Here is a 72089-nt window from a genome sequence, read left to right on the forward strand (position 1 = left end):
CTGCTTTCCTCTCCATCCACTAGAAAAAGGTCAAGGAAAATAGCATGAACCTCCAGGACTAAGAGCAACAATACACCAATGCAAGACTAAACACACCTGTATGGGGTAGCTTCTCAGTATGACAATGTCAACACATCCTACTGGTCCTCCATTGCAATACAAACAGGACACTGGAAGCAGGAACGGCCGCGGATCCTTGTGAAATCCCAGTTTCGCATCCCAGCGTGCGGGTCTGCTGCTATTGGCACAAATCTAAAGAACCAAAAACAATAAATAAAATGAAAAAAACAAAACAAGTGAAAGAACAACTTGTGATCTTCTTCTTAAAGTACCTTTAACATGAGAGACTCTGGGGCCTCCAGAGGGGCGCAGGCTTCTTGTGGTCCCACCAGCTGAGCCCCGTGGACGATCAACTTGCCCCCGACAGCCAGTCTCCCTCTGTGGAGCATGGCGGTCAACGGTTCATCCAGCTGGGCTTTAATGGCGTACCAACCGTCCGTCAGCCAAACGACTGCAGACCGAGCTTCAGGTTTGGCATCGGCACCTTGTGGAGTCCTGGTGTCGTTGTGACCCCCGGAGACGACCTCGCACACACAGAGAACCAGAGTTTTGGCTGCTGTGTCGTCCTTCTCCATGATCTTCCTCAGAGCTGGCCTGCGGCTGTGGTCCACTTCTACATCATATCTACAACACATCAAATAAAAGTCATGCTTTAAACGCTTTAGAGAAAGAGCAGTTCATAAATCAGTTACAACTGACAGATCATTATTTAGCAGCTGTTCTGATAAGTGACCAATTTAAAGCTTCAGCTGAGTGAGGACATGGTGGGGTTTTTTTTGTTTTATGTGATTGAAAATGAAATATTCATTTTAACATTTTAATCTGTTACTTGAGAAAAAAAAGTATTTAATTAATGAACTAAGAAAATGATTGTAGGTGGCCGACCTAATCAACTTCATACATACAAATCCAACATACATAATCAATTTCATTCTCATGAGGAGCACTGCTCTCCCACTGCACTCGACATGGTGCAACGTGTACAAAATTTACATTTCTGCCGTTCAATTTCAATTCCACTTAAACAAACCGACTGAACTGTGTAAGAACAGTTGAGACTATTTACAATCATTTTACAGGAAGATGTGTGTATGATAAAATGAGTTAAGTAAGTTTTACTCCAGGCACGCACGATTTATCGTATCAAAAACTGGATCGTAAATTCGAGAGGCTGAAGTTTATGGTTTAGGTGTTTAGTGTTGGATACAAAAAGCCGTTGCATTTAAGCTTAAAAAAAAAAAAGAAAGAAAAGAGTGTTGCCTTTTGGCTGCCCAAAGGTGATTTGCCGCCTCTCTGTCAGGCACCATCATATTTTTTGTTGCAATTCTTTCTATATCAAGTAAATAAGTGCAATCAACTTTGTGATCTCAATTCTAAGCAGAAAATGATGACTCATATTTTCCGGGATCGGGCACTTCACTCTTCCATACCTGTACTTCAGCTGTAGGAGAACCTGCTCAGGGGTGAGACAGAGGCCGCCCATTGTTTCTGGAAATGACTTTTCCATGGATGACTGCTTCCACACAATCCATCTGAAGTGATTATACACCCACGCCTCACTGATCAGTTTAGGATCCACACCCGGGGTGTCACATAAGGCTCTGTGTGGGACAAGATGATATTCAGTGCATTTAGCTTGCAGTCTGCTGATACACCTCATTTCTCCAATATTATGAATAGCATCACTAAGTCTGTTTAATTTCACCGATACCTATAGAACTCTTCTTTTCCTGCAGTCCGATCATTGCGGGGAATCAGCCATCCTCCATCCGCCAGCTGAATACCACCATCCTCTGTTAAAGCTTCCCGTTTGATGAACTGCAGCAAATTAAAGCAAAAAGACTCTGCAGTCTCGCTGGTGATCTCAGAAACGTGCTTATGGACTCCAAATCCATACAGCTGAAAAAACAAGAACAGCAAGATGTTAAAAGATGTCAAAATGTCATCTTTTAACCAAAGACGGGAAAATTGAGGTGAAGTGCTAAAACACCCAGTGATAGTTACGGCCTCGCCTGTTTTTGGGTGTATCTTGCTGGGGGCTTTCCATCCACTGCCACTTTTAATGGGATCCTCGCCACTCCACAGGTTCTGGTTAGAAACAGACTCCCTGGCAGAGGTCGAATGGTCTGGCGCTTCTTTTTCCTGATCCTCATGTCTTGTACGTCCCGTGCCAGCTCAGTGTTCCCAAGAGTCTGATATTCTGCCAATGCACAACAAAAACATCATCGTGTTACCCGTGGTACGCTAAATATTTCAAACTTACTTACTTGAAAAAGGCTACTGCACCTTGGCTTCTGGAGGACGTCTCATCCGCACATGATGCCTCTGAACTGCCTGACCCACAGACAACCAGAGTGCTCTGATTATTCAGCACATTGTTACTTGTCGTGTCGACGGGGGCAGTTACATCAGTAGCACCTGGTGTATTTTTAGTGGGCGGTACGTAAGTGTTGCTTACAAAGAGACGCAGGTATTTATCCTCCTGCTCCTGTGGTTTAGAGGAGGTCTCTTGGATAATCGTTCTTTGTTTCTTGAACGGAGGAACAAACGCAGAAGTCGTCCTTACGTTGTCCTTGAGAGTGTCTGCTTTTACATTTTTGATGAATGGAGGAACAAATGCCGGCGTCTTGGAAGGAGTTGATCTGCTCTCTGAGGGGGTTGAGGGTTGTTTGAGTGTTGTCTTTTGAAATCTCGTTTCCACATAGTTTTTACCACTCCTGTGGAAAAGAAAAAACTCATATCACAGAGAGATGATGACTTGTCAGCCGCTTGAAAACATGGTCGGCAATTAACAGTCCACTTACCCGTGTGGCCTTGTGATGTTTGGATGAAGAGCGACACTGTACTTGAAAACACTCCTGTCTTTCATTACACCTTAATAAAGATAGAAAAAAAAAAAAAAAAAATAATAATTTCAAGTACAGGACATGTATCACAGATGACCCGTCAGAGATGATGATTTACCATTTGGACAGCTTTTTACTGCCTGGAGTGTTGAACATCTCGGCCCATCAACCGCCCTGTCGAAGTCTTCAAGTAATCGTCTCTTCAGAGGAGGCTGACCTGGAATATTTCAAAACGTTAGGGCGACTGTTTGTTTACTGGCCAAATAATAGCTGGAACAGAGCCACATTCTAAAGTTTTTAATAATCAGCCATTTTCATAAATTTCTAAATAATGATTTATGTGCAGTAAGGGAAATATGTATTTAACTTATCTAATAAAGCTGGAAAATAATTAAGTCAGTTGCAAAAGCGTTATCAAAAAAAAAATTTGCTTTTCAAAATAATTCTGATTTAATAAGTTCTGAAAAGAGTGAAACAAGCTGTGCAGTCATACTAAAAACATATTGTCCTGTCGCACCTGAGCAGCGACGCCGACACTCACCAGTTATATCTGCAGCTTCCACTGATCTCTTCCCTCTTCTTTTCTCTTCCTCTGCAGATCTGTTGCTGGACTTTGGCTTGTCTTGCAGTGCCATGTTTTCCAAAGTCATTTGGCCAGCGAGACCTTCATCTTCAAGCAAGGCTTTAGTGCAGTCCAGAGCTTCCTGGGCAAGAAACTGCTGCTGAGTCTCTGTGCAGCCAGTGAGGTTGACTGATTGAAAGTTTAGACCTGTGGACTCTGCTGGGATTTGAACTTTATATCCCTCGCTGCTGCCCGTTTGATTCATTTCATAGTCCGACGCACATGAAGCGTCCTGTTCACAGCTGTCGTGTTGGTTTCCCACCCCCGATGGGCTGCTTTTATCTTCTTGGAACTTAACTGCATCTGTAAGTGCCTCGTCTTTGATAAAGCTACAACCACCATGACCTGAACTTTTAATAGTTTCCTTTCCACGGTCAGTCTCTTGCAGAGAGGGGAAATATTTAACCGCCAAAGAGGCACTTCCCTTAGCGGACATGTTCTTGTCACTGGTGGTGGTACGATTAGAATCTGAAGTTCTCTTCATATCTATCACTTTCGATGGATCTACCTTATTGGTGTCATGCGGGCTTGTTGAACCATGACACTCCCCATCAGCCAACTCTTTGAAAAGCTTGTTTGCTTTCAGAAGACTCTTCTCTGACACGTGGACTTTTGCTCCCCCTGCAGTTCTGAAACCACCATGTTTTTTTTCTGCATCATTTTGAGCATCTCCTTCATGTTTCTTATCACTCCTGCTTGTGTTTGATCCAGCTGGGATGTCTGGACTGGAACTGGTGTCACTGAAGAGAGCTTTAGCCTTCCTTAAGGCCTCAGATGAAAGTGCCACAGGTTTCCCACTGGCTGCGAGAAATCCACCATTCCTGAACGACGGACCAGGAACTGGAGTCTCAGAATGTGGTGGCGGTGTTACATCTATTTCATCCTCAACTCCTTCACATTCACTTAGCAGAGTTTTCGCCTTCTTGAGAGCTGCAGATGAAATAGCAACTTGTTTTCCACTGGCTGTTTGGAATCCGCCGCTCTGTGGCGGCAAAGTGTCGTCTCTTTGTTTCACCGGTTTGTTTGTATCTTCAGTGGATCCCTTTTCAGGCTCCTCAGAAACGTTTACCGTCACCCCTTGATCTGGTTTAAATTTTGAAAGGTTTCTCTTCTCGCTGCCACTTCCACTCACGTTCCTTGTTTCTGTAACAGCTGGGATGTCTGTACTCAAGCTGATGTCACTGAAGAGAGCTTTAGCCTTCTGTAAGGCCTCGGGTGAAGGTGCCACAGTTTTACCACTGGCTGAAAGAAATCCAGCATTCCTGGGTGGCGGAGCATGAGCTGGAATCTTGAAAGTGGAAAATGGTTTTACACTGATTTGTTGCTCCTCTTCATCGCCCTCACTCAGCAGGGATTTTGCTTTCTTGAGAGCGGCAGATGAAATGGCCACTCGTTTTCCACTGGCTGTCTGAAATCCACCGTTCAAAGTGTCTTCTCTTTGTTTCACTGCTGTGCTTGTATCTTTTCCATTTCCAGGCTCCTCAGAAATGTTTACCGACACCCTTTGATCTGGTTTGAAATTCAAAAGGTTTCTTTTCTCTGTGCCACTTCCTTTGACAGGTGCCACACTTTTATGTTTGAGGGCAATTCCACTGTTCCAGTCCTTATCACAGTCCTTGATGAAAGCATCTGCTTCTTGCATTGCTTCTGTTGAAGCAGAATCATCAAATTCTCTCAAAAGATGTTTTGCTTTCAAAAGAGTTTTCTGTGACACGTGGACTCTTTGTCCCCCTGCAGTTGAGAAACCACAGTGTATTTTCTCTGTATTTTCACTACTGTCTTGTTTCTTATCACTCCTCCTTGCATCGTAAACAGCTGGGATGTCTGTACTCAAGCTGGTGTCACTGAAGAGAGCTTTAGCCTTCTGTAAGGCCTCAGATGAAAGCGCCACAGTTTTGCCACTGGCTGCAAGAAATCCAGCATTCCTGGGTGGTGGAGCACGAGCTGGAATCTTGAAAGTAGAAGAGGGATTTACACCGCTTTCATACGCATCTTCATCAGCCTCACTTAGCAGGGATTTTGCTTTCTTGAGAGCTGCAGATGAAATGGAGATTTGTTTCCCGCCGGCGGTGTGGAATCCATCGTTCTTAGGCGGAGAATCCCGAATTTGAGCGTTAAACTGTCCGTCTCTGACAGCATTTTCTTTTTGATTCAGTTGTTTTTTTGAGTCTTCAAGTATACAAATCTCTTTCAGGAGACATCCCGCCCTTTTCATTGCCTCAGCTGACACAGGTACTTTCTTCCCGCTGGCTGCAGAGAATCCATCACCACTGCTCAATTTGTCTTTTGCAGAGGAATCAATAACCTTTGATGTTGTGCACAGCGGAGAAGAAAATGGCTTCGAAGTCAAAAGTTGGTTTCCACGGAAAGCCGCTGAATCTTTTAAAGTCAGTGTACTGTTACAACCAGCACTGTTCATTTCCATATGTTCAGGATGTGGCCCCTTTATGTAATGTGCAACCAGTGCACCATTTGCATTTTTAAACTTAGCGGACCCACTGACATGTTCCTCAGAAGTGTTGACTTTTGTCCTCTGAGGGTTTTTAAATTCTAAAAGGTTTTTCTTACCGTTAACACTTTCAGCCATAGGATCTATGCTCGGCCCCGACATGCCGTCATTACGGTCCATTTCGTCACAGCCTTTGAAAAAAGCACCTGCCTGTTGCATATATTTTGCTGAAATAGAAATCCCTTCTCCACTCGCCATGTGGAAGCCACTCTGACACATGGTTGTGTCCATTTTGCTGTTTTCAAAACATTTCGTACGATCTGGATCTCTAATGGTTGAAACCTTTTTGTCTGAACAGACTGACTCCTGAATTCTCTCCTCAATATCACAGTTGTCTTTGATGGTGGACTTCAAATCGTCCGTGCCAGCGTTCGAATCCATGCAGCACTTTTGTTCTGTTTGAGCATCGTTTTCGGTGCGTTTCTCGTCTGGTGATTTCTGACCTGTCAGGTTCTCCCTTAAATCTGCAAACAAAGCTCTAGCTTGGCTCAGACATCTTTTGGAAACTCTCAAAACGTTTCCTCCGGCAGTTTTAAACGCTACACCAAGCATCAAAGGATTTCTGTTCTCCAGCTGGGTTGTTTCAGTGCACTCAGCTCTGTGAGGATATTTTGGTTCAGTTGACATACGACAGTTATCGCCTTTAGAAATGTGCTCTGAAAAGGAAGCTCGATCTCCGGCAGAGGAATTTTCTTTTTTCGGAGCACTTGATAATGACATACAGGTGGATTTACTTCTGACATCAGATGTTCCACTATTTATTTTATCATCTGAGACGGAAGTCATTTTGTCAGGCTGCTGCTTTTCAGTGTGTGAACTAAAGCTGTCATCAAAATCTATTCCAGTGAGATAATCAGGGTCCAGCTCTTTGTCAGCTTTTTGTGGAGAGGTGGCATCATCTTTCTGATTTAGCTTTGCGGTTTTGAATTGAGTGAATTCAAACTGGCTATCAGCTTCCTCCAAGAGAGAGCACAGTTCCGTCACATCAGCTTTTTGTGAGTCTGTTAACTGGTAACTGTTATCCCCAAATCTTTCACTTAAGGAAGGTAGCTGATTTGAATTAGAAGCTGTACTTTTCGATGATCCGTTCATGGCACGGTCCCATGTGGTGGGCTGATCACTTAAACTCCTTCCTCCCTCAGTCTCTTCAAAGAGATGCTTGGCTCTCTCCAGGTTAGCTAAGGAAATTCGTACACCTTTATTTGAAGCGGTTCTGAATCCCGACGCACGGACAGAAGGAATAGAAACTTCGGTTTTGTCTGGCAGGCTGCCATGAGTCTGAGCATTTATTGGAGTGCAGTTAATGTTAGTGACAGTTTCTTTTGTACTGCTTGGTAGTGGTGTTGACATGCTCTCTATGTGCAACTCATTCTTTCTCCCGGCGTCCGGTGTCCGTCTTTCCTTGAGCTCGGTTTCAGCTTTAACATCCAAATGTACTTTTCTATTCCCTTGATTTGTAGATGGAAAGGTCCTGTAGAAATCGGTTTTAAAGCCAGAACAGTGCTGACTTTGACCAGTCTTCTCTGACCAGGGAAGAACATTTGAAGATGCAGTCACACGAGTAATATCTGCCACAGCAGACTGGAATCCACTGTCACTTACGGTGCTTTCATTGATGGAGTAATTCTGATCAGTGGTAGAAACACATCTTCTGTTACTACCGGCATCAAGGCCACGGTGAGGGTTTGCTTTCTGCTTAGTTTGTTTCATGGCCGACAGACAGGCTGATGGAGAAAAGTAACGCTCAGTGCCCTCTGCCTGTTTTCCCAGTTTAACAGAATCTGGTATTTGGCTGAAGTCTTGTGCAAAATCTCTGCAAAGCTGTGACATGTCAAGATCCTGGAGTTTGGCTTGTGCAGAGAGAGGCAGAGGCAGATTCTCTCCAGCCAGATTTCCCTGTTCTTGCATTGCATTCTTCCCATTACTGGAGCAGTCTGCGTCATCTGGGGCTTTCTCCAACTGCTTAACACCCACTTCTGGTCCTGAAAGAAAGCATAGTTATAAAAAAAATAAGTCTTTTTTTTTTGTCATTGTAGAAGAGAACATATTATAACTTATGATTGTATTTTTGCACTTTAAATGCCAGAAAAATGTATTACCAGAATATGCAATCCCTGGCGATGAGTCCACCTTCTGAGACTGTGTTTCTTTTCCTTGAACTTGAGTTTTAAAAGTCCCAACAGTGTAGATGAATTTTCTCTTTTTCTTATTAATTACAGAGTCTGTGATTTTCATAGGTGGCCTTACAAACTGGCTACAACCAGAGTCACTCTGCAGCTGTTCTTTTGAAATATTGTCATCCACAGCAAAAGTTGGAATTTGAGATAAACTCAATGGAGACCACTGGCTGTTGGCAGCGTCTCCAGTTGTTACCAGTGGGGATGAGGGAAATCTGACAGGTTCCTGACCAGCTGCTGCCTCTTCACTGGGCGCAGTGTTGTTTGTTGTTGAGGTGTTTGTGGAGCTGCAGCCGCGTTCTTCTGTCTGAACGATGTGCTTCCGTTTGATTCTGCGAGGTTTCACTTTTCTAAGTGCTGAACTGCTGTTGGCGAAGAAAATGGAGAGAACATTTTCAGCTCCATCGAGGATACTTGCTACGGTGCTGCGAATTTCTCCATCTTCAATAGCATCTGGCAGCTTCTGTCGCCAAACACCATCACTCTGGATTAGCGAAGCCTGGGGGGAGTTGGGGGACTCGGCCTCAGGGGAAACAGTACCTGTTGATTACAGAGTAGCAATCGGCATTATTCTTCTCATTATTCTGAGTATCATAATTACACCTCTAAAAGACAGCACAACCCAAAATAAGCAAATCTGTTGTCATGCATTGTTTTTTCATTCATATTCAAAGCTACTGCATAAACTCAGATACGAGCAAATTGTAAAGGAAAAACTCAGTACCTTGGTTACCAGAAGGCATGTCATTGGTTTTGGGTGGTGGTACTCCAACTGTGGAAGCGTTTGAAAGAGAAGGAAAAAGCTCCCGCACAAACTGGGAAAGGTAAAAAAGAAAAGAAAATCACTCTCAGAAGTATTGTGAAAGGTCACACCAATCTGTTCTGACTGTCACTTTATCCTTCATCTATACCACATCAAAAGATAAATGCAGTGTGCACATGTTCTTCCTTTTTCTTCAAACGTTTCAGAACATTAGTTTCTTTCAATGTTTTCCTGTTCACATTTCAGATCATATAATGTGAAAAATATGAGCGGCAATCAAAAAGTTCAGAGACGGGTTCTGTTGGCCATGAACGCAGCGCAGCGCTGTGATGCTCATGGAGCAGCAGCAAGCAATTGCTTATGGAGGAAGTAACAAAAGCTCTTCTGCCACTGACATGAAATCAACACAGTGATGCACATAGAGCTGAACCAGAGTGTCAATCATTAGCATTCTACAAATCAGACAGTTACATGGAGGTCTGTTGTGTGTTAGGGCTGGATGGAGTACTCACAACAACATTTTGGTCTGCAGAAACACTCACTGGACAGGGACTCTCATCACTTTTAGCTGTAACATTAAAAAGACACACAAATTATTAGACAAATCCTATTTTCAGACTTGTAACGTAACCAACTCTGTCATTGCTTACATAAAATCAGTGTGGATGGCACCGCTGGTGGAGTATTCAAGGAACTGGTCCAAGAAATGTCAGGATTAATTTGCACGCCAAGACTTTCAGAAATCTGCTTCGCATAGGTGGCCTGTATTTTAAAAAACATAATATAAAACTTTAGTGTTATCCATTACTCCACATCAGAATACAGACATCACTGACAGAAAATACAACATCACTGTTAGATTTAATATACTTACTGGGGATTTGCATGGAGAATGAAACAGATCTGTACAAATGGCAGAAGCAAACAAGGCAATCAGTGATGATTGATTTATTAATTCATACGGATGAAACACAGATTACATTACATTTCATTTAGCTGACGCTTTTGTCCAAAGCGACTTACAATAAGTGCATTTCAACCATGAGGCTACAAAACCCAGAACAACAGGAATCAAGAAAATACAATTTCTTCAAGAAAGCCAAACTACAAAGTGCCATCAGTAAGTGCCATTTTAAGCGCTACTAAAGTTCTACATTACAGATACATTTTTTAGCTCACCGAAACTGTCCTGAGTCTGAGGCTGGATACCTCCATGCTTCATACCATGGACCCTAAAAAGACCAAAACAGACATCAAAAAGATATCCTAGCAAAACTATGATGGAAACAGACGCTTAAGAAAATGAATTAATAATTTAATGGAAAAGATTTTTGTTATGAACTCATAAATCTTTTCTCAAAGCGCAGTTGTTTAAAGTCATAAGTTTTATCTAAAGTCAGTATTTGTTGCTTTTTTTTTTGCTGTAATTGAAAAGATTCTACAACGCTCCAGTGACGGAAGACATATGAAACCTTCCCACATCATGACAAATCACTAATGATAAAAAACATTCTCACTGAGGACACTGACAGAGGAACTATGCAGTAATGCATGTGGAACATTAAAACAAATTGAGTTTGTTGTTTGTTGCACTCACCTCTGGTTTGACGTCTGAAACAAATGTGGACTTTGTGTCGCTGTCCATCGCAATGCTCCTTCATCTAAAAAGTACCACAAAGAAATATTATATTTAGAGTAAATTTAAATCAGACATCCATTTTCTTGTGCAAGATATTTTTTACTGCATGAATAAATACACCAGCAGTCAAACCTTAAACTGTATACCTTGTTCAGCAGTGAACGATTGCTCATCCTCAGTTCCAGGCGACACAATTCGACGGCGTCTGAAAACTTTGGGGGTTGAAAACAGCTGAGTGTCGAATGCAGGTTTGTCTAAAGGTGTTTTAAAATGTCCCTCCTGATTTGCACACAAGTCATCTTGATCAGAGAAACTTCCCTCGCTGGCGGACGTTTGAGCTGTCAGTAACTCAAACCAGTTGGGGTCCAGTGGTCCCAGCTCTGAAATGATAAATTATAGACGGGTCATAGATTATTATTAAAAAAAAAAAAAAAAAGCAACCTCCGACACACTTAACATGATGTTTTGTCTCGTGTTTATTACACAAAAGGCGCCTGTTTGTGATTATGTGATGAGATTTAATGTTGCGGACACAATAACATGAACACCACTCACTGGCCACTTTATCAAGTACACCTGACCAGATATTTGCATTAAGGAGGAGTTGATTTTGTTGCACCTGCAGCTTATTAAAAGGCACATATTTATAAACTTACAAATTCACATCACTGTCATATTACCTTTCCAGATTTCATCTTTGAATGTGTCGTACATGTTGGTTGAGGGTAAATCCATCCCAGGCGCTTGTGTAACGCCTACAGTTTGTTATATGGCACATCTGGGGACAAAACGTTTTTTTTTTTTTTTAGTGTAACTTAAAATAAAAACAGAAACTGTCCAAACTAGTTGGTTTCAAGCTAAATGATGGGGTACATCTCAGCCTGCTGCTGTTTCCGACCACATTAAATCAAACGGAACAACATTACCCAACAGCTAATTTCATAGCAAAACTGCTTTGGCCAAATTATCGACTAGACAACATTACTAACGTTTCACAGCCGAAGAAAATGTTGTGGTTGGTTGACAAAATCAGAAAAATACTGCCGACTTATACTGAGCGTCAACCATGTTTAAAAACACATCAGACGACGAAGTAAGACAGCTTTTGAGGTTCCTCTGACTTACCATGTACGTGGACTTTCATGACGCGATAAAAAAAAAAAACTCTTGACAAATTATCAAATAAAACATCACATAAGCTGTAATTGACCACTTGTCAGCGTGTTAGCTGGTTTGTCGAGTCTACACGAGAAACAAACCTCGCGCGCCACGCACCGGAAGTTATTGCTGCTTCGTCTTCTTCTTCTTTTGGGTTTCCGGCGCCTCGCAGCGACTTCAAAATAAAAGGCCTTTTTTTATTTTTTATTTTTTTTTTTTTTTTATTAATTAAAACGTTTAGGTTAGGTAGTTACTTTATTAATCCCCGAGGGGAAATTTTTTCCACTACAGCAACATACAGAAGCAATAAGATAATAATAGAATAATAGAAAAGCAATTAAATAGCAGTAAACCTATATATAATATATATATATATATGTTGATTGTGTTTATTGGTTTGTTGTATATAATATATATAGATATTTAATGTACTGTATATATACTGTATGTACTGTGCATTTTATATTTTATATTTATATTTTTTATTTTATTGCTTTTCTATTATATTATTCTATTCTATTATTATTTTATTCTATTGTTTCTATTATTGCTCCTGTATGTATGCTGCTGTGGCGAAAAAATTTCCCCTCGGGGATTAATAAAGTATATACCTACCTACCTACCTACCTAAAACATATAAAATATAAAATGCACAGTACATACAGTATATACAGTACAGTATATATCTATATATATTATATACAATAAGACACGTTTTCAGATCCTTTAAGCAATATTAAAACAAATATATAAATATAGAAAGACTCTGTAAAAGTGGGTGGTGATTATATGCAGAGCTTTTAGGTACATTTATTCACACTACCAATCTCAACTGTAAAGACACTGTGCAGCAAATTCACAGAGGCATACTAATAGAATTGTTTATTAGGGCCCTAGCACCGAAGGATATAAAAGAATGTAACTTTTTTTGTACGTCTAGATGTGATACACATGTCCACCGAATTTCGTGCATGTAGTTAAATGGAGCTGCAACCTATAACTCCACCGTTCACAAATATTCATTCAAATGCGACCAAAATTGCCGCAGGCATTCTTTGGATAGTAGATATACGCGTTTTCAAGGGCGTCTGCAGTGATATTAAATATCTTCCTGTAATGTGTAGTGTATGCAAAACTTTTTCAATTTCTCCAAACGTTTCAACTTTACTAAAAGTTGAATCACCATCAACAGGCCAAGGTGGAATCTGAACCATTAATAGCAACTTTGGTGAAGGAGAATCTTTTACCTGTTGAGTTAACCAGACTGTCGGTTGAGTCACTGGAAGCTCTGAGTGAACTCCGTTAAACACTTTCTCTTGCCGCGTCCCTTTCTCCGGCGCCGAAGGCAGTCTAGCAGTCCACGACGCCAACGTCGAGCTAGAAACAACCTCATGAAGACACGGATTCGAGCCCCACTCGGGTATCTAACATGATTCATAGTTTGTGGAGGGTGAGTCCCCTTAAAAAGCCGCACAGAGAGCAAAACCCTCAAAGGGCAAAAGCCACATGGTTTTATTTTGTAGTGCACTCACTAATACCAAACCAAAGGTCAACAAAACAAAAGAGCCTTTTTTTTTCATGGTGAGAAGTAACTTGAGTAACAAAAGGTCCAAAAAGTGATAAAGTGATATCATATGATATCCAAATATGGGTCAAAATATCCAAAGTCATGTTATCAAAATATGATAACGTCTGAAATATTCAAAAAGTCCAAAAAGTGACCCAAAATTCATTTTTGTATATTGTATATAGTATAGAGTATAGAGTCTAGTGAAGCAAAGTGAAGCAAAAAGTATATCACAACATCACAATTTTTTTTTTTTTAAATCACCAAGTGAAATCATAGTTAACAAATGTAAGTTTTATTGTTTTGTTACATAAGTGTACAGAACACCAACGTACAGTACATTGCAAAGGCATAAGTATTTACAAGGCAAGAGGCTACAACAACTTTTGTGGAAGCTTTACAAAATATGTAGCTACTCATCCTGCATGCAACTCAAACTGGAACTTCATAAAAATACAATCTTATGAGTCTGAGCAAAGCCCCCATTTCCTTATGTACAATTATTCAGTTAAAATATTTTCTGTGTTTGTTCATAAACATTACTATTACACTTCATAGTACATATCATTAGCAAGCTTGGCAGGTTTAGCGGATAAAACAAAATATTTGTTTTCTCTAAATCTAATCTGATAAAAGCATGTTTTTCTCTCGCTTACAATATAAATAAATTACCTATTTGCTAAAAGCTGCACAGTTAAAGGTACAGTAAGATGTTTTAACAGATAACCCACACAGGCTGTAGGTTTGACAGACATTACAGTAGATTTGCAGCATGTCAAGAGTAGTTTAACATGAACCACTTATATAAATCAGTATTTATAATTCCATCTGTGATGGTCGTCAGATTCAAATTCACACACTCAAGCACACTCACAACACACCTACACTTACACACAAACACCCGCACAAAAGACCCACTACTCTTACCGAGTAATGAGGCCTCCCTTTTTCTGTACTTACAGTGTTCATGTTTTCCAATGCTATGTTATTCAAATACATTCTTTCAGGAGACCGTGAAGGTCTTCCACCTCAGTGAAGGATTGCACATTTTCCCATGACATTTAAAACAACATAACTGAAAGAGAATCACTTAGCTTTGGTATGCAATTTGTTAAATGTGAAAGTTGTTGACCTCAGTAGCAAGTGGTCGCTTTGTGACAGTTTCTATTATTAGTGCAATAAAAGTCTAGCTTTGTTTAAAACGGCAAAGTCACTCATCTGTCTAAAAACAACAGTATTGCTGCACGTCTGAAGATCCAACTTTATAACATTGTGATGTACTCTGAGCAACGAGAGGAAGAAGGGGTTTGTTTTTACCAGGAGAGACCAGAGTTCTTGTTAACCACAGAGATGATAGCAGCTACCCCAGACAGGAAGAGAGGTGACGTGTGAAACGCAGTGCTGTGCAGTCACCCACTGCCATCAGAGAGTTGAGCCTGAGACCCTGGAGTCTGGAAGAAAAGCCGTGATCGCTCGGTAGCCCTGCGCTCGTCGGATCATGTCCCGAGTCTCTCTGTTAAGTTCCATCAACTTGACAGAAATCTCTGTGAGGTCCTGCTTTGAGCCCACCAGAGCAAAAGTTCCTGTCTGACCCAGTGTTTGGTGTCTGAAGTAGATGTTCAGTAACGTTTGAACCTCATCCTCAGACTGGCTGCCAAAGATGTCATTGGGCCACATTGTTCTGCAAAGAATGCAACAGATATTTGTTGACTGAGCGTGACACTTCACAACATACCCTTAGAGAAACAAGCATTTTTGCTTTTCTCACCTGCATTCACGAATGTAGCGAATGGCTGTTGGAAACTCGTTGCTCTTCAGACCCTCCAGGATGGCCTGCACTGCAGCCTCAGAGCAGGATCTCTCACCGGCAGCGATCTCATCATTCGTGACTGAAGCTGCTGCTAGCCTCAAATTGCTCTTCAACTCATTAAGCTCTCGAGACATATTCGTTAACTGAGGGATGAGAGGGATTAACAGTGTGAAACAGGGGTCTGGATTTCACAGTGGCTGTCACTGCTTCAAAAACAAAGAACATGAAAATGCGTAAAATACATGCCTCGGGAATAGAGCTTATTACATGGACCTGTTCAATCAGCTTACAGTAGGACTGAAAAAGCAGCAATAACTGAAAGTGAAGTTTGTAGAGTCTTTGACAGAGTTCCAGTTGCTGAAAATAAGAGAAGATGGGTTATTAGCAAAATATATATATATTTTTTTATAATGAATACTTTATTGAATATTTTCCAGAATTATGTCTTAATTTGATTTGAAACTCACGTAAAACTACTACAAAAGAATGTTTAATCATTTGTTTGCAGAAATTGAACATGACAATAAATATAAGGTTGACAAAGTCGTTGGAAAGTAGGAAAATAGAAACAAGTCCTATCAAACTTACAGCCAGCGATTCCATTTGCTACCAAGCAAGAATGTTACAGGGCAGAGAAGAAGTAAGAAGTAAGGACAACACAGAGAGAGAATCAAGGGGCATGCAATTGGTCATTAATTCCAATAAAAGAAGAGTGAAAACTATTAGAACAGGTCATTGTATTGACATGCATGGAGGAGGAGAAGTGAGGGTAGATGTATGTGTAAATCAGAACTGAAAAGGGGGGCTGGCAGTTGACATGAATTAATCAAAAAGCCAAATGAAACAAGCCAAGCAAAATAACCAAATGTTCTGGTTGTTAATAAGCACAAATGCACTCACTTTGGTGGGGATCTCTTTGATATCTAATTCAGTTGTAACAGCAAAACTTTCTATTTTTTCTGATACCTTTCTTCGGTTATGAAGTGAGTGTAATTGTTTACACCTAGAATAAATGCAACATAAGAAAACTTGCTCCCATGCCCAGCAGAGCTGAAAATGATCACAAGGCACATTGGATATGAGATATTCAACGTGACGTGCGGCAACTTAAGGTTGCCAGAAACTTGACAATTATATAGTGTGAAGGAATTAGAGGTAACACTCACAGAGCTACAGTATCACACAGTAATCGTAACGCAGAGAGTACAGTGTGAAAGATCAGATGAAATGAAATCAACAACTTTTTTCACGTTTGTTTGTAAACTGGCTGAATGCATTAGTTAAGCCAAAGAAAATACTAATCCAGTGTTTTACATTAGGCTTCAGGTGATATGACAACATGTTAGTAACTGCTCAAAAAAAAAAAAATCCGGTTTTACCTTTTCCTCATGCTCTATTGGTTGACATGTTATTACGGTGCCTCCAGAACTCTTCTGAAAAGTGGCCTTACAGTTGCTCAACCACTGTGTGTGACACAAACAAACATAAACAGAAAGTAAACAAGTCAATGACAACATCCAGGTGACATTAAGACTGGCACGCACAATATTTAGTCTCCTTACAGTGAGAGCTGCATCCCTTCTGTTGTTGTAAGTGTCAAGATATTCTTGAAGCTCCAACACGCTGAATTTAATTTTTTCCAGGAATCCATAAGACATAATCTGCGATGACAGAGTTTTGTTGTTAAACGTCAAAATTATTGGTAAAGTATCGGAAACTGTAAGCCGTCAGGTGACTTACCGTGTCTGCATCAATAAACAGCGTCGGGCACTCCGAGCATGACGTCAGCATCTGAGAAGACCTCAGAAACTTTGATCCTAATCCTCTCAAGCCATCACCAAGGTAACTCACAGCGTCACAGGTCAAGGAGCAAAATTTGGTCTGGATGCTCTGTAAAGCAAAAAAACATGCTGGCTGTAATACTGTCAAAGTCACTCTGACATCACTTGAGCTACTTACATTCTTCAGTATTGCCATTTATTTCTGACATTTTCCCCTGTCAGCTTTGGTCAGTGAAGTGAACAACATCTGGTTAATGAAGCTCAAAGACTTTGAAGCCGACAGCATCGACAGAATGTCCTCTTTATGTAATTACAGCTGAAAGGAAGGTTCTTTCCTCTAAAGGTTAATAACTAATCCTGTTAACCTTTCAGTTGAATTAATCCAGTTTGACGAGGCACGCTGTTGATGCAATTTAGGAGTAGGCTGGCTGTAAGGTGGTTGCACAATACCTGAAAAAGGGATGAAAACACATGGAAAGTGTAGACTGCGCAGGACCCGTCGGAGTCAGACACGAGCTGGTTGATGTGACTTCGCCAGGCTTCCTCTGCATCATCGCACACTGCTGGTTGGAAAGCGGCTAGGATGGCAGAGAAGAAGGGCGACGGCGGCGGCGAAGAACGCGACTCCAGCATGTCATCTCTCTCTTCTTCAGCAAGACTGAATGGACATAAAGCCACATTATAAACAATATAGTTTTACGTTAACTGAATTTATTATAGAAGCTGTGAGTAAGTACCTGGGTAAGCAGTTGTCAAGGTCCAGTTCTCCTTTATAATCACTGTAAATCATGTCCATTGTCAAACTGTCACTGAAGTGATATTCAGGGGCCAGTTCACTGATGGACAGTGAGAGGTCTTCCTCAGGTACATCTTCGTCTTCTTGTGACAGCTCATGCTAAAAAAAAAGCAACACATGATTTCTCAACCATTGGTAAAAAAAAAAAAAAAACCCAACCCAAATCAAAAACAAATTCTCAAGCAGCGTGCATGAAATTCCCTGTTATTCTTAATTATTTAACAGATATGTTTGTGGGTAAAATGGATACACTAACCTTGCCACGGGACCCTATGGAAACTCCTTGTGGTGTTTTCTTTTATTTGGTAAAATTTTGTGTGCATCAATTGTGCCAATTGAATAGATGATAAAATAGTTTAACCAACAATGTGGCCCTGCACACTCATGGTTTGGGGCAGGCAATGTGTAAACCTTTTCTTGACCTCCCACATGCCAAGAGTTTTTAGTTGTTGCTTAGACCCACCCACACAGAAGCATTAGGTATACACATTGCCTTTAACAGACAGACAAAGAAAGAAAGAAACTTATATTGCTCTTGCTGGCTACTCCCCCCACCCCCTCAACCTCCCCTCAAACCCCAGAGAATCTCTGCCACCATTTGAGTAAGGCACGAACTCGCCCAGAACCCAAAGCGTTTCAGATCGTCTGCTTGCAGGTTTTTAGTTCATTCTCCTTTTTGCATGCAACTACTGACATATCAAGAAAAGATTGGCGCATGCTCTATTTTTAAGAAAGGAAATGTTGAAAAGTCACATGAAATATTACTTAACAGACTGAACCCAAAGCACATTTAACAGCCAAGACATTTCCCAAGAAAAAGATGCAACAGAAAAGCTCCTATTTGGTAAAATTAGTAAAGAACTCCAGGATGGAGTTGTGATAAGAATTATCAGTTCCCAGAATCTGAGACACTCTGAAGCCCTTATTCACCCGCTGCTTCGAGTCCTCGGGCAGCTGCACTTCAAAACTTGGATTTTTGCTGTTCAGAGGAGTTGATTCTGCTGAAGTTGTATCAAAAAAGGCAGAGTGGGAATCCATGCTACTGATCTCTGCTGATGGAGAGAGGTTCACAATCTGAAAACAGAAGAAGACAAAACCTTTCAATCCTATTTAAAAAAATATACATGGGCACATGGGCTTTCCATGGGCCACCACAGTTTCCACTAAGTTTGAATAATAACAGAGAGATGATGCAAACAAGACAAAAGATGACACAAAGGTTTGAAGCTCATTACAGTCACTCGACACACGGAGGATTTTTGTTATTTTCAGAGCATTGCAAATTTTGTCCTGAGATTGACACTAGAGGAAAAGCAATGACAGAGATTAAAATCAAAGGCCTGAGTGCATGAACACGCTCTGAAAATACCATGGATATTTGCAATTGCAGAATATTTTTTTTTAAGCAAAGGTGACAATAGCTGGCCTGGCACAAGAGAAAAGCTCTTAAAGGGTCCAAGACGTAAAGACTTTTTCCTTCAAATGTCCTTTCTCTATTGCTTCTTAAAATTATGGTTGAAACTATTGACATTGTTACGGATATTTTACTTAGGCCACTCGACTTCATCAGCTGGATCTTTCTTTTCACAATGACTTTAAATTATTGTCAGACAAAACTTACGAGCTGTGAGTGGGACAGTATCTGGCTAGCGGTGAGGGAATCCTCCTCAGACGACTCATCAGAGTCTTCATGGGTGACCTTGCTGAGGCTGGGCATGCTGCTGGACAGCTGACTCTCCTCCAGGGGCTGCAGGTCACTTTGGTCAAGACTATCCATGGAGCGCCGCCGCACACCCCAGTTGAAGTTGTCCATAGTCTCTCCCTGCAACAGTGAACAACCTTGAGCTCCCAAGTACCAAGACGTAGGATACCGCACAATCAAAACACAAACACGTGCACACACACATTTACACAACCATGCAGTGCAGAGTCAGGGAGGTGGCTGTTTCTGGGAGAGTTTTTTTTTTTTCCGCTCAAAGCTAAGAAGGGAAGGAATACTGGAGTTTGACACTGTGTCGTGAGCCCTTCACAACCCGATATAGACTTTACTAAAACTACAGTAAAAGCAGCCACAATGCTGGTAAAAGTTTCCGAGAACCTCCGGATCCTGCGTAACCTGAAATATTTACAGGTTTTAATTGCCTCAGTCTGACTGTCTTGTTTGTGGTTTAAAACGCAGAATGACTCATCAAAGTTACATTTCACAGCATTAACTTAGAAAATACTAGGAGGCAAAAGTGTACAGTATAATTCCTGTGTGTGCAACTTACTGTTAGGATTTCAGTGTGACGGCAATAAGAACGTTAAAAACTGAACATAAATTCTTTTACCGTGTCACTAGATGGAGCTAACCACCCATCTGAGATGTGCAATCAGCATAATGATGTTCTCTTTAAAGTCCCATCATGTTGGTCGGATTTGTTTTGTATTATTTCATTGTAATAAGAAAATGCCAATTTTAACTTGATTTTCAGTGGTGGAGTGTAACATCTTCTCATGTCCTGTAATTACATTTTTGTCATTACATCTGTAGTGAGGAGTTCATACAGTCTGGTATTTTTTACTTTAACTTAGGGAGAGGACATGAATACTTCTTCCACTGTTGTCGATACATGAAGATAAATCATCTCGAGAAACCAGCCTCTTGTTTTCTGGCGATAACGGGTTAATTGATCTCGTATGAGCTTTATTTTCTTGAAATATCCACAAATTAACTCATGATCTTGATATAATGGTATTAAATAAATAATTGCAAGCACAGCTGTTCTTGGTTTCTGTAATAATGCTAACTGTGTTGGAAAATAACATCAGTGAAAATCAGTTTAAGCATTATACACAGGCATAGAAATTATGAATATTTACATTGATAATGTATCAAATGGCAATAAAATATTATAACCAATACTCATAATAACCTGTTATAATTTTGCCATGGAGAAAAATCAATAATCCCGGTCAAAGATACTTTTTGACCATTACACTGTGACTGTAAGACATAGCATTAGTCCTCTGTGATCTCTATTACAAATGAGATGAATGCACTGTTTCCAATTCTCCTGGTCGATATATCTCTCTGTCTCTATACTTTATGAACCGTGCAGAATCAGTTTTTACACAGCATGCACACACATTGGATACTCTCTGCCTTTGGTGTTGCTTCTGACTACACTATCTTCACAAGCAAACACTTATTTACAGAGCACAGCAAGTAAAAATGCAACACGGCTAAACTTACCTGGAGCTCCTAGATAGCACAGACAGAAAAACAGAGAGAGAAAGCTCATTACACAGAGCAGGCAGACCAGACCCGACACAGTACAAGTCAGATGTGTTTTTCTTACTGCTGCTGCTTTTGCTTTACAAATTAAACCATGTTGTTGCACATCACGGTACTTCTTTACCACCGTCCTTAAAACTCACCTCTCCATCCTCAAGCTCGACATCCAGGAAGTCAAAGTCTCTAAAGACTCTGAACTGCTGCTCTGACGTGGTGTCGTCCATGTTGTCTTGTTCCCGGGTGCCATCGTCAGAGGACACCAGGCTGGGCTGGTGCTCCATGAGGTCCAGCTCCCCACAGCTAGAGAAGATCACCTACACAGAGGAACAAAAAATAAAAGTTCACAGGTTATTTTTAAATGCATGCTAGATAAGATGTTGAGAGTTTTTAAATTCAAAGCACTGCTAAAATATAGGGTATGTTACCGAGGGGTTTTTGGTGAGCCCCACTTCCTGTCCACACAACGACAATACATTCACCAGTTTTTCCCGTGTTCTTTTCTGCAGAGGGCAAAATCAAATATTTTGGTCAATTCAGTTTCATTTAACCACATCAGAGTTGTATGCCTTGTTTACAACTGACACCAACATTGATAAAAATATCTGACCTATGAGTCTTTGACCTCATCCAAATGTGTTCTACTGAACACATTACAGCATGTATTGCATGCATTTAGCCCTGCTATTGACATACATTGTTCTTTATTTGGATACAGACACATTTGAATACCAGTGTGAACGGTTCAAAATGGTTCAAAAACAGCCTTCAATGTGTTTTGTCATGATAAAAATAAGCCTTATTAACCACAATTACATTTGATATCCTCATCGTCATATCATAACTGTTTCACACTTTGACCTCGCACGAATCACCAAATCATGAGAATAACTTTCAGAAGTAATGGGACCAAGTTCTAACCTGTGAAGACTGAGGCCTTTTCCAGCTGACCGGCACCAGGACGTTGTTGGAAGTGGAACCAGAGGAGGTAGAGGAGGTGCTGCGGGTCACTGCTGTGGTCCTGCACTTCACATCTTGGCCTGGAGAGCGCTGCAGGTCATCGTAACGCCGACCAATCACTGGCGTCTAAATGCATGGACACAAACAAACAACGACATGTGGACAGAATCCGTGATGAGTCAGGAAAAAAAGGAAGAAGAGAAAGTCCTCCTCTGTATAGTCCATAATCCATGATTCAGGCTCGATGGCAGCTCCTGCTGATGACTGTCAAGTGATCAATCAGGTAAGTTGGCATTTTTCGTTTTTAAATCAGTGGTCACCTTTTTTCTTCCATTTGATGTCCGAATCCGTGTAGCATTTGAGGAAAAAGAAACATCCACATCCTCTGCTTCATCCCTCAGTCTAAAAGTATGGGTCTATTTTAAGACATATCTGTGGTTTGTCCAGCGTTTCTCAAGTTTATAGACTCACACTGCTGGCTCTCCACTAGGACTCCCTGATTCACATACAAAGAATGGCAGCAAAGAGTTGACATCATTTCCTGCCATTCATGAACTACACAAAAAACTCCCTGTTCAGTTCCCACACATATACCACTCCTCTTCTGTCTTTCACGTCACTTTCCAGCTCCGCTCTGCTTGACTAATTGTGTTTACCTTTCAAGCTTTTAAGCTAATCTCAAGGGGGTTTGGTCAAAAAGAAATATCACCATTAAGGAAGGGGAAGAAATGTTTCCCTTCCAAAGAGCTTTAAAAGATTCCAGAAAACCTCGACAAGCACCACACCCTGGAAAATACAGGAAAACATACAGGGGCAGACATACAAGCATTAACCTTTTCCACGGGCTACAGGGACATTTACAACTTTAACGCACTGTGAAAAGAAAGTCAGAGAAAGAGTCTCTAACCTCAGATATGTCAAAGTGGAAATCCAGCGTTTTGCCAGGCAAAGCTTTGGAGGAGCGGTCCCAGACGCGGCTGATGTCCTCATAGGAGAGGTCACTTTGTGGGAATGATGGCTGCACCAAACTGGCGGATCGAGAAACCACCAGCTTCAAGATATTCAGCGCTTCCCTCCAGTGGACAGTCTACAGTGAACACAGACATGTACGCTCAGATTCACCTGCACACGCAGACAAAAAACAACCAGCACCGTCTTCTGGGGTGTTTTTATGTGGTTCTATTTTGGGAGACAGAGGTGCTAAAAAGAAAATGGTTACAGTACGAGAATAAGCAGAGGCCGAGCCTGTGGTAGAGAGGCAGACTGTTTATAGTTTGGGTGTGTCTGCAAAATTTACTGCACTGACACAAGGCAGCGCTTTTTCACATGAGCACTTACAAAAGGAACACAGAATACAGACTCTTACTCAGAGAGATTTCCACTAATCACATCTGGTGTAAAATACGTTTCGCTCTCCACATACATACGTATATCTCGTATATACGTTTCTATATGAGTTACCACAGAAGCATCATACAAATATCAATAGCTATAATTAGGACAGAAATTCTACTGTTAATGTTGTAACTCACCTGAACAAATTTCTCAATTGTCTTCAGCACCTCCATGTTGAAGGGTTTGGCTTGAATCCCACTCAGGTCCATGTGACTCAGCAGGCTGTAGATAATTTGTAGAAGCGTCTGCTGCATGCTGGGAAGACCTTTCTCCAACAGCTGCAACAACAAATGAACAACCCTCAATTAATTTAGCGCCTCTAACACACCGTGACTGTGGCTTGACAAAGAGGAGATCAGCTATACGAACCTCTGCCATGTAAGTGACCAGGCTCAGGGTGATATCTGAGAAGGCTTCATGAAGATATCGACACACCACGTTGACCCACGAGAAGCAGTCTCGTGTGTAGGAGTGTGTTTTATACAGAGTCATGACATGAGCGAGGTTGGAGAGCTTGGCGTTCTTCTCCTCAAGGCATACCTACATACAAAAGTGCATTAGTTTTCAATATAAAAGCAGTGAAAATGAGAATAGAAGCATTTTAAATGAGGCCAACCTGAGCTATCCTCTCAGCAACATCTTGACAGAACTGCGTGGGCCCATCAAAGTTCTGCACAAGATGTGGGAGCAGGCAGAGAACATTCAAAGGAAAACCTAATAGATGAAACAGACAAATTAAGTCAATATTAATTAGTTAACAAGGGTGTAAATGACACTAAAATTCAATGGAAAAAAAGGCTATTTCATGTTTTTTATGTGCTCTAAAAATATCAACATTCATGTTTACTTTTGTAAACCCCATATTTATTGATCTATTGCTTGCTTTATTGTACCTATGGCTTGAGACGTGTCCACTACAGGCACTCGTGACACAGGTGTGAGTTGGCAGAAGAGCTGCAGCGTGAGGTCAGTGGTGGACACGGAGGTGAAGCCCTTTAACAGCAGCTGCTGGAGCCCCGTGAAGCTGCTCCATTTCAGCTGGCCCTGCAGTTTCTCCAGCTTCTCTCTGTTCTCCTGTTTGTCCAGTGACATGTTGGCCAGCAGCTTATTCAACAGTCTTAAAGACATCTGATACTCAAACTCAAAGTCTGACTCCATCAGTGACACCGCCACCCAGAAGATGGTGGCCAGGAGGTTGCTGGGGTGGTTGATGCTCGCTGGGTCGGTGACGGTGTCTTTAGATGAAGACGAGCTGCGGATCCTGGTTAACAACACCTGCTGTTCACAGGCCTGGATGCGGTCCAGAGTGGCACTGCGAGGTGGATCAGACCACCTGTCTGCCTCTCCAAACTTCTTTGGGACAGAAGAGCTCCTCTGATGCCCGCTCCGCTCTTTACTCCGAAGATTGAGCTGCCCTGTGCTCTTCCTGTTGGACAGCAGCTTGAAACTGGTGAGGAAATCTGGAGATGAGGCTCTGTCATGCAACAAACAATGAACTGACGTTACTCCGTGTTTTACCAAAAATACATTCTTTATAGATAAACACATGCAGAGAGACACAAACCTTGTCAAGATGGACATGAGATCATTGTTCTTGAGACATTCAGCCAAGTTATCCACCACAGATTCCAGTGTCAGTAATACTTCCATCACATAGCCCTGGAGAGAGAAGACACAACTGCATTTCTGGAGGATTTTCTTTTTAATTTGTATCATATAAGCATTTCTTTAATGGATAAATGTAGCTTTAAAAGCTTAGCCATTAACCACAAAAAAAAAAAAAGATTAAGTAGATCAATAAAAACTGTGACTGAGGCAGTTTTCCAGTTTGTAGAATTCCAAAGAAGAAATATATTCATGGATCATTCCTTAACAATTGAACTTAAAAATGTGTAATGCACATCCTCGCACATAGAACACTGACCTGCACTTCTTCTCCATGTTCACCGACAACTTCCACCAGCCTTGAGAGCAGGTCGGACACAGCGTGGGCGGAGATGGGCTGACGAAGGGCTCGAAACACTTGGAAGGAGCGGCCGGCATAGTGACGCGATGAACTGCACAAAGCTGTCTGCATCGCCACGTCACTGAGCTGCTGCTCCAGGTGGAAGTCTGATGAGGAGAGACAAAAGAATGAAATTAATACTTCTGTAGTATAACTAATTAGTAATTACAGTGAATTATACTGAAGAATTACCTGACTTGGACTCTTTGAACACAGATACCACATGTCGTAGAAAATTCGTCAACTGCCCGGTGCTTTTTGAAATTTGGTTCTTTGGTGAAATGTCTTCATGGCACCACAGTGGTCCATATGCTCTATAAAACAACCACTTCTTAGTCACTAACAACACGTTGTATTTTTTAAGGTATGTTATGGAGGAAGAGGAAAATTAGCTCATTATTTGAACAAATTCAGGTGTTATTGTGCTTCTGTTTGTTTTGCCAAAGGTTATTTTTCAATGAATAAACCTCAAATATGTCAATAGAGTTTGCAAGATGACAGTTTTAATTGGAATTTATAATGTGTACAAATAATCACAGTAAATTCTAAAATCTAATCAACTCCATTATAATCTACTGTATTGCAGTATGCCTGCTGCACCACTAGGTGGGAACCTAGATCAAGAAATATGAGAAAGTGTAGCAGCAAAGCAAAAGGCCATTTCTGACTGTTATCTGTAAAAATGTCTTTACTGTACAAAGTAACATGCATTTATTCTATAAAATACCTTCAGCTTCACCTTCATGACCTGTAAGTTTTCCTGCATTATCAGAATTGATGCACTTATAGGTTGATTTAAATAAGGGAACTACATAGCAACAATAGTACCTTGTGGTTAAAAACTCAATGAGCTTATTGGTCTTCTCATCTATTTTATTTGAGGCCACCAGCTCTTCCACCTCCTGTGAGATCTCAGGCAGGTTGTTGATGCTGCTCCCCAGACTCAAACTGGACGAAGTAGAAGAAGAACTCAGACCGGAGTCTGGCACGGGAGACACCTGACACTCCCGCAGGAAGTCAAATCCTCCTGAACACAACAGAGGAACACGTGTGTGATAACAATCAGGTTACAATGGTTTATTTGGATGTTTGATCTCCTCCTCCTCACCGCAACTTGCAGCGATGAGTTGGCGGGAGTTAATGCGAGAAAGAAAACCGGCATGAGCAGCATGGCCTGTGTTTTACCATCGTCTGCAATGTTGATCCAAGCAGCCTTGACTGTATTAAATGTGGTGAAGCTGTCAAATTTATCTATTATGTTGCTGCACACTTAATCTCTATGTAATCATTTAAAAAAGGAGTCTTTCTGCAAGATATTACACATTATAGAGAAGAAAAATAAACATGAGAGAATATATTAAAGCATGTTGTCTTTGGATTTGATTGGTGGTGTTAATATTATTGTATGCCAGCATACAAATTTGATTCAAATGGTTCAATGGACAAGGAGTATGTTACTTATTTTAAATGTCTGGACATTTGCGAAACAATTCATCAGCAGGAGGAGGAGGTGGGGGGAAATGTGAGAAACCAGTCTATCCGAGCCCGAGCAGATGGCCCTAATTTGGGCACGAGGATAAAAATAGCAGAATGGAATGCTTTAATCAAGACCTTTGATGTCCTGTGTGCTCAGTAGTACAGGGTCCAAATATTTCCTCCCCAGATAAGAAACTTCTCTATTGTCTGAAAGGAATGTTAGTCATTCCCTTTCTGATGCTCAAGTTTATATTAGCCGAAGAGAAGAGCCTATGTGTCAAATGCCAAGCTGCTCTGTCAAACTGGACCCTGGTCTTCTTCAACTTTTGAGCGTGGATATAATTGAAATTGAGAAAACCCACACAAGTGAGTGTAACTGAAGACAGATGTTTTTACCTGAGGATAAACACTCCGGCTGAAGGCTTGGTTTACAGGTGAGGGTCTTGGTGCCATTGATCTCACGTGTCTGCAGTAAGACTGACGCAATGGCCTGGAAGTTGTTGTTACAAGACAATGTGATGAGCAGGTGGAGGAGAAGACGTTTGCTGTGCTCAAACACCTCTGGACGATAGTGATCCATGCCTGAAGACAACAACGCAATCAGACCAGTTAATCTACTCAAACATTACTTTCACTGAACTTAAACATTTCTACTCCTCTTTTTACTTAAAAATAGAATGGCGATACATCATATTGGACTCAAAATACCAATTATTATTTCATTTATGTGCAGTCCGTCATGAGATTTATACTATAGTTATTACAGGGATAATTGATTGTGGAGTGAATTTACCCAAAAACAGGCCATGTAGCAATAAAGGCAGGTGCATGGTCCAGTCCTCTCTCACACTGTGGTCCACCACCATCTCTGTCATGAAGATGACCGCTATATTACACCTATAATAAGGAAAAACACACTGTTACCACTCTCAAAATAAATGAAACATGCCCTTAAAACGGATTTAAATCTAACAGTGACATCCCTTGAAATTGTTTAGGAATGCCAGAATGAGGAGACTTTGCAGTCTAACCTGTGCAGTGGTCCTCTGGGAGTGATGGTCTCTGGTAAAAAGTCCACCAGCGGAGCCCAACATCCTCCATTCAGAGGCATTGGTAGAGGATGGGGTTGGTTGGACTCAATAACAACCATCAGCCAGTCAGCATAGGGCGGCAGAGGTTCACCTAAATAGTTACAGAATAAAGTGTCAACATTAATCCGACTTCATATGTACAGAAAACCCTGTTGAAAAGTGGGAGTCTTACATCAGTCTGCAGGATTAGAGGGTGTAACAAGGCGGTTTTTCGGGTCACTAGCAGCAGCTCAGAGGCCCTGGGCTCCACTACTTGTATTTCAGTGCCAGTTCTCACAGAAGCCCTTTAAAAGCCCCAGGCCGCTCTGCACTGCTCATGCATTATCAATGGCACCATGCTGGCTACCATCTTACCCTGCAACCCAGCCTGTGTATTCCACGCTTAACAAACCACAACAACCTCTTTTTTTTTTTTTTTTTAAAAAAAGGTGTTTAATAGACACACAAGAACAGCACTCACCCTTATCTTCATCGTAAGATCCCCCCGAACTGTTGCTGTAGCGTGACTCCAGGCGGTTGTGTGCTCGCATTATGTGACTAAGCCTGAGGTTAGAAAAAAAACATTATGGTTATTGCTGCAATTAATTGAATCACAAGATTTAAGAGGTCATGTCAGCTGTACCTCTCCTCATTCTCCTTTGCTGTCTTGGTATCATCCGTGTCAGGAAAGCTCTCCTGGCCTGCAACAACAGTATTACTGCTTGACGTGGTGCCTAGAAATGAACAAAAACAGAACTTATGTTTTATGTTCAAGGAAAATTAACTGAGCATGATCTTTAACACCAGCAATTTTTCACATTCACCTCTGAGATCTATCCAGAGCAAACAATGTTTTCTATGGCTGGCCACTAAGTGGTTCCACTGAGGCAGTTGGGATTTCAAGGTTGGTTGATTTTTCCAAATAAAAAATACCAATATGATCCGGTGGTTATTTTATTCAGAGAGACTGTGTAATTAAAAGATGTACCTGAAGCTACTGCAGAGCCTTTGCTTGTGGCAGTGAAGCGATAGAAAGGAGGGCTGTCACAGTGTTGCACCACAGGGTTGACCGGATCCGTTTGTTGCAACTCAAATATCAACTCCTCCATGGTTTGCATGGTGTTGTCCCGGCACAGATAGATCACCACCTTCTTGATCTGAATGAACATATCACAGGTTATCCGTGAGAAACTGGAAAGACAAAAATAACTTGCTACACAACATGTTCCGGTAGGCCTAAATGTCTTACGTATGAGAGAAGAGTGGTGTCGCTGCTGACACCACATAAGCTGATGAGAAACTGCAGCGTGGTTCTCAGATTGTTGCTCCACTTCTCATTGCTGACTAAAGCATTCCAGGCATTTTCCATCTCTGGTCCAGGAAGATCATCTCCATACTGGTGAGGTGGTTTAAAAAAAAAAAAAAAAAAAAAGAAGCATACCGCCATGTTAGATGCATTGACCACAGATTGCACCTTTTTGTTTAATTTCCCCAATATTACTTTACCTTGGCGGTCATGAACATGAGGTTATTGAGAACCATGGATGTAGCTTCTAAGGAGCCCCAGCCGGTGCCTTTCAGGTGGTGAGATGAACCTGTGCTGGTCATCTGGCTAGACGTGTCATAACCCGAGGAGCATGAAGTGAAGACAGGGAGCAGCAGGCCGCTATCCACCAGCTCTATGTTACTGAGCCAGGGCAGGAGGTACGTTAGCATGATCTGCCTCCCATTGGGATGAGTGGTGGGGAACCTCTGGCTAACCTCTGGAACAAGCACAAAGAAAAAAACACAGACATTAGAGGAACATCAGTGGGCACTGTGGTGACTTTAAAATATACTGTATATTCAGTTCTGCCATAATTGGCAGTTTAATCCTCATATGCATATGAATTGAACTAAAAAAAATAATTAAAAAAAAGGGGTGTCCTGGGGTCAAATTCTGCTCTTGGTGTTTTTGTGGTCAGAGGAAGTGTCCATAAATACAGTAAGTATCTGGAAGAGCTTCTTTGGAAGATGAGCGAGTAGCATTTAGTGGGAAACCAAGAGAAGATGACAAGCCTGTGAAAATATTATTGGAGGCAGAAAAACTGAAACACAGTAAAATACAGTAGGACAACCCCTGCAGTAGTCACACAACACAACACTAACAGCTACCTGAGAATAGAGGAAGCGTGAGCTCAGGGTACATCCTGGCCAGCTGACTGGAGAGCTGAGACAAGGAGACACTGTACAGTGGTGGCAGTGGACCGTGGGTGCCGTAGAGGATACTGCTCGGCTTCTGCTCTGCAATCTTCTTGGAGTACAGGAACAACTTGGCTTCAAGAATCTGTTCAGTGAAAAAGGGGAGATGTGTCACTTAAGAGTGTAACCACAAAAAAACTACACAGCAGCTCACCAAACTATGGTCAACTTTCTCACCTGCATTAGCTGCATTGAAATCTCATAGATTTCTCTGTTGGTGTCTGATGCCTTAAAGAGCACCAGGTTCAGCAACGTTACAATGTCACTTGGGTAGCTTTTGCTTTTAAAGAAAAAGAAAGAAAAACAATGAATTATTTTTCCAATACTAGGAGATGTTTGAGGTTAAAGTCACAGGTGACACTTTAAGGCCAATTTTTGCCAGTGGTTTCCTCACTTGGACAAGAACTCTATCAAACATAATCCGTCAAACCTAATTTGCAAAATTATTCATAAAAAACTGACATACCAATAAATATAATAATTTTACAAAAACAAATGAGGAATAGAGAAAAACTGCTCTTGAAGAAAAAAAATGTGTAAAGACAGCTGAGCTTAACTTTTGGAAGAGATTTTGAAGAGACAGTGAGATTTTGTACCTGCTGCCACAGACAGTAGCGATGGCTTTAAAGCAGCCTGAGGCGAGCTGGTAGGAGCCTGTGTAACAGCGATCCACAGCCCAGTTCAACAGGTTAACCTGGTCAGCATTAAGCTCCAGGAGCAGGATGACAACTTCACAGCCAAGCTGATGGACCTAAGCCAGGAACAGACACCAAGACAGACACACTTTCATCTTTTTTCTTGTATTCTTGATTTTATCTGAGTCTTTATCTATTCTGAATGATCTGACGATTCAGTGTTAAATGATTCCAGTAGCTTTACTTCTGTCATACCAAAAAGATGGTAAACTACATTTACTGGCCACTTGCCCAGAGAGTCCTACTTCTCAAGCCATGTAATGAAGTTTGCAAAGGCAGAATGTGTTTTATCTTGTATCACAGTAAACTGGAATAAAGACAATATCAGATGAGTTTATTTTGAAACAAAACCCTCCTTCAGCACTTGCCAGCACTCCTGCGAGATAATGGTAAGCACTTGGCAAGAACTAGTGCTGGGCTCCTACAATGCAGCCTTCAGCAAGCGATCAGATCTCTTCCAGGGTCAGCTCTTTGTTTAAATACACCACACTGGTAAAGTATTGGCCACATACCCGCTGGTCCTGGCAGGCTAGTATATTATCCAGCCACTTATAGAGGTATCCGTCTGGAGAGAGGCCAACATTATCAAACACAGGCCCGCAGCACAGCACAGCAGACATGGCCTGGAAGAACAAACACCATTCATGAACGCTCACATGTTAATGGTTTGAACAACCAAGAGACACTTGTTTACTGTTCTACTTTTCTTCTCATCTTACACTTTTTTTTTTTTATAGCAATTTCATGGCAAAGTAGAAACACAGTGCTGGACAAGCAAGGGTGAATGTTATTAAAAGTTTTCACCTCTGTGATATTACATGTGTGCCTCAGCAGCTTTGTTGTTTGCTTAGATTGATGAGAGTATGTTTACCTTCAGGGCACAGTATTGATATCTTGTAATCTGGTGGTTCCTGTCACTGTAGCGGTCCAGAGGGGTGAACATGATGCTGAAAGGGCCAGCCCACTGACTGAAGAGGATGAAGAGGTGATGCCGCAGGCTCTGCTGTGGAAACAGGAAGCGCCTGTGGTGCACTATGGAGGGAAACAAGGAAGCCTGTTTAAGATTTGCCCATTGAGAAAGTGTAGAGTCGGCAAAAAATGACAAAATTCTGTGATTCCACCTTCTTAAATGTGAATATTTGTTGGTTCCTTTAGTCTTCCAGGATAATAAACTGAATATCTCCTGATTATACTGTCGGTCAGGACTAATTAAGACATTTTAAGTTGCACCTTCAGCTTTGGGAAACATTGGTTGACATTTTTCACTATTTTCTGACATTTGGTAAATGGTCTCAAAGCGCTTTAACATGGTTTTCCCATTCACCCATTCACACACTAATGAGACAGATCACCATGCAAGGTGCTGCCATCAGGAGAACATTCACACACCGATGGTACACCATTGGGAGCAACTTAGAGATTCAGTGTCTTGCTCAAGGACACTTAGGCATATGGACAGGAGGAGCTGGGGATTGAACCACCAACCTTCTGATTAGTGTTCAGCCCACTCTACCGTCTGAGCCACAGCCTCCCTTATAAATTATAATGATATATTATAATTTAATTATATATATATATATATATGTATATATACATATTATTATTATATAATTATATATTTGAAAGACCAAATCAGTTCATTAAGAAAATAACTGACAGATTAATATATAATTAAAATAATACTGTTTGCAGCCTTTCTTGACAGTCCATTAGCCATTCTTTAGGGACTTGTGAATGCTTGGCAACCCATGAGTCATCACCTGCCCTTGTCTGCTCTGTCTTTAAGCTGTACTATTTTTGGATCCACTCCCCTAGGGCTTCACCCAAATCAAGATCAATGTCAAGAGTCCTGTGCTCCGTGTGCTGAGCTAACTCCAGCCAGATGGAAGCCTATTATAAAAGTCAAAATTCCCACATGGGCAGATGGATTTTATTTGGCACATTTACAGTGCTTTTTCAGTAATTTATCAGTCTGACCTACAGAACGATTGTAAGTGACTGGTCTGACAAGAAAGGACTCTGCAGTTGAGCTAGTCCTAGGAGTACCTGGTACACATTGGATGAGGTTGGCCACCATGGCGCTGAAGTGAGCTCGGATGTCCTTGAGGATCTCTGCATCTTTGTCATTCTCAGCTTCCAGAAGGATCCGGGTTAGATCCACATACTCCAGGAACAGAGCGCCCAGGGCGAGAGTGTCACGCTCCAGAGCTCCGTTTGTACTGTGGGATCACCGAGAAAACCGGGAGACGCCCAGTGAGGAGAATCCACAAAACAAATATTGTAGAACAATAATATTTCAACTTCCCCTCAAACAATTGTCCAAAATCAAATTCCATCAAAGCAGTTAATTACAAAGATGGGTATTATGTAGCAAAAAGTTAATTTTGTGAATTCTGGTGAGGTTTCTTTGCTGTTTAATACCCTGAATGTGATTCTATCCTGTGTTGGGCTAAATGTGCCGACTGATGTCAAGCTTACCTGTCACTGATAACACCTGCATCAGCCAGCAGCTCAAAGATCCGCAGCAGCTGCAGTCTCAGCAGGTCTCGCCGTTCACGTCGCTTCTTGTTCTGCAAAAGATCAAAAATACAAATCCACACAGCAGCTCGCTGGTAAAGGTTACAGAGTACGATCTAGTCCAGAAGCAAATTCACTCTAATGGTACATATTTTGTTTTTATCATGTATTGTGCTGCAAACATGACCAACAGACCTCAGGTCTTCTTTCTAATGCCTCTTTCATGAGGGGATGTAACTCCTCCACAAGTTCCCTGTGTGCACAAAGTAAAAAAAAAAGCATTATGATGTTAAATGTAAACTGCTTTATTCAAAAATATTCAGTGAATGTAATTAAACTGCAGTATGACCATTGGTATTGTTTCAATGAAAAGAGATTTGAGCCATAAAATCTGATTTCTATGAAACAATTTGGATGCAGCTGTAAATGGCAACAAGGCACCACTCAAGTATAATCCCCTTTTCATCTCCACTTTAAATCCACACAAATACAGGTCAGCAGAGACTTTAATGATTGAGAAAATACCAGCTTGCTTTCTAACTTTCATTTCATTGTTTCTGTCTAATTAAAAGAAGAAAAAAAAACAAAAAAAAAACAGAGTTTTTGGAGAGCTTAAGAAGTAATGTGTCAACCTTGACAATTAACACATTTGAGTTAACAAATCATCATTTGTAAAAGGAAATTTGGCTTGAAATTGGTTTGTTGAGGCAATAAAAATATTCAGAGTCTAAAACACGGTTCTTTGATATACCTGAAAACAAGTGAATTGGTGCGACCAAAGCCCAGAACTAATGACTCTGTCAACTCGATGCTCTCTGCCCTCATCAGTGGAACCAACTGCTTCAGAAGCCAAGCCACTGATGGGCTCCCGATAACCTGAAACATCAAACACCGACTGTTTAGTCACACACATAAAATCCCCATGTTGCTTGAACAACACTAATTACTCAGAGCTGCATTGAGATAAGTGTTTGTACAGTTCAGAATATATCAGCTTCCTGTTCCATTCGTGTGAAATAGCTGCTGTGTAATGTGATGCTTTGAGTATGAATGTCAACAAGCTCAGTGTGAACACCTGATCCTTCAGAGACAAAGCACTGAGGGAATTAATAAGGCCACGGGGTGGGGAGGCAGCTACCTTGTTATCGTAGCTGACACCGCTGTCAGGCGTAGGAGCTGTGATCTCAGGTGTCGATGCTCTCAGATGGCCGGGGCTCATGATACTGGGCTTGGCCACCCCAAAGCAAAGGATCAGGTAGTTCCTCCAAAGGGTTATATAATTATCCCCACTGCCAGAGGTGCTGGTTTTCTTGGCGTACACTGGATTACTGGGTGATCGTACAAAAAGGAAATATTATTAGACTTTTATTTTGATCTAATAAACATGTAATCTAATCTAATTTAACATGTGATCTCAGGAAGGAGTTTTGAGGTCAGTGGGGAACTGGTATGAACCGACACTAAAAAAAGGATGTAAAATACATGTGAAATAGAAGAAGTGTTTTATAGTCTCAGCCGAACACATTGCAGCGTTTAAGGATACTTACTTTGGATCTACCAGGGGCATGAGCATCTGCATTCGAGTGAAGGCGTAGGGCCATGCGTAGCTGAGAGCTGTGGGGCAGTGCTTGGGCAGGTTGTCCTGTCGGAGGAGGCTGTATACACACAGCACCCAGGGGTCCTTCACGGACTGGGCAAAGATCCACACGTGTGACGGGCTCCTGATGTCATAGTGACTGTTGACGAGCAGTGCGTTCCATTCCACGAGCCACTGAAGGTCCATGTGGTGACCAGCTGGCAGCGTGGCCTGGAAACAAGTGGGTGACACGGTTGGGACACAGGTCACGAGTCATGACTGAATTAGATTTCCAACTAGAAGCATTGCTTTCATCAGCCAGCTCATTCTTATGGGTAAAAATAATAATGTAAATGTGAGTGAGGCAGTTACAAAAGGAAATCCCACACCAGATAATCTCACAGTATATTTAGAAACACAATTATATAATACACATAAATATATTTACAGTATTATTCCATCTCAATAAAACCCGTATTCTCAGCACCATTATGGCTTGATGGTTATATATGAAAGGCAAACGGCCAACAGCTGTATTGTTCCTTTTTACATGTTAAATAACTCAATCGAGCTTTTAGCATACCTTTTACCAGTTACCATAACAACCATTAATTTGCTGTTTTGTTTTCAATCTTTTCTCTAAAGTAGTTTGAATTTCTGAAGTTGACACAACTAATTACTATCTCTTTTCTATTTGCGAGTCAAGTCACGTGAAAATAACAGTATGAGGAAACTCCAAGAAAAATGAAAACATAAGCAAATATGCTGACACATCAGGTTTTACAATGTGGGATTACTTTGGATCGGAGCCACAAATTGAAGCTTCCAAAAAACTTACGGTGTCAGAAACAGCTACGTTGACAAAACTTTCCAGGATGACAGGGCTGAGCTGATCCATAATCTCTATCATTGGTTTATCATCATCCTGCAGTTGAGAAAAGATACAAGTTTCAATCTGTAAATCAAAATATCCATCTCTACTAGATCCTATCGCCTCAGTTTTGCTTCTCCTTCCTGTTACCTCAGACTGTCCAATGGTCATAAAAAGACTTCGGATCTCTTTGAGTATAGCGATGGCCAGTCTGCGTGTGCTTAGCTGGCAGGAACAGAGCAGTACGAGTGACAGTCCCTCCACAGCATGCAGCACTGAGGAGTGAGGACCTCGTTCTGCAGGTATCTTGAGACTTGAGCTGTTCTGCAGCAGCTGTGACATGAACATCAAAATGAAACAACAGGTGATTGTATTATTAAAATCACACCTCAGTGCAGATAAGAGAACAAAACAAATGAGTTCAATTGTGTCCCTCGTTCTCGTTTCTCGTTAAAGGCACCAAAATATGGCAACACGGTGACACAAACCTCGACTGTGTGTATTTTCGTGGTGTCATAGCTCTTCCCTGGAGCAGCCAAGGTTAGTTTCCATTGTGTGAGCAGCTGCTGCAGTAATTTGAGGGATGTATCTAACAATCCCTGGTGGGTGTCTTGGACCTCACGTAGCAGAAAGTTAGTGAATCCAAACAAGACGTCATCACGCCAGTCGGGGAAATCCACCAGGAGACTTTGCAAGGAATTCTGGGCTATGAGTCGAAGCTCGTCATCCATGTGGATTGTCAATCTGACAAACAAGATGAAAAAAAAAAAAGAAAGACAAAAATGAAACAGGTGTCTTTATGGGAATAAAATTAAGTCAGGTATTTACTATCCCCGAGGTTTAGTTTGCGTGAAGATTTCTTGGCAGGCCAGATTTCAGTGCAATCTCAGGAACAAATCAGTCATTAAGAAACTGGTCCAGTAGGGGCAATTCTTTAACTCAATCATCTTAAATTCACCTGTAGCTTAAAATAATAAGAGTGGTCAAACATTCAGGTGTTTCAAGTCTGGAATACAGTAAATGTAATTTGAGCTCTCCCTTTTACCTTCAGAAACAGAAAACTGCTTATCTGCTTATCTATCAGCTATTTAAACTGCTGCTAATGTATATGAAAGCTAATGTAAATACAATTATATTGAAATAGGTTGCTGATTCTAAATGTTTTGAAGTTTTATATATATAAAAAAAATAAAATAAAAAAAATGTATTTAAATTTACATTGTTTCTAATTTATAATACAAAATCTCCTCCTTTGAAAATACTGCTGAAGTCCTGACCCTGATGTGTGAATATCTTGTGAAAATAACTTTATACAAACCAGGTTAAACAAACTGTTGTAACATTTAATACAGGTTTAGGCTGCATGGTATTTGAGTCGGTCAACAATTTGGGAGTTTTTTTTAATTTTTTTTTTTTTAAATAAACATTAATAACAGTTGATAACATCTCAAAGAAATTGTCTTATCAGGCAACAAGGTTATGCAGCAAAATCTTGGCTTTCCTTATGAAGGAATAACTCACCGAGAGAGCAGGTCTATGAGCTCTGGCTTGGACATCCCATCGGGCAGGATCCGAGGAATGGCAGCAACACATGTCCTAAACAAGTCGATCTTAGGCTTCCTTTCGCCTCTGAAAAGGTCAGATTTTAAGGCTTTTTTTGGTTAGTGTGCTCAACTGTCAGTCGATAAGTGAATTTGAATTAAAGAAGGTGCATTAAACACGCCTCTGTTGAGTCATTCTGGACTTTTGCCAACTTAAATTTTTTGTCAGCTAAAATGACAAAGAGTGAACATGTGCACTTACGTGATCATGTCCTCAGGCTCCTTGTTCAACATCTGAGCGTTAGTCATCATCATGCAGCGTCCCACCTCCTTGTCCAGGTGTCTGAGGATGTTGTCAATAGCCTTCCGCACATGAAAATAATACTGTGACATACCTGTGGAAGACGACAGAGAAACATCTGTTGATATCACGATAACTCATCTGCAAATGTCCATTTGATTCCAACTGCAGCTGGTGTGGACACAGTCACACACACACACACACACACACACACACACACACACACACACACACACACACACACACACACACACACACACACACACACACACACACACACACACACACACACACACACACACACACACACACACACACACACACAGGCAGTGTGTCCTAGGACTAACAGCTTTGTGAATCAGCGAAACCATGACATTTTCCACATTCCTGCCACTGCTCTGTCCCCCTTACCAATGACTTTGGCCTCCTCATCTGTCAGCGTTTTGCTCAGGTATGTCTTCTTCACTCGGAGTGTGTTCCCAGAGGGCAAAGTGCAACCAGTGTTCGGCATGGGAGGCTCTCCGTCCTTCTGCTGCAGTTTATCGGCTACGACCAGGAATGCTCTCAGACCAATATTCATTCTCTGGACAGGGAGAAACGATAAGCTGGCAATTATCGATGTTGCATTATTATGTCTATAGGATTTCACATTTACTTTAAAAGATAACCAGCTGAAAGTAGGAGGAATGACCTTTTCCCTCTAAACTCTGAATTAATGTGAGGAAATCAGGACACTTTATCAGAGAAATACAAAGTATAATTACTTCTAAATTTAAAAAAAAAGGGGTTTGTTTTTCAATTTTACTATGAGCCAAGTCTAAACAACCATGTAAACAAAAGTTGAATGTTGAATACGTACTTCAGGATTAAGACTAAAGGCTTTTGCAGGTTTTCCTACACAGAGAAGGTCAAAAATAATCTCTTTCATTGCGAAATCCAGTCGTTCCTGTAACGAAACAAGTCAAAATGTGTTTAATAAGATCATCTGGCGAAGTCACAACGATCACTAATCATTTTGGTTTTATCTGAACGTTTTGATATTAAATATGATGTCTGCTGACAGTATAGTATACACATGTGTTTACCTGTGCAATGAACTGGATGATTTTGACAAAGATATTAAGGGGCATGTCTCTTGGTACCACACTGCGGGATCCTTTGGGGAAGAGTGTTGTTACGATGGTGTTGAGGCGGCTGTGGACAGAATGTGAAGAACACATTATGGAAATATGTTGAGCAGGCGTTTAAAAGTTTTGTATAGGACTCTATTCCTTGAAAGGCAGTTTATTTTAAGACATTTATTTCGGGCCTAATTAACACATTTAAAAAGTCTGGCTGGGCCCGTCTGGGATTCATCAAGTGAGCTCAGGCTAAAAATAACATCTGCAAGCTGCAGATAAACTTGTCGATAAAGCTCCTACTTAAATTTACTTTTCCATTCTTACCCTAAATCCTAGGAAATTGTTCACAAATATTTTTTGTGCTAAAATTTTGTATAGTGTATGTTAAGTGTCATCAGATTTTCATAGGTATCTATTAAGACATAAAAACACTGTAAAAACATTCTTATTTTTGCTCTCTGGAAACAATTCAAGGAAAAATATGAATACAAAAACAAAGAGTTGAAAGATTTTTACCCCTGTGTTGCAGTGTTGCTCTCACACTTGATTCTGATCATGTAGACCCACAACAAGCGATACAAGGACTCCAGTGCAACTCGAGCCATTTTCGGGTCTCGACTCTGTAACAGAATTACAAAAGAAAGTCAATGACAGCACCATTTTACAACAAGCTCCAGCCTGAAAGGCAGTTTATGTTAGGTAATATAGTAACTATGCTGCATGAATACAATAAAATACCAAATAACAGTGTAGATTAACACACTTCTGTTTGACTAGGATAAAAAACATTTTTACAAAAAGACTAGCTGGCTGCTGGTTTCCAGGTTACATTACCTTCAGATTGGAGAGGCAGTTGTTCAGGAAAACATGCCATCTGTTGAGGAAGAACTGTTTCTGGCTGACACACAGCAGGCAGGTCACCAGTGGGTAAAAAGCCTGAACAGAGGACAGCAAGTGTTAAGGTTGTCTATTCATATACTATTTTGTTAAAAGAGCTTCATATTGACTTAAAAATGACAAAACACTTACAGTCTCTATGTAAAATATTTGAGCATGTGGACAGTTATAAGTTATCTCTGAGCCATGTCTCCATAGATGTATTTTGAACCAGTTGCCTAAGGAGGTTTTCTCATTCTTTATGCTTTTTGCTGATGATGCATCTCTCGTAAAATGTAGCTTTCAGTCATTATTCCTGCCTCTGGGGAATGTTAACGTCTGTAGGAGCGAACTGCTATTTCATAAGGGTTGTTGTTGTTTTTCTATGCCCCTGTGAACTACGGTGGGGAAATGTTTTATTGAAGACACTGTAGGGGGAAGGAACTTCAGATAGCTTATATATACTGTATGGCTTTCATGCTCTTGTTTTATGCTTTGAAATAGCAGCCTGTCTTCCCTCATAAATTATTGTGTGGACAGTAATGTTGTAAAATAACATTACACAAGCGTGACCTTGACGATTCACAGAGCCCAGAGGCATCTGAGCAATGTAAGTATGGAGCAGAGTGTTAGAGTGAAAACAGAGGCATGCACAAAACAAACACACCCAACAATCAGTGTCAAATTTGTTTTCTGGTCTGTTACTAACCAGTGAGTGCTTCTTTCTGGAGGACAAGTCCAGGGTTGTGTCGTACAAGCTGTCCACAAAGTTCCTCAAGCACGGGACGTTCACCTCGTTTTTCACAGCCTAAGACAGTGTCACACCGGGTCACATGAAAAGAGACAATCCTCTCCACTGTGGTGATATTTTTCTATTTAAATGAATTATTGTGTAGAGCATACGACATTTATAAAACAAAAAAACCTACCGCTGCGACAGGAACCAGAATCTCAACAAAGAGGCCAGCCAAGGCATGTTTAATGTCCTTGTCTTTGACTTCCAGAAAAAAATGGGCACACTCCTGCGAAAAAGAGTAGTACATGGTTTAACTTAATGTATTAGTGTGCTATGGTATGCGTATGTAATCCACAAACTACATGACAGAGCAAAAAGGACAGCACATTTTTACGATACTGATAATTTATGCACAATTTCTAGCACAACAGTGATATTGGAACATAAAAGTTTTAAAACACAAAATTCAAAAGACAGCCAATAAATGAACAACAAAAAAAGACCGAATAAACATTTGAACATAAATACGTTTTTACTGTATCAGATTACATGTATGAAAGACATTTGGAACCTATTCAAAAGACTGAAATATTATTCAGTTATTGAGGTCAGTTGTACCTGCATGAACTGAAAAGAGGCTTCAAAATCCTCGACGGGATACATCTTTATTCGGAATAACTTGACCCCCATGATGAGGCTAATGGTACTCTGGACTACATATGGACTCTGCTCTTTCTGCCGCAGCTCCTTTAGCTCAGTCATAAACTTTTTCTTCACAGCAGGAAACCTGAGAAAAAATAAATAACCACATAAGATTCTATATAAAGAAATGCCAGCACAGCTCAGTCAGACAAATCCAAAATCAGCCCTTGATGTGACTCGGAGAGCAAACGGTGACAATATTCAGGGTGCCCATCTCCCAAAAATACCATCCCCCGCGTCTCACCCTCTGCATGCAGACAGCGAGTCTGTGCTTCAAGATTAAATCCTTGTCCAGCACCTGATCCTTTTCCCAAATTGAACCAGAGAAGGGATTCTTCAGCTGGTCTAAATTTAGAAGATAATTTATCATGGTGCTCATATGAACCCTTCTTAACCTCCTCCCTGTTGGCTAGTGCTGTATTTGAAGGAAAGTGAATACAGCTGTTTCTGCATCTTCGTCATGTGAAGGGAAATAGTTTATTATATATTAGCACATTAAAGCTTATTTAAACAGCACCAACCTCACTAAAGATCCCCCAAAAATAACTAATTTTAGTTTAATGGTTACATCTTTAACCTTTTTCTTTCTTTCTTGACCTCACAGAAAAGTAAAGATGTACGTATAAGTCTCTTAATGAAGTATCTCCTGCGGGAAATTGAGGAGAACACACTTTGGAAATGAGGTATGCAGCATGCTGACCCACCAAATCTCTCTTGTTTTTAAGGTTTTGTTCCTTGCTGCAATGATCTTAAAACTTCAAATAAACAGACATCAATTTCCAGTCCTAGTTTGGTGTGAAGGGGACCTGTCTCAAAGTGTGTCCTTGCTGCAGTGCGTTCCAGTCTCTTGAACTGGGGAATGTTTCCAAAAAGGCAACACACTGATGTGATGTGGCACGACACCAAACCCCAACAAAGCAGAGAAAAAAGACTTGACATCCAATGAAGAAAGATGTGGATGAGGGAAAAAAACAATAACATTCAATCATGTACACTTACTTGGACTGGGCTAATACTCCTATGACTTCAGCATAGAGGTCTGCTACAGTGTGCATGTTGCCAGTGTTAGGACCATGATACCTGTGGGGAAAAACAATATAAGACAGAGAAAAGAAAAACTTAAGAGAAACTGAAAAAAAAAAAAAGAAGAAGAAATAAAACGTGCTGGAAAAGATGAGAGCTTACCCCTCTTTGTATCTAAAGTGCTTAAAGGCTAAGTTAATGACTTCATTGACCAAACTGTCGAGGGCCGGGTAGAGCGACATCTAGTTCAGAATCAGGAGACATAATATCAACAGAATGAACGCTGGAAAAAAGATATTCAAAAAATAGCACCATTGGAATGTTTATTCTGTCAGCAGCATGAAATTAAAGAAGCTCTACTTATATGAGTTTTATATCATCAAATAATAATTGAAGTAGCTTTTGTGGACTACAAAGTTGAGTTGAGTCACCTGTTTCAAAACTTCTATGAGTACAAGAGAGAAGATGAAGTCAATGGCCAAATCCCTCCGTTCAAGTAGATAATCTCTCTGCTGTTCATCGCTGTAAGGGAGAGGAAACACAAGAGGAACAGGTTTGCTGAAATCATTCAGGACATGTGAGCTTGGCATTGTTTTGTTTTTTTAATTTTCTACAGGTGACACACTGAATGCGGCTTAATGAAGCTCACTTTTTGGACTTGGTGTTGGCTCTCGGCCGGTACTCGTGCAGCTCCTCCTCCAGTCCGTTCTGTCTTTTGTACCAGTCGAACAAAGTGCGCAGGATGGAGGGGAGACTGTATTCAGCCAGAGAGCTCATGGTGCTGATTAACTGAAAAAGCAACACATACGTCGTTCAAATGCACATTAGTGTTTAGCAGTTAACAGTCCAAAGTAAGAGATAGCGATCGGTTTCCTTTGTTTATTTGCACAGCAATTTCAACAAAAATTACAACAGCACATGATGATTTATTGACATTTCATCATGTTTCCAAAACTTAAATGCAAAACGGATTTGAGAAAAATGAGGCAGCTTTAAAGCAAAACTTAAATTACATTAAGGGCGAGAACTGAGATTGAATGGTGAGCTGGACCTCGTTGGGGCTATGCAGTAAGAAAAGGTGCCCATGGGCCAGCCTCCCTCGGTCTTTGGGGAGGGAGAGGGAACGGAAGGAACGGGCCGGGCCGGGCACACAGGAAGGGAGGAGAGTCTGGTCGGACTGAGGAACACAGCGAGCCCTTCATTCAGCACGAGGCTGCAGAAGAATCCTGGCTCTGTGTGGCTGCTGAATGGCCTCGCGCAGCAGCACAAACACACCTCTGTGGCTGTGAAAGGGCCTTCTCTGCAAAGCCACAGACCTGCTGGACACACCTAGTGCAGAGCCAGTGCCAGTTCTCAAGGTAAACACTCCTGCCCTTGATGGGATCTGAAAGACCTTTGGGATGTGAGCGAGGCTTTCAGCCATCGACACTTTCATGTTGCAGGGCATCAGACTAGAGCAGTGTTTAAGATTAATGGGCCAAGAAACTCATAGGGAGAAGCAACACGGTTGTTTAATGGTCTTTTATATGGTAACGTGAAGGTTTTCATGAAAGATACAAATATCATCTCATGTACTGGTGAAATGAATAGTTTGTTTAGTAAACAGTGTCCAAACCCTCAATATTTCTCTGCACTTACTTGGTCAAACTGAGGATCTTCTCCCCTCTGTAGTGACTTTGTTAATGGCTTTTCCTGAAAACAAAACAAAAAAACAAAAGAACATTTTCAACTTTGTATGTTTACTTAATTATATAAAACAAAAAGGAGAAAAGTTTTTGGGGAGTTTTCCTGAAGTTCATAACTCCGTCAGCCCTGTCTGAAGACTGTGGAGTATTTTTGAACAGGAACTCATCGCAGCCCAGTTAATGAGAGAGCCATCAATCAGTGAGCAGGCCGGGTCACATACAGCATTGGAGATAGGACATTCATGACAGCTCCCATTATTACAGTCTTCTATCATCTGAGATAAAGAGGGATTTAGGCTCCATATACTTATCTCCTGCTGAAAGGACAGTCCTGTACATGGCTTCTTGACTTCTGTGTGACATCAGTTCAATAATTGCACATCCTATTTATTAATAAACGAAAGCTGAATAGGTTTAGATGTTAGCGGCTGTTAATCAGGGCGGTGTGTCATGAAAATGAAAATTCTTCGCAACCCGTCACTCTCTGCTTTCTGGGATTTATACAACTTACGTAAAACTCTAAAACAAAGCTTCAAATTTGTGTGTTTGTAAACTGGCTAAATAGTCTCAAAAAAACACATTTTAGCTTCATAAAATATATCTGGTTTAATCTTTAATCTACAAATAAAACTCCCTCCCTGAACATGTACTTGTAATCTTCTGAGAAATGCTAACAAAATTAAATTAGGATAAATCAATAAAATTACTTCAATGGTTTCATTTGAGTTTTTTCAAAGATATTTAATGCAGCTTCAGCAGGGAATGCTCCAGCCCACAACACTGGTCTGACTGATGTATCTATAACACACAAGTTATAAGAGACCGTTTATATCTGCACTTAACCCACAGTTGCCACCTAATCTAGTCTTGCACAAATCAAAGCATCTGCTTTCTTTGACTTTTTTGCTGCTCTGCTCTTCCAGACACATCCCTTTGCCGTCTCATCGGCTCGACAGCAAATCACAGCGCTGACTTGCTGATTAATCCAAAGTAGCTAAGTGTCTACTATGTGTGCCACTGACATTACGTGGGATGTTGATGTCGCTCTCTCTCTTGCAGCTGGAACACCAGCTAAGCCCCATGGTCTGATGAACCTTTTAGTTTTTAGACAAATGCTTGCATCCGAGGAGCCCATCTGTGCTACAATGACAGACAAGTCAATGCCTGTTAGACTGCCTGACTTTTATGGATTTTACCGCCCTACACCAACACTGTACCAAATCATCTCACACATTTACAGCATATTTTACTGTTTATTTACTGTGACTTAGTTATCATTTATATGTTCTTAATTGACCTATTCAATATATATTTGTGTTTGAAAAACGAATACAGACTACTGACTATTGAACATGATAGATTCTGTTAAACAAACTCTCCTAAATGATGAGGATGAACTATATACCAATATCGACAAGGTCAGGCTAAAACAAATTTCACAGCCTCTGAGAGGAAAAACAACCAGAGAGATCGTCCCTGCAGTCCTCTGAAGGGAATTACAACCAAACGAGGGGCTACACACTTTCTCTGAGGTAATTAACACTTCCCTGCAGGCTGAGGCCGGAGACTAACAACTCCCTATAAATCACAGTCCCTAAAACTCCAGACAGCATGTCCACAACAGGCACAAGAAAGGCCACAAGTAAACCCACAGGGTATCAGACATGTGTAACTACTGCTGGTAAACAATGCAACGGTGCCTTAAAGCAAAATGTATAGACATGACAGCTGAATGTATTTTAGTTCATGTTTTGATTTCTCCTTGTAATATACATCACTTGATCATCTTTAGCTGATTTGTCAGTGGACGATACTAACATGGTTCTCGGAGCAGGTGGTGAGTGGCGCCCACATGAACACACAGTGTCTCTTCCCCACCTGCCTAAATGTCTGTCAACAGAATTATTTATGACAGCTGTTGTTGGCAGTATCGACAGGCTCCAACCTCCACCGGACAAAAAGTCTCTTGGGGATTTTGTTGGCAGCTTTTACCTTCATCTGCTTTGCCAGAAATGACCATTTTTCAGCATCTTCAGTTACGATATTAAGACAAAGTCAGAAAACAATAACTAGAAAAGACAAGGTTATTGGTCAGTTTCAAATGCAAATGATTATTTAGGGAAAGACATACAAATAATATTCAGGCTGCAAGTAGTTTACTAATCAAAATATCAGGTATTTATTTTTTCAATTAATTAATTAATTGTTTGGTCAATATAATATTAGATAAAAGTATAAAATGTCCATCTTATTTTCCGAGAGTTAAAGTTTTCATTTTGTCAAATGTCCTGTGCTGTCCGACCAACAGACCAGAACTCGAACAAAAAGCTTCAAGTCCTCAGCTTGGAGAGTTTGGAATAAGCAAATATTTTATATTTACATCACATTAACTGTCGAATATATAGTTATCAATCGACAAATCATCATACATACAGAAAGCATTTGTAAATCCCCCATCGAGTTTGTAGCAACTATTGGCTATCAGTCACAAAACAAAATCCTGAACAGCCATTTTGACCGTTAAAAAAAAAAGAAAAAAAAAAAAAAAGTCCCTGATAAAAATGTATCTTAGATTTCTTCAGGTCCTTTAGTAACTGTCATTACTTTTGATTTATTTTACTTGTACACGAGTATTTTAAAGTGTTTTAAGTACGGGATCTAAATCCTTCCACCACAGTTTGTAATTCATTACAACCAAAACAGGTATTTCAGGCCTTTCTGTCAGGCTTCCTCTCTGACATCGTTATTGTGGTTCGCATCTTGCAGTCAGAACATCGACAGGAGCTCACAAGATGATTAATGGGGCAGCAACAAGAAAATAAATCCCCGATAGTTATGGTTATTATTATTTTTTCAATATTTGTTTTTTGTCTAACTGAAGAAAGGGTCCTCAGTGGAAATTTGATTTTGTTTTACCAGGCTCATAAATTAAACAGATCAATAACAACCAATCCCTACATGACACCAAGAGCAGTAAACCTCAGGAGCCCACTCACCAGCGGCTCAGCCATGATGATGCGGATCTTGTGCTCGGACATGGTGGTGAAGTTGGCGAACAGGCTCTTGAGGACATACTCGCCCGGCTTGCTCTCCGGGTCGACGCTGATGGGCATCATTGCTGGGGGACCTTTCTCTCCCTGAGGACAGCAGACTGGAGGGAGTGGAGGTTTAGTGTATCCGTTCCCCACGGGCGAGGCTGTGGAAAACGGCACAAGATGGGAAACACTTTTGTAAAGTGAAACACAAATGAGTGGGACAGGATCAGCCACAGTTCTGTTCACAGAAAGAGATCAGCAAAGAGGCTATTGCTGAGAAGTTTCCAAACATGGACAAAAAGTTCCGAACATGTCGAGCATTCCTGAGTAAGACTGTCCAGAGGGCACCGGCCTGCCCCGAGTCTGCTCTTTCTTTCCTACTGCGCTGTACATATGGAAATTAAAACACCATGGCCGGCAGCTGGTGTTTTCATCTCGTACCAGAGATGTCATTGCCCTTTGAGGGAAGCAAAAATCTTGTGCATGTGACCATCCTTCGGCCAGTGTTATGATGTGGCCCACGTTGAATTACAGATGGCTGAGGCCAAAAAAAAACACTATCTCACTCACAAGTTAATATTTTACTTCCATGTTTCACTCTGCTACCTCCAGATACAAAAGTGCTAAATATAGTAAAGAAATGCACACAAACATCTCATTAGAACTGCGCCATTTTCATTTAGCCTGAAACTCGGCAACTTGTAACCACAAGTCAAACTCACCAGCTGCAAATAAATCTGGTGTCAAATATTCAGAGGACAGAATAGATTTACTGCCTACCAGTTAGAACCACATTTTCTTCAGCTTCGGAGAGTGTAAAAGAGTTGTGTGTGTGTGTGTGTGTGTAATAAATATGACTGAACAGAAATCACATCAGCAGCAGTGAAGTACAGCCTGCACTATATCAGGTACACATTACTGTACCTCTGTCCAAATCATATATCAAACACCAGACAGCGTAGTTAGCTTTTTGGTTTTGGTCTCTTTACTGTGTAAATTATAGAAACTGACTAAAGAATAAATGTCACCTTTCTACATATTCTGAGACTGTTATACGAAGGGCTGAATGGCTAAAATAATGTGAGATTAAAAAAATATGTAAACAATTACTGAAGTAGCCCAAGATGACCACCACACCTATCGAAAAATGTTAAGAAATCTGAAACACTTTTGAAAGAAGAGTATTTATTTGTATAAAGTGTAATAAAAATATCTTTAGACATTGGCCTGTTCTGTTAATAAAGATTAATTAATGTCCACTGTAGGCCTGAGTATCATATACAACATATGAAGGCCGGATAAGGCTTGAAATTCAGTTGCCATTATGAATCTAGTTAAGTTGTGACTAAACAAAAAGCTAAAATATGTAATAAACAAAGTCTCAGATAATTAGCATTTTCACTTAATGATTCATGCTTATTTTTCAAAAATAGGAATCAAAAAGCAGAAAGATTTTCCTGCATTTCAAAAGGCTGAGAGGTTAAAGACAGCTTTAATGAATTGTCTAAACTGTACTCAAACCTCTTCACAGGTAGCTGAAGGAAAATACAAACAAAATGAACAAAAGGGGAGTTGAGATATTACACAAATGTCCAATCAGCATTTTGCTTTTAGAGTATGTAGCACTGACAAAGCTGCGTTATAGAAGCTGGAGAGTCGCTTCGGTACAGGAAAAAAAGTTTTCTTCTTCAGGTCTTTTGAGGACACAAAGCATTGGGACATCTTTCGAGGAATGTCCAGCATGTGTGACAACCTTCGACAGCTTTTAGAACATGCTTCCCTCACTCGTGGCAACTCAGCACCTACCCAGACCCTTGATGAAGCTGATGACGCTGGCCTTACTCCAGCACACAGCTGTCCCGTCCATAGTGGGGAAGGAGGATATGGTATCCAGGATTGCCCTGAATCAAGACAAACGCTCGCTAGTAAAATCCAACAATTTCCACGTCTTGTGTGTCAGCTGGCTCTGTCCTCCTGGGTTTAGTTTCCATGGCGCACAGAGCCAACAGCGGGTGTGTTTTAAAAAGTGGGAGTAAGTGTTTGGTACTGGAGACCACGCAATCTCTAGATCTCTCTCTCTCTCTCCCTCTCTCCCTCTTTCTCTCTGAGCTGCTTCTGCTATGGCTTCCTCTAGCCTTGTGACCAACCGGTGCCGTCCAAGAGTGAAGGTCAGCCGGGAATTTTTAGCTGAGGCACATCACAGTGATGAGGTCCAACATGCTATGGTGGCATAGTTGTGTGACTATATTTATCCGGGGGTAAACACTATACTGCCAGAGCAGCCCTCCCCTTTCCTGCGTAACTGTGATCCTGAAGCACGAGGTACAGACAACCAGAGTGTAAACACCATTCTTGATCTGGCACAGCTCCACCACACTTCCCTTTAAGTGTGGACTGACAACTTTGGCTTTAAAGAAGAAGATCTACAGTCATTAAGGCAAAGATTTGAGTAACTTCCCAGCAACAGAGAGTCTGTATGCAAGTACATCTGAGTTATAAAACATTTTACAGGGTCCAACACTTTTAATAAAATTAATTCAACTCATTATTTTATTCAAATGTTCCCATGTCAATGACCTAAACTGGAGATAACAGATACATAAAGGAACCAGTGTGCATATCAAGCCATTTTCTGTTGCTTTGGGTGTTGTACGAAGTCTCAGATGCGACATGTGACTCTGCAAACAAGGAGCTCGGGCACAGCATGCATTACATCATCGCCATGCTGGAAACACCCTAAGCATGGTGGTACTCCCTGGAGGACAGTGCAAACAGACTAGTAAGTGTCTCTCTTGCACGCATATGCCAAAATACACAGACACACACATACAAATAATGTAGTCCACAGAGACATTTCCACTGAGTAAACAGCCACTTTAGCAGCCGCTTGTGAACAGAGTGGGTGGATATTTAGATACCACTGACCTCTTAACTGGACCAGAAATTCCAATATCGACATTCAGCAACACTTTGTTGAGCTTCTGTATGAAAAAAATCACTGACACTGCATTTCTGTGAGTGAGTAGTGGGCATTGCATGCTATGTAATTATGTAACGATTATTTCCTCCCACTGTTGTACAGTATGTATTTATTATTCTTCCAGATTTAGGAATAATAAAAAGTGATCCACTAAAAGGAAATAAAAAATGTTGTTGGCTGGTTTAGGCCAAAGGAAATAACCAGATTCCCTGTTAGCCAGATGTGCCCCAATGACTATATTTATGTAATAAATTGAAAGTGAATGGTTATGAGACCATTTAATCTAGGACTTAATTTGCTAAAAATACTCAATGGATACCCAATAATTTTTATTACAATAAATGCTGCAAATCCACTCAAATGATTTCCGGAGTTTAAGCGGGAACTATTTCTGCTGAAGTATTTATCAAAATAGAGGCAACAGCTATGGCCAATGGATGGAGCAACATTTTAAAACTAAAACAACTAAAACATAATCACAAATTCACTATTTGAGTGTCTCGAGAATGGGGAAAGTGAGAGAATTATGACAGACCTCTGTGAAAAGCAGATGAAAATGACGGGTCTCAAACTACGTTCAGTTCTGTTTTAGCAAACTGATATTATGCTGGAATCGGCAGCCGGCTGCGAGAGAGCAGGTCAGGCCATAAGTCCACTTTAAAAAGCCGGCATCTGTCCAACTAAATACAAGGGATTCCTCTAGCTACAATTTAAATTACTGTGGAAATACTTTTTTTGATCTCCTCAAAAATAGAGCAGAAGCACTGCACTGCTAGATGAAGCTAAAACATGAAAGGATTTGGCCAAATGGAACACAGAAACTGACAAAAAATAGACAAAAATCAATTAAACATTAACATTTTAATTAACAATAAAAAGAATAAAGATGAATAATTAAACAAAAAAAGAGCATTTATGAGAATTGAAATGGAAACTGAATAGCGTGCTTGACTACTCATCAGGAGAGAACTGCTGTGCCCGGCTCCCAGCAGCTCATCCCCTGCTCTGATTGGCTGATGGGAGGACTGGCCTTCAGGCAATTTGAACACCAGACCCGATGCCGCTGCTGCACAATGCCAGTTCTGTGCTGCTGTTTGTCACTGTTTTATTAGAGCTGGACACACTGGCTTATTAAGGACCAGTGTCGAAAGGGTTTTGAGATGTTAACTCTGTCACTGTGCAAACAGTCCCTGACCGACAGCAGGGAAACAATACTGTTGGCACAAATTAAAACCTCATCTTCTTACAGTATATCTTAAACAATAAATAAATACATAACTAAATAGATATTTGTTCAATTGCACTGTTACCAACCTAATGTTTTTAGATGAATATTTGTTAACCACACTGTCTGTGTTGCCATCTGGTTGCATAACAGCTCGTGCAAATGGAAGCAGAGAGACGAGATTAGAGATCACATATTGAATGGAAATGTTAAATGCATTTAAGTGTTTCTGCTGATACACTACAATTACTGCTTGTGCCTTTATCACTTCAGCAAAGTGACCCACTGTGAGGATTATGCAACATCATCAGGAGATGGCTCAATGTTGAGTGGGTGAAACAGGGAGAGCACGTTCGGTGGTATCTCTTTACATTGAGATTCAGTAGATACACACAAGGTGCCACACTGCCAGCGAGGTGCAGCTGACTTGCAAGCTTTTCTCACTTTAGATGTTAAATACTGCCACATCACATTTTGCCTTAGTTACTGGTGAACAATTTTTTATCAAACTGCTCAGGTTCTATTTCCTGTTTCCTGCCTGTTTTTCCACTTTTCCGCTGGTTTTAGCATCCACCCTGTGGACCACCTCTCATGTCTCACATAAAACAGAATGAAGGCCATGATCAGAAGCAGGAAGGCATGTCATCCCAGTCTCCTGGGCCCAGTGAAAGGTAGTGAGGCTGTGAGCTCTGGACAGAACATGCAACCAAGCTGAACCTCCACTAATCCTATTACTGTGTCCTCTCACCTATTAAGAGCTATTTAGACCCTGCCAGAAACTCAACAAACAGACTGGAGGGAAATACAGCGAGAATATAAAGTTGCAGAAATCAGATGCAGAATCACTATCAGTGGAGTTTAAACTGCACAAGTCAATCCGAGTAATGTTTTCTGTACCATGACATTGTGTCCCTCTGTAATGATGGCCAACTAGAGTTATGTATCTGGCTGTTGCTAAGACACAAGCAAAAACCTGTTTCCCATGTGGTGCTTTATTATTAATAGTCAAATAAGATGCATCCAAATCGCATCTGATGGCATACTGAACAATAAAACAATGCTCAGCTCAGTCTTCCATGAGCAGCAGCATGTCCTGGTCACAGGCAATGACAGGACAAATAAAGCCACAAAGTCATACTCCCAGTAGAGTAGAGTATTCCTCAGCCAGTTAGCTCTGTCAGCTCAAGACATCAACAACAACGAGAGATGAACTACTACTCACTTCCACTCCACGATTTCAGCAGGGACTTGATGCTGATTTCAAAGAAGCCGGAGTCCTGCTGGCTGGCCATGGCTGCAGCTTTTCAAATGAGTGTCCCCCTTCTAGTTGTGGTTTCACTCCAGCAGCAGCAGCAGCAGCAGCAGCAGCAGCAGCAGCAGCAGCAGCAGCAGAGCTGGGACCAGCAGGTATTGCCTGCTGTCACCTCTCAGTGACGCACACAATACTGTGCTGACGAGACCCTGAGAAAACACACTAGCACTGCTTTACCCCTCCTCTTGTGTCCTGTCCTTGGCTATCATCCCTCTCTCTCCCTCTCCTTCCCTCCACTCTCTCTCGCTCTTTCTCTCTCTATCTCTATCTAGCTCTCTCTATCTCTCTCTCTCTCTAAAGCTGTGGCAGGCAGTGGGCGGCAATGCAAGCTCCCTTTAAATAACTGCGCGGAGGCTGAGAGTGCAGGAAGCAATCCTCTTAGCGGAGCGGTTAATAATAACTACTGTTTGTCTGCGTGCAGGGCCTGATAATGATGACAGAGCTGGGCTTGTGCGTCTTTCAGCAAGACTGGGAAAATCTGACTGGTCACCACCACTGACAGAGGAGATGGAGGAAGCGTGACACATTATAGGGAGCATCTGGGAGAGAAGAAGAAAGACGGAGACACTTAAGTGGTCAGCATGCAGATGGGATCAGCTGGAGACAGAGGATCTGCACGGGGAGCATCAGCTGACTGATGGCTTGTAATCTTGTTTTCTTCTTCCCAGCTCCAAATTTAAACAGCTGTCAAATACAAATTACATTATACGTTGTACATTCCCTTTGTTTTGGCACATATTTTTTAAATATTTTTTTTATAGGATACCACTCCTCATCATTTTTATTACCCACCGGGCTAGCTGCTATATTTTCAATCAATGGATTGATCAGTTGATCTAACATGGGTCACGAAATGGAGCATCTCTATCACAAAGTTCACAAACACAACATTTTAAACTTGCTTAGTTTGTCTTTTGAACAGCTCAAACTCAAAACTATTTCAATTACAAATATATAAAACGAAGAAAAAAGCAAATCCACACGTTAGAGGAAATTTTGCTTAAAAAAATTGGCTTAAGATGAATTTTCCTTTTTGTCTTTTTTATGAATGCCATTAAATTCCTTTTACCATATCCAAACTACAATGAAATGAAAATAAGCGTTTCTGCTGCTTTTTATGAACATGCAAAAATGAAATCCAATATTCACAATATTTTGGGAAAAGCAGATGCATGTCTTTAACCATATGGACTACCGCATCGTCCAATCCCCCTTCCTCTACTGCCTCTCAGTGCTCTTAGTATAATCCTATCAGAACTCTGTCTGTCCCATCAGGCGACAGTCACTTGACCTTGATTACATAACACACTCTGTGATGGAGAAGCCATCACCGGCGCTGGCAGTGTTTGGTAAACACGCATTGCAGAGGCTCAGTTGTCCTGACTAAACCCAAGATGGTACTGCCCGGTGTTCCTGTGGTAATCTACTGTCTGTAGTGCATTTTTGTTTGTAACATAATTTATAGTATGTTTCTGTATAGTCTCTCCCACAGCATGTTTTTTTTATACCGCAAAATAAATAAACCACCGTGTAGAAAGGTGACGTTGTGATTTATGACATATTTCCTGACACAAACACACTGCATAACAGATTAAGACACTGAGCATCTACAACATCAGCATTAAAAAAAGGGGGGGGCAATGCAACAATTCATATTGTGTTGCTGTATTAACAAAATTCTAATTGAACACATAGGTGGTTCCGTAAGTGGTCACTAACAAGAACAGCAGGATGTGATTAGACTCTGAGGTTGCAACTGATACTGTAACTACAACATTAAAGGCTATTAAGGTCTTCATACTGGCAGTGATGCAAATTTGTGACTGTTTTTTCAAAATAAAGTTGAAATAGTTACTTCAAAACAGTTTTAATGTTAAATGTTTGCTGGTGAGTATTTCACTTTTTGGCATCATTCATTGGTCACGACCCCCAGTTTGTAAAGACATTAAGAAGGCAGCTACACATACTGACACTGATAACAATTAACATGGTGATGATAATTACAACTGTTTACACTACTCCATATATCCATATACAAGTTATGGAATTCCACAGATGACTAATTCTGGATTTTATTTCAACAAGGCTGCTCAACAGGAAGAAGTCAAAGTAGAGGCAGAAATGGAGACATCCGAATTTAAATTAAATGAATTAAAGAATAAAACACATGAACACCAACCACACTGTTGTTTCATGAGAGTCAAATGACTTCAAAGGTGTGTAGCTGAAATCATGTCGAAACTAAAGTTTTACTTTCAGGCCTATAATAAACTTTTTTTTTATCAACTCTTTATCTCCAAAAATCTTGCACTGCAAGGGTGCTGTAGTAAAAGTGTTTATTTGGGGCACTAACTTTCTCCTTAATATAATCTATATAATATAATAATCCAAAACAGTGAAAGTAGAAGTTACACAGGTCCCACTTGTCTTATCACTTGAGAGGCAGAAATAACTTGCTTAATGGACATGTCTCTCATGGAGATTTGAAGAGACCGTAGTATAAAGTGGTGAAGCCTTTACAGATATCGTAACTGTCAAAGCAGGTCAGAAGAATACACATAGTGAATAAGCTGGCGGATATCATGAAAATATCCGACCTAGTCCAACTCTAATGAAACTTAAATACAGTGTTTATAGTATAACACCTTACTTGGATATCTCTATTATCTGGGTAAAGCAGTGACATTTTGCTGGCACACTGGATTTGATCAGCTGGCAGCTTCTTCAGCCTTCAAGTTTACTCTCAAAACTCCAAAATAGAACATGAATAAATCAGACATGCATTCCTGACTATAAAAATGATTGTAATCATCTTTTCTTAATTAGGCTTTAAGTGGGCTCTTAAAGGCTCCAACACATTAAGCACTTATTAGACGCATTATCAAGCTCTGATGAAGGTGAGGAATGTGAGGTATGTCTGTCCACTTCAGCCATCTCTTTGGTTATCAAGTTGAAACCCTTTACTCCCTCGAGCACACTCTCTCTGCCCCTGGCGCCCCACGTTTCGTCTTCTGTTTTGCTCACATAATGGGGTCTTTCATGTCCTTTTAGTCATTTAAGTCATTTATTTCAAGTCGTTGCTGTTTACTAGTTGCTCATTTTGTGGAAGACATAAGATGTACAGAATCTTTTTTAAAGTGTGGTCAGATACCAAAGTAATTGTTGACAGTGAGCTCAACATAAAATAAAGTGTGTGATGTTTTCCCCAATTGTCTGAGTCCATTATTAACAAGCCATGAGATTCCTATGTAACTATGACAAATACTATGAGGAGGTGAGGATTTTCACAAAGCGATGGCAGTAGTGGCTGAAACACTGGTATTGCCTGAGCACCACATTTTTCTAAAATCACATTTCTCACAGATTAAAAACAAAATTCTTGAGACGATTACCCCGGCTTCAAAGAGTCACAGCAGTACCTACTTTCAAGAATGGTGGGCCTCTTCTTATGGCGCATCTTTTTAAACTTCCCTCTGAAGTCCCTGGGTGGGAATGGATCCAGACTGGGAATGCACCCCAGGACAACCTCATCCAGTCCCTCAGAACAATCCATCTCACTCTCAGCCACGTCTTTCACGGCACTCTCCTCTGAGGACATGTTGGATGGCAGAAAGCCCACAGCTACTTCTTTCATTCTCCTGAAGGAGTCATTTGAAGCAGTGCACGGTCCTCCACTCTTTTTCTAGTGCAGGTTTTAATTTCTCTCCTACTTTAACCTCTTTAAAAATGTCCCCTTCTAGCCGGGCAGAAGATTTCTGCTGTGCAGAGATGCAGCCAATGTTGTCGGCTTCAGTCTGCTAATGCGTTTTAACCACTGCACTTGCTGGGCGAGTTCAGCAACTTACAGTAACATTCATGAATCGCGCAGGTATTGAATTACTTAGACAGCCCCTCCTCTTTTCAGCAAAAAAAGGCAAGAGGCAGAGAAGAGAGGGGAAAAGTCATTACTAAAGAGGGCGGGAGAGGGATAGAGGGGCCACTCTGACAGCTACAACATCGCTGCCTACTGTATGCCCATGAGGCCATCCTGAATAAATATCCTGTATTTGTCTTGGAGACTCCACATCAATGTCTAAATAGACATGCCTTGCCCCTGGCAATGTTATTGAGATAGAAAGTTTTTTGTTTTTTTTGAATGATCATTAAACATTACAAGCACATTGAGCGTAATTAAGTTCCTCTTACTTTGATATGTTTGAAAAAAACAATTATATCCTCCACATCCACCCCAAAACATAAATCCTCATTTTTCTCTACATTCTGTCCTCTTTGTTGAAGCACATGCTGTCTCCCAACTGCATTATTTCGTTATGGTTGACATCAGGCAAATGGGTGAAAGGTGTGAAACCACCACCGAAAAATTAAGACTTAAATCGAGAGAAACGTTCACACAGCGTGCAGTTTTATGCTCTATTCAGTCTTTTTCAACCACTGAAGTGAACACTAACTCGACACACCTACCACATGAACCAGTTTTTCCAAGTCTGACCTACATCAGCAACACAAACACCCTGTGTATCTACTGTACGTGACGTGAAGGCGTTTTCTGTTTTAGGAGGAAACGGCAGAACATGGAACAAACGGCCCATACACTCTTATTCATGCCTCTGATATGTTCGTTTTTCCAAGAGTTCCTCTGAACAAAACAACGTGGCCACAATTAACATGTCAAACATTGCACCTAAACATAACTAAGTGCATGGTCTGCTGAACATACAGGGCTGAATATTGTCACAGGGGACAATTGCCAAACAGGGAGCCCCTGGCGACAACTTTCTTTCCTCAGTGTAATGAGTCCAGCAGTAATGTCACGATTCAACCACCCGTCAAAGAAAAAGGTAGCGTAAAGAAAATACTTTGTATGAAATGCCTCTGCAGCAGCACCCTTCTGTCAAACTGTCAAAAACAACAAAGTACATTCAACATGCCTCCGCCTCTCCCACAGAGTAAACATAGCCTAAATTACATCTACCAATGAGCCTGGTCATGACCCACTTAAAGACACCGTCATGCTGTCAAAGTAAATTATAAGCAAAGCAGAGACATGTCTTCCCAACATCTAAAAATGTGCTTTCTGTTTGGAGTTTAAGGGAATGATTTCGAGTCATAAGACTAACAGCAAGAAAAAAGAAAAGAAAAAAAATCATATATTATATATATGTGCACTGAAATACTAGAAAAACATAAGTCGCATAGAAAATCTCTTCAGTCCAATTTCAAATGAGCTTTCTCAGTTTTTTTATTTGTGCAATTACACAAAATGCACAAATGTAAAGGTACTAACTTCAGGTTTAAGTTGCATTTTTAAGATTTCAAGAATGCACAATAATATAGGTTTTTACATTTAAAGTAGTTACATTAATGTAAATCTTAAAAAAACAAATTCAGTAGCTCCTGTATGGTAGGATGTTACAGTGATAGTGCACCCTCTAGCGGTCAACAACAATAGACTGCATTTTAGTCAGTAATTCCATAATTTCAGTTAACGTTTTAGAGTTTAAACTGCTTATGTTTTCCTACGCATGAGGAACAGTTACCTGCTTCCTGAGTCACTGTATGACCTGACCGTTACCAGAGTTATAATCTCTCACCATGAGATAACAGTTATCATTCAGTGGGGTCAGGAGATTCATGCAGGTGTACAGGAACTAAGACTTAATTTAATTATATCTTACTAATAATATTTATCTATAATGTTTATTGACAAACACAACTGGAGTTAGTAAAAGTCCCTCAGTCTGGAAAATGGAACAACTGAATTTTCAGTATTGAATATCGAAAAAACAACAATAACCACTATCTGTGGCATTTAGCCATTTGACAGTCTCCTTCATTTGTGAGGAGGACATCATCTAACTTTAAATTTCAAATGTTTGAACTAAACTAAACGAGTGATTTGCTATATCACTTGGATCTACCATATTATAATACAGCGGTGTTTTATTACATTATAGGAAATTGGAAATCTATTTATTTATAAGCTATAAATGACCTTATAATACTATAATATGCATTTGAAGAATGCTTAAACAGATAATCAACATGAACAGATCAATGAACAAGTTTGATCCGTTGTCAGTTTTCAGTTCAATAAAACACATACAGTTTGTGAAAAAAAGAAAAAAGCCTCACTCTAGAGGAATAAAAGAAATACCAGGACTAACCATGCACACTTCCATCCAAACTCTGGTCATTCTCAAATCAACAAACTGAGGCCAAAATTGGACAACAGAACCAAATTACAATAGGGCTTTCGCACCATCGGTGCTCGGGCACTAAAGATAATGTTCAACTGTATCGCTTTGGTTTCTTCACATGTATGAGAGTGTGAAGCAGAGCAGGGCTGCCTGAACTGAGAAACACGGTTGGATTCAGCACAGTCGTTGAAACCAACACCCTCCGGTGGAGCCAGAAGGCTGTTTCCATGGTGAGACACATTTAGATTTGCACTGGCAGAGCAGAACATGATGAATAATTGATAGATATCAGGCCCTAACGTTCCCACAAACCAGCTGAAGGTTAAGTCAGACAATGCTTGTGGACTCTTGAACAGCACACTCATGCAACAAGTAGAAAAACAGAAAGTGCACTGTGGGACCTGATACCGGATACAAATGGCATCCACAACACACACTTAACTTGAAGGAGTAAAATATTGGTGCGTATTACCTGCCACTTAAATGCATACAACTTAACTGTTTACTCTTGACACTCAAAGAATACATAACATTCAACCTCCTTCAGCGCGCTCTTTAAACTTTTTAAATATTTTGAATGCTAAGTGGAACGTCTTTTGATTTGATTTGATTTATTTTGCGCAAATTAAGAACACACAAGATTCTACAAAATAAAAAAATTCAGTGCAGTGCAGGGAGAAGCAAAAAAAAAACCCCAGTGGGCTTATTTGAAGCCTGCATCCGATAATGTTAAAAGGTTACAGTTATAGAAAATACAAAGTTTGCAGGCAGAAATAACAACTTATTACCACATGGGATCAAGGCTTTCCCAACATTTACATGTCAGGCATTGTCTCCTGATCTTGGCCATTCAATTCACCCATCTCCACATTTGACATAAACAACATCATAACACCGCTAAGGAAACAAAACAGACAAAAAGACGGCATCAACAGTGAGTAATTAGTCAATAGGTCACCTATTATCTACAGCACCCTGGGTCTGGTTTGGGTCAGCACACAAAAGGACTATTCAAGGGCTCCAAACGAGTCGACAAATGGCACCTGTTCCCTGTTCTGCCTGCCTATTATCAGCCTGATGAGGGAGGTGCTGCATGGCGAACACATGAAGCCACTGTGGCTCCCTGAAGAAAGGACCAGATGAGGTGAACGCTGTGCATATCCAGTTACAGTGAGGTGATTATGTTCTTATGCATCAATACTGCAGGTTTGCCTGGCTTCGGAGGGAAAAAAAAACCTCTTAATGATTGCTCCTGACAAACACTAGAGTGAATATCAGCAGGGTACGCACACTAAGTTAAAAGTATATGTTCTTCATCGATCTGAGTCCTTTCTGCCAAGTGGATAGCCCAGAAGGTTATCCGAGTAACTCACAGGGATTAGAAATATCAAAAAGGAAAATGTGCTGGGTTGTGTCTCACAAGGGAGGGTTGAAAATCTATACAAGTACTTTGCTTTTCTGCAAAAGATGTCAAAATGCAGTAGGCTTCTTCTGGGGGTAATTCATTTTAAAACTATCTTAGAAAATACTTAATTTTATGATAAAATATTCTCAATTGACAATACCATTTATATTACTATTTATGTGAATGACATTTTTGGCCTACATTAACATTGCACAGTTCAAATTTTCATGGGGTGAAAATAACATCAAGTCAGTTAAAGTCAGTTATTTATGGAGCAGTTCTGCACAAATAAGTTTGTTCTATTTGTTTTGCAGAATCAGAACTAAACAAAATAACAGTGTGTGCTGCATTAGGTTAAAAGAGACTCATTGATACGCCTGAAAGTCTCTTCACATTACTACAAATGGCCACAGTGACATTCTTGTGATGACGGATCAGTATAGATACCCAAATGAAGACAGCTCTTCAAACTTCTGACTAATGCAATACATAAAAGACGCAGCACTGTGTGCCTGCTGTAAAGAGCAAAGTTGATTTACGTTCATTGCAAATGTATTTTTAATTGAAGGGAAGCTAAATATTTTTGGATAATCTAAATTGTGTAAATGATAGAAATTATATTTGTCATTTTCAGAACTGTAAATGAGGATAAGCTCCACGGTTTTTATGCTAAACATGAAATAATGTAGTTCAAACTTGTGGATGAGTTGTAAACAAACACAGAGGGTCACCACTGACTTCTGCCGAGAAGTGCACATATCCAAAGTCAAGTGTTGCAAAATGTTGCTCCAGTAAATAAGACAACTCAGCAGCATAAAAAAAAAAAAAAAAAAATCCAATAAGGGACAAACACATACTCAAATCTACGGACAAACTGGGGGAATAATTACAGTTCACACGACCCACATGTCGTTTTAGACAAAGGGTAAAACTCCAGAACACCCAGAGAACCCAGAACAACCCAACTCCACACACACAAGCTCCCAGCAGCCTTTTAGGCTTTAAAACTTTCTGGATGATGACAGTGCTGTCAACTCAGCCACCTTAACATCCCTGAGACAAACTTGTGGTACAAAGGCAGAGGGTGCAAGTAAAGTCCCATGTAGGAGACTGGCATCTGTAAAAAAACAAACACTTGATGATTGTACAAGGTACTGTTTAGCGTCAATAAATTCAACAAAACTTACTTGCATTCGGAGTTCTTTCTATGATTAAACACATACAGGCTAGAAGACAACGTACTTAAGTACTATGTTTAAAGATTAACTTCACTCTTTTGATGTCTCACAAATGGACTCTGGAACTATTTGGTAAGATTAAAAGAAAGTTGGTTTCCTGTAAATAGATAGGGGGGGTAACAACACATGTTTGTTTTTTTGGCTTTTTGCCCACAGTTAGAGTTTATCTGCAGTAACGCGCCCTCGATTTTAATTGCAATCCGCCAAAACACGATTTGACAAGAATCGAATAACTCCAACTGTTACGGCCAGACTTGCATTTCAAGTTTAAGAAAGGCCTCACGATACTGTAAAACCACACATAGAAAAAGAAGCATAAGGCGAACTATCTCCTGGTTTGAAAACGGGACTGCAGTCAAGATGAACTGAATAAACTTGAAGAGACTTGTCAACATTTTAAAAGACAATAAATACCTTGGAAATAAGGCAGGTGAGTTTATTTCGCAGCTTGCTCCATCTCCACTTGTGAAGTGAATCCAAGTCTCAGTCTCTCCAGGAGCTCCACTTGTTCAGATGCGCTCCTCCTCCTCCTCCTCCTCCCCTCCGTCGGTGTTCCTCCACCGTCGGCTCTGCAGAGACACGCTCCACCCCCAGCAGCCACCCTGCTCCTCATGTCCTCCTGAATAATGAAAATCATGAAAAGCATTGGCTTTCCTCAACCCGCATGAAGGCCTGGCTCAGTAGCATGTTAGCAGCTTTAAAACACATCTGCTGCCCTCCGGGAAGCCTGCAGTGCTCGAATTGGGCCGGTACACCGGGCAATTACTTCCACGTGACTTTTTCTAGTGCACCATGTTTTTTTTTTAATGCCCTTTACGTACCGGTTTATCTGGGCAGTTCACAACGACCGTAAATGAACTGCATCACAGAGAGGACGCTCACCTGACCCAATTCTGGACAGTCTGCTTTGGGCTAGTTTAAGTAATGGTCCATTAACCTTATCATAATATTAGCCTGGCTCCAAAAGGGCACAACAACAACAACAACAACAACAACAACAACACAAATAGTGAGGTGGCGATATAACAGCTTGGAGAGTCCAGTCCAGTTGTTAGTTGTTATAAAAGTAAAAAAAATAAAAAAAAAAAAAAAAGTTGTCACTTTGTTTAAATAAATGTATATTGTGAACATAATCTCCTCGTATCGTTTATACACTAGAAATTCAGAATGTCATATTTAATCATTTGCTGATATGGGCGCCAACATGTTGATTTGTGGAGCATGGACTTGAACGTGTGTATTAAATCAACAATATATGAATATGAAATAAAAGGAAGACCTGGAAGACAGAATTTAGGGTTAATTGTCTCATACAATAAAGCATGGAAATGCAAATGAAATATGAGTAAACAGTGACTCCAGACTGCTGCTTTGAATTTTCTGTGGAATTATTTGGATGGTCTGCACATATCCAGCAGATGGCGTCAAAGAACACGATACGAGTAATAAACATTTGGAACAAAAAACAGTGATAGAGTGTAACGGAGAATCATTTTCAAAGAGATGACCAAGGAAATATAATTGCACAGTTTGACAGGACTTCTTGTTTTCTTTAGTTTACAATGGAAAGCAATCCTATTCATATCTATCTTTCTTGGCTCTAAAAGATGTGTCAGAGGTACAATTTAAGGTGTAATCATTTTTTAATATCTTTGTAATGTTTAAATACAAAGCCTGAAAAAAGCCACAGCTGTTGATGTGCAGATTCACTGGCAAGGATGAATGAATTTCAATGGCCGACCATCAGCTTCAGAGACGTCACTGTTTTAGCACTCAGGGTGAGCATGTTACTGATTCAAGATGATAGAATGCCCAAGAGCTGTATTCAGACGAGAACAACAAAATTGCTTTGTCAACTGTATACACACACCAGGGCTTGTCACGATGAAAGCAAAGCTTGACAGTGCTGGTGAGTTACAGAGCACCAGGTGCGCCACAAGAAAACACATAAAAAAAAATAACCATATTTTTGATCTGATTTAAATAAACAGACGTGCATCAAAATAACTGGGTAAAACCAGCTTGTATAAAGCCTGAAAGAAAATTAGCACTGATGCAATGCATACTGTCAAATTTATGATTACGCTTTGGAAAATGTTTTCCTATATCTTTTTTTTTCTTCTGAAGCGAGCTAGGTGTTCTTGGCTGGATTATTTGAGCCGTGGTGATAATATTTCTGTACCCAACAATGAAATAACACATCAATGTCACAGCACACAAGAAACACAAAATTCAAAGCACTTGCATAACTCAGCACCATAGCTCTGACCAAGTGCTCCTTTCTGGGCTTTTTTTTTTTTTTTTTTTTTTTTTGAGGAATAGAGAAAACGCAGGGTAAAGAAAGATGCGGATGACTGTCACTTCCTAGTGCTTTGATGAACATGCAGGTAGTATTTAGCTCAGATGAAAGTGTGCATACCAATGAAAAAGAGATTCCATAAACCAGTTGTGAAAACCATGACCCACAGATACATGTGTAAAATCCCATTAACCACCTTCAAAGTAAATCACGCTTCACATTGCACTTCAGGGTGATAGGTTCAATACTGCGTTGACAATTTTCAGGGGTATTCTACGGCTCCTGAAGCAACTCCATATTGAGAGATTTCTGGGTATAATCTGAAAGTTTACAGCTTGCCCTACAGCTCAAAGTCTTCGACAGAATGACCGTTGATTCATGCTTTGGCTCTTTTAATGGAGAATACAGGTCCGCCTTTGAAACCTTGAGTTACACTACAACTGATCTGTCTCTCATAGAGAGCTGGCTGCAGATGGAGAAGGCACTGAAGCAGCAGGTCAGGTGTGTGGATCAAAGCTCTAATGTCTTGCAGCGATGCTTTTGATTGCACGGTTTGGGCTGAGCTGCACGATTCTACACACAATATTGATGGGGCCACAGATGTGCTGTGCGGCTTCAGTGAGCTCTGCCATTTAAAGAAGGACACAGCATCAATTTGTTGCCGTAGACTTGTAGTGGATGCATAATGTTAGAAAAGATGGATTTTGGATTAGGTTTGTCTTTATGTTAGGACTATGATCTAGACTTAACCAGCGGTTATATGGCTGCATAGAGCTTATTCTCATACTTTGCATTACCATCAAGAGTGAGTAACAAATTTTGTTTAGCAACGCTGTGGGCTAATTGGAGCTGACCGTGCTATTTGTAATTCCTTCCAAAGAGAAATCTTTATTGGTGGTTTCTTGGAGAGATATTTAAAAACAGCAGGTGATGTTATTACTTGAAGGAGGAAAAATAAATGAGGTGTACAGTATATGTATAAATACTAATCAAGTAAGGTAAGCTTTAAGTTACCTGGAAAGGCCTGTGGTTTTAATTCTGATAAACAGGGGGTTGGTGCAACTAACAGTTTTCAGACAGATGGAGAGTGTATGAGATCCTGTACGGTTTAAATACAGGATCTGGGGAGATGTAAAAACTCCTCCATACGTTTTTATATCAACATCTTAAGTGCCAAGCAAGACTTTCAGTCACTGACTTTTGAACAGTTACCAAAGTCTCACATGGCAAATGGACAGCTCCAATATTTTAACAACTGTTTGCACCCAGAACTCAACATCCTCAGTACTGAACATACTGTATTTGTGTCTAAAAACCGAGGCTCTGATTTTAAATGGTGAAGGACAACAAAGAGCGAGCAAAAGATCTAATGAGACCAAACTTCACAGAATACAGCAGTCACTTGTTAGATGTTTGTGTTTTGCTTTTAAATGTGGTTATATATTTTGTGAGCTGATGCTCGTCTCCACTGCATCTCTATTTTTTTTTATATATATATATCCTGGCTGCAAAAACAGGTGCGTGTTTCCATTAGTATCTCATCTAGTGTGGTGTTAAAACTATTCTGTCACCCTCATTATAGACTCGACTGCCACCACAGCAAAACACATAATGTGCACATCAAAGCTGTTTGCATATGAGAAGACGAGATCAAAGCATAGTGAGATAATAATACAGTCTGTAAATGAAGGTTTGAATCTGCATTTATGGTGCAACTAAACCTGAAACATACTAATAGTAAGTTCACACACTAGTGCTCACTCCATCCAGTGGTCAGAGACAAAGGGCCTGAAATTTACAAAGAAGAAGCGAAGGAGGGACAATGGATGGTATTCAATTAAACGACAACATGTTATATCATTCAGACAAACCAGTTACAATTGACTTGAGTGCAAATCAAGAGCTGGCAGCTTCAGCCACAGCAATGATTTCCTTTTATGCACAGCTTGCCACTTGTTATACCATGCACGGCATACTGCAGCCCCAGTGCTCCGCACAGCTAAGAGGACTTTAATGGGTTTTTCTTTCCACTTTAGGTTTAGTAACAAAGCCTACTGCCACTTGCTGGTAAGGACATCAGTGGAGTCGCACCTGTCTTGTTTGAGTGCATTTTGCGTGATCAGCGTTTTACAAACGGCATTGTAGCCTGGAGGTGACTTGTAAGAAACTTGTGTAGCTTTACCCCCTCGTTGTTAGCTTTTAAGAGGTGGTGATTACTTGACATGCAGATACTCTGTCTACTTGTCACACAGTTGTGGCCAGAATTTAAAAAGAGATGTTAGTAAGACAGTTTGATAACTTCAAGTGCATTTATAGCAGCACTGTTATTAATAAAAAAAGGTGTGAATAATGCCAGTGTCCCTTTGTTTTGAAAAGAGGCAATATCATTGTTAATATTTGATGGAACTTTCCATCTTGCATGTTTTTTATTGGTGATTACTTTGGCTTGTTTTTTTTTATTGTAATTAAAAATGTGTTCTGCATGCATGTCAAACTGTTAATGTAATATCATTTGGCTGAGTGATTACAAATATTTTAAAAAGAATTCAGCCCTGTTCATTCTTTATTGTCTGACCCTGAGCATCACTTAGCTGTAAACTTCAAACATGATGAAGTGTTGCCGCCTCAATACTATTGGCTCTCATTTCATTACTTTTAATAAGTATAATGGCCAGTTCTGCCTTAATTAGCATAATCTGTGATTAGTGCATCTGATCTGTTTTTGACCTTGGTGGTTTTATTGTTGTAATGGTTCTGTGATTCTTATTGAGTGCTCCATGTGTGAGGCGGCAAACAAGAATGAAATTATACTAAGTTATTTTTGTGTTTACAGAGAGAATAGATGTGAAATGTATGTGAGAGCCCAACAGCAGCTGGAACATCTGCGAGCAGCATGAACAGCATCAGTTTCACTGTGTGGACTCTATGGGAAAGCAGAGGCGAGTTCTCTGTGTCATTTTCCTGCAGCTGATGCTCGAATTCATCATCCCCTCTCTGTCTGGTTTCAATCTGTCCTCAACCTGCTAATCTCCCCCAGGAGGGATAGCCAGCCTGGGCCTCGCACAAAAGCACACAGGAAAGCCACTTGTTAATCTTTCATTTTTATCAAAACTTGGCTTCTCTGGAAAAATGACAGGACACAAAACAACCCAGCCTCAAGTTATGAGACTGCTGTAAGAAATACCGATCAACATTACAAGATCTTATCAAATACATTTTTAAGTAAGGCTATTCGTGGGTATCACAGAACTTACAATAACCAATGCGTCCCCTGAAGCTGAAGATTCAAACAGGTGATCAAATCTGGCCAGATAGACATACAGTATATACCTTTCAAAATGTATAGAGGTCTGACAGTTGGAGAGGCATTGCAGACACAACCATCAACTGTTAATAAATGTAACATGTGCAATCATAACCTGTTACAGTGATGCCTCTGATAATATTAAACCCTGGTCCTATTTGTCACTCCATTGATTGACAGGCCACTGAAAAAGCACACAAGAATCTGTCTCAGTAGCTTTACGCTCTGCTGGGAGTAAGCTTCTCTCTGCATGTGAACCATGTAATTTGTCCTGTGGTTAATTTGATTAGTGACTATGAATCTAAAAGATGAAGGGAAGTGATATCAGCTCATTAACTGCAGGGATATGTATCACCCTTTTGTCTTTTATACCAATTTGCCTCACAACTGGATTGGTCAGACCCTCTAGCAGTGACAATACATCTCTGAGAGATGCCAAGCTGAATGCAGACTAAAAATATTGAGAGAGACTTTCATCCGCAAAGAGTACCTTAGTAGAAACACTAATGCAAACAAATGGCATCATATTACACACAGTATATCCTTAATTCTTTCACAACGCTTATAGTGCTGCCATTACTCATGAACGTAATGCGTAATTCAATTTTAGTAAATTAAATAAAGCCAAGGATTTTTTTTGCCTTCATATATCTTGCAGCATTAGTAGTCCCATATTTCTAACAGTGCAATATCCTCTCCCATTAACACAGTGAAATGCCTTGCTAATTACATCTCTGCTGTTTTTTTAATATTGCTTTAGATAAGTTGTGTAAACACTGAGCTGACCATGAAGCCTTTCAGCCCAAGGGTGACTGCAGTAAAATAAATCCATCATAACCAAGTGAGAAGGTTAACACAAGCAATAATAACATGCTTACTTATATATGAACTTTGTTTCGCTCTCACTACTTTTTAAGTACAGTGAAGGCATTGGCAGTGTTTGCTGGATTAATCTAACTCATATTGGTGATCCCTTGACTTTTCCTCTAGCTGTATTGAGATCGACATTTGTGTTTTGAATTAAATGTCTCAACAACTAGTGAATGGAATCCTATGAGATTTGGCCATTGGCATTTTATAAAAATGTATGTAGTCTCTAAGGTCTAAAAAGTGAAGCCAATGCAGAAGTGCCTTGAAGTGCAGTACCACTGACAACCACTAGGTGCGGGCTCCACACACTCCCATTTAACATCAGATAGCCAAGTCAAAGTCAATGTTTTTTTTCGAATAAAAGTCATTCGCTGAATTTATTCCTTCTGATCAGTTCTGGTGGTCCTTCTGAAAATAATAATTATTTAGATATAAAGCCTTAAAGGATGTCCTACTACATCTGATCATATTTTGCAGTATGCAGGACAGCACACTAACTCTGGCTGTTCTGACCCACAATACTCTGCACAATGAAAGATACGTCACATCGACTGAGCTCCCGAGAGAGTTGGTGGTGCCGATGCTCCACCCACAAAAGGAAGGAGAAGAAGAAGCATTAAAAGGAAGCGTTCTTGTGCCAAATCACATCCTTTTTCTTCTGATTTTAAATATCTGGTCGCGATGGACACGACCAAGAGGGTCAAAGTTCGAGGCGCATTTTTCTGTAAGTATACTTACATGTTAGTACATTTACTTGCGTAGTGTGCGAAATTTTACATGGTTTGTCTCAAATCAAACACAGCTGATGTGCACTAACCAGAAATGACCGCAACATATGAATATATCACCATCAATATATCTGCAGGCTTTGTTTGCTCATTTATATCAATAAACACACTAATGGCTCCTATCCAATAATAGTGTAGTGTTCTGCAGCAGCTGCAGATTCCTCTCTAATAGAAGTTAGGGAATAGGTTGGTGGTGCCTCAGTTTCTGCTATGTAGGTATAATAGAGACCATTAAGGGAAAGACGTGTCCAGTGTTCCATACTCAATTTGTGGACTGACATGAATATATACATGGTGCACTGAATGTTTCCATGCTTGACAGTGTGAATGCACTTATGCACTCATAATAGGAAATATAAGCATGGAAGCCCGCAATTGGACAGAGCCTATGATTCACATCCTCCTCATGCTCCTCCCCAGCTCATCCAAATATGATCAAATCTGGATCCCAAAAAACAAGATGATACACACATATATTCTTTGGTTTTTGACTAACTACCTGCAAATTAGAAAATGTCAGCATGCATCCAGACTAAACTCAGTCATAAACATAGTAAACAAAAAAACATCAGTAGCGCTGACACTGTGAGCATATTAGCATGCTGATAGCACAAAGCACTGCTGTGCCAAAGGGCAGCATAACAGAGCCACTCTGTTTACTCGTGTTTTTAAAAAAAGTTTTTCAAAGTACTGCGAATCCAAAACTAACACATCCTTGACATGAAACAGGCAAGCAAAATGAAGTGAGGGTGATTATTAAGCACAAGTAAGATTATTGCATAAAACAAAGGTGGAGACAGTATTTATCTGCTTCCATTCAAAGTCCCAGCGTGAAAAGGACAGATGAAATAACAGAGCTTCAGTCTGCTGTAAATGTCACACTTGATTACATTTTTCCTTTTTCTTTACTGATCTATTGAAAGTTTCTGCACTCTGGTTTCATCACTGCTCCATAAATATACATGAGGCCTTATTTTCCTGCAGCCAGAGCAGTAATAATGGAGACATTTAAGATAATGTAGTACTGTCGGCAATTCAAGCAATTGGCCATTGGGACACATTACTATAGAAATACTGGACTGATAAGTGGATTTAAACTGTAGTAGAGTAAATTTATCCCTGCACATCCTGATGTATTTCAACACTGACAACGGACAAAAACTCATCGTGTGTATGTGGCTGTAAGCTGTATTTGTCCCTGTTGGCAATGAGCCTATGAAGGAATTATAGCGGAGTCATAGCCGCACCATGGCAGACAGTTTCATTGCTGTGATTAAAATGTAAAATACGCTGGACGATTCACCATAATTATTTGTTCGCATTCATCATATGGTAAAACTGAAAATGCAAACACTCATGGAAAATAATGTTTTCACTCCAAAACAATTTCAACCACTTATTTCTCTCACTGATGCATACGGTTCATTAGAGGGTTGTGATCAGTCAAAATATTAGCTCTCCCATAACAGTTTCCAACTACAGGTGCCGGGAACTCAGATTACAACTACAGCACAAGCAAGGAAGTGAATAAAATAGAAAACTGGACCCAACTTATTAAGAATCATCAGGGGGAAGCACTTATTTTTATTTTGCAGTACAGCGTTCTGGATAAAGATACTGTTTGGATGTGGTCTTACATGGGCTCTGTGGGCTGGGTATAGCATACAAGATTAAGGCGCTCAATTCCTACGAGAAATTTCTTATGCAAAATAAAAAAAAAGTAGTTTATATGGTCATTAGCATTTTGAAGGAAAGAGACCATAAAATTGTACATTACAAAAATATTCATTTAAACTGCAACTTTCCTGTACTTTCAGGAATACTATCAATAAATATAATGATAGTAACACCATCTTAAAACACATCATGGTAAGATGATCCCAGCACTTGGACTTAATTAAAGTTAAAGTTCCTTGTTATTCACCTTGTCCAACGCAGTCACTCCAAACATCCTCACAAATGTCAGTAAGTTATTGTTATGGTGAAATGTTTACACATTGAGTGTGATTTTCCATGTGTTTGATTACTCAGGTATCACCAAAGCAAAGTCTGTAACAAATGTATAAATACCGAGAGAGACAGCAATATTTTTATTTCTCTTACTTCACCAACAAAATGCCATGAGAGGATTGAGAGCTTTTCAGAAATTATTCCATTTTTCTTTTGTTTTATTTTTTACTTTCAGTATCAAAGAAAAAGTCAAAACTTTGATGTTCATAATAAATTGGGAAATTATTTAAGATCAACATAATTATATAAAGCAAATTGGGTAGAATTGTCCTCTTTCTGTCATATACATCTTTGAAAGTATTTAGAGGCTCGCGGTCTCAAGAATCAGTGATTCTTGTGTTTCTATTACTAGAGCAGCTTCTAAAATTAATTTTTAACAACACAACATCTGAGTCTAATCCTATGAAATAAAATAAAATACGTTGGGCTCACATCTGACTGCGAAAAAACAAATTACTTTGTTGTCACCATTGCCACCTTACTAAATTTAAAAGGGAAAGTTTGTCTCAGTTACACCAGGTTACCCTCTAATGAAATACGACATAAAATTAACTCAAAAACTCTAAATTAACTCAGTATTTCCAGACTTTTCTTCTCATATCCAACACTATAAATGCAAGTGTTGAGCTTTTTGAACATTTTTCTCTGCATTTTGTGTCTCAAACATAAAACGTGCTTAGGAGAAATTCTGACTAATTTATCACACAATGTTTCATTGAGCAGCTGCAGTACAGAGGCACCTGCACACTGAGATGCTTTTCACTTTTGTTTTATAATGAACAAATTACTATGCATGCCCCAGTTGAAAGCAGATCAATGTTGAACACATTGACACACCCTACCTGAATCCAATATCACTCAGGTAAAGACAGTGCCTTTGGTGCTGGTGTTGTTTCACTGGTGCAGGATAGATTTCCACTACTCCTAAAAATTGTGCTGGATCAAATTTGGAGGACAAAATTCCCACAGGCATTTATAAAGTATCAAAGAACCCACCGAGCCATATACCCCATACATAAAAAAAAGGCAATGGTGGTATTGTGCACATTAATGTACTCGACAAATTATAGTCCTTAGACTGCAGCAGAAGAACCCGGACACAGCTTGTTGAGTTATACTGTTGAAGCCAAACCAGAGAATGTTCATTATCTACTTTGACAAGAAATACAAAGTCTCCCACACTCCTGCAGCCATGTCACAACCCCGATACGATACAAGCAGCTCATACAGTCTCAGGAACTAGAGGTGAAACCTCACATAATCAAGATGTCAGTAAAGTTTCTTGTTCAACCAGGTCAGGGTCAATCTAAGTCAATCTAACACTTTGACTCACAACTTTTTACTTTTTTCTCACCTCACAAAAAAACCTTGTTAAAGCAATGTCTGTTAAGTCAGCAGGCTAGCTATCGCCGAGTGAGGTAACATGATGATAGAGCCTGTGGCCCACAGATGAAAGCCCTTACATTTGGAAAAGTACATCCTGAATGTGCTGTGTGTCTGAGGCGACATCAGTGATCACCCACCTGTGGCTGTTCTGGTGGAGACGGTAGGCAGAGCTAATGCAACAGGTTCCCTATTCATCAACCCATGACCACCAACAGAGCTCCTGTCAGCCTCTTCAACCTTCTTGTTA

At 40.4% G+C, this 72089-nt stretch overlaps 2 protein-coding genes across 4 annotated transcripts in view; both read right to left on the reverse strand.

Annotated features, from left to right (window-relative positions):
• Positions 1-11841, reverse strand: part of brca2 (BRCA2 DNA repair associated) — a 15072-nt gene extending 3231 nt beyond the window's left edge. Inside the window, exons 1-20 of the mRNA XM_069707421.1 lie at positions 11742-11841; positions 11297-11394; positions 10763-10996; positions 10575-10638; positions 10157-10209; positions 9852-9880; positions 9628-9739; positions 9490-9545; positions 8939-9029; positions 8137-8754; positions 3448-8019; positions 3025-3123; positions 2865-2934; positions 2347-2777; positions 2073-2260; positions 1772-1959; positions 1491-1661; positions 333-684; positions 97-252; positions 1-19 (exon numbers count right to left, since the gene is read on the reverse strand). The exon at positions 1-19 is cut by the window's left edge and continues 129 nt beyond it. Coding sequence (XP_069563522.1) covers positions 1-19; positions 97-252; positions 333-684; positions 1491-1661; positions 1772-1959; positions 2073-2260; positions 2347-2777; positions 2865-2934; positions 3025-3123; positions 3448-8019; positions 8137-8754; positions 8939-9029; positions 9490-9545; positions 9628-9739; positions 9852-9880; positions 10157-10209; positions 10575-10638; positions 10763-10996; positions 11297-11351 — 7558 coding nt within the window. The 5' untranslated portion in view covers positions 11352-11394; positions 11742-11841. The remainder of the gene's footprint in view (positions 20-96; positions 253-332; positions 685-1490; positions 1662-1771; positions 1960-2072; positions 2261-2346; positions 2778-2864; positions 2935-3024; positions 3124-3447; positions 8020-8136; positions 8755-8938; positions 9030-9489; positions 9546-9627; positions 9740-9851; positions 9881-10156; positions 10210-10574; positions 10639-10762; positions 10997-11296; positions 11395-11741) is intronic.
• A 1779-nt stretch (positions 11842-13620) lies between these two features.
• Positions 13621-56108, reverse strand: frya (furry homolog a (Drosophila)). Of its 3 annotated transcripts, XM_069707281.1 has the most exons (61): positions 55769-56105; positions 46790-46989; positions 43747-43800; positions 42758-42897; positions 42540-42630; positions 42271-42350; positions 42085-42165; positions 41002-41170; positions 40577-40669; positions 40357-40455; positions 39606-39707; positions 39288-39391; positions 38736-38844; positions 38510-38596; positions 38062-38233; positions 37612-37744; positions 37330-37437; positions 36297-36552; positions 35959-36141; positions 35776-35862; positions 34909-35168; positions 34500-34689; positions 34113-34237; positions 33557-33614; positions 33323-33414; positions 32891-33063; positions 31716-31876; positions 31357-31467; positions 30746-30900; positions 30327-30429; positions 30063-30234; positions 29415-29671; positions 29158-29304; positions 28897-29065; positions 28552-28642; positions 28390-28472; positions 27870-28020; positions 27632-27735; positions 27235-27420; positions 26191-26389; positions 25555-25676; positions 25282-25469; positions 24922-25016; positions 24251-24831; positions 23974-24071; positions 23727-23897; positions 23495-23635; positions 22870-23049; positions 21924-22088; positions 21431-21505; positions 21149-21319; positions 19350-19550; positions 18659-18802; positions 17670-17827; positions 17383-17590; positions 16892-17041; positions 16714-16812; positions 16531-16614; positions 15398-15508; positions 15110-15294; positions 13621-15022 (listed from the first exon to the last, which is right to left on the reverse strand). In XM_069707281.1, exons 1-61 carry the CDS (start codon positions 55977-55979, stop codon positions 14764-14766), a joined length of 9132 nt encoding a protein of 3043 aa, XP_069563382.1. In that variant the 5' UTR covers positions 55980-56105; the 3' UTR covers positions 13621-14763. The 3 variants fall into 3 exon arrangements, with proteins under 3 accessions (XP_069563382.1, XP_069563380.1, XP_069563381.1); XM_069707279.1 differs by lacking the exon at positions 13621-15022 and having other exon boundaries at positions 15176-15508; positions 55769-56108; XM_069707280.1 differs by lacking the exons at positions 13621-15022; positions 55769-56105 and adding an exon at positions 52256-53299 and having other exon boundaries at positions 15176-15508.
• Positions 56109-72089: the final 15981 nt, after the last annotated feature.

The sequence above is a fragment of the Brachyistius frenatus genome, unplaced genomic scaffold (assembly GCF_029030835.1).
Source record: "Brachyistius frenatus isolate BFR_SWC_R1_liver_20210118 unplaced genomic scaffold, ASM2903083v1 Contig_68, whole genome shotgun sequence".
Lineage (NCBI taxonomy): Eukaryota > Metazoa > Chordata > Actinopteri > Embiotocidae > Brachyistius > Brachyistius frenatus.

Bases quoted from the DNA above. Each gene is read 5' to 3' on its own strand.
- frya (XM_069707281.1), bottom strand. From the start codon at position 55,979: ATGAAAGAAGTAGCTGTGGGCTTTCTGCCATCCAACATGTCCTCAGAG. The intron at 39,392-39,605 runs GTAATGTAACCT...ATTCTGTTACAG, and splicing joins ACTGCCTCTCCAATCTGAAG to AGTCGAGACCCGAAAATGGC. The intron at 34,238-34,499 runs GTAGCTGCCTCC...TTGATGTTTCAG, and splicing joins GTGTCAGCTACGATAACAAG to GTTATCGGGAGCCCATCAGT.